Genomic DNA, 64,911 nt, shown 5'->3' with positions numbered 1-64,911 from the left:
ATCGCAGGGTGGTGACAGGGAGTCCCAAGTCGGCTCCACGCTCAGCGGGAAGTCTGCCTGAGATGCTTTCCTCCTCCCTCTCCATCCCTCTTTCCTGCTCTCTCTCTAAAATACATTTTTAAAAAAAGAAAGAAAGTGGTAGTGGAAGAATATATATCCACATTTGCTTAAAAATGCACAGGGTGTTTCTAGCAGGACAGGGGACCTGGAAAGGTAACTGGAAAGTTACCTCCTGGGAAGAAAAGCAGGAGGCTGGATACTTGTATTCCTTATTGATATCTGAACTATTTCAGCATGTCACTTATTTTAAAAAATTAAATTACATATTTTAAAGGTAGAAATAAATACCATGGGGAGTAATAATCATAATCACCACTCCCATGGGCTTGCTTTATCCTTGACTCTAGTCCAAGTGCCCCAGCGACAATACCTGCCTTACTTCTCACAATGAAGCTATGAACCAGGCATCATTATTAACCCATTTTGCAGATGAGGAAACCAAGGCTTAGAGAGGTGGCAGGTGGTAATAAGTGCTACGAAGAATAACAGGACCCAGGAGAGTAACAGGGGATAGTCTTTACGAGGGAGGTCAATGAACTTTCCTGAGAAGTCATCAAAACAACATAAAAATGACTCTAAGAAAGAATCGAAACTTCTCGACAAAATTCACATCTGCAAAATCTGATCAGGGAAATTACACTTGGTAGAAATATGAGCACAGAGAAAACTCACAATCACAGGAATGCTAGACAGTAAAACTTGATATGGATTTTCCTTCCACAAAAAAGGCAATAAATCACATGGGGTTTTAAAAAATTATTAGAAAAGAATTGATCCCATGACAATAATCTCAGCAAAGTAAAAATCACAATGGACAAAATTTTACCATATACTTTAGAAAATTGTTCAAAGAATTATCTCATCTTAATACAATTCACTCCAGAAAATGTTTTCTCAGTGAAAATTAATAATGGAAAAAATATGATTGAAATTTTATATTTAAAAATGGGTCAATAGGCAAATCCATACAGGCAGAGGGTAAATTAGCAGTTGCCAGGGGATGAAGGTAGGGGTGAATGGAGAGTGACACCTATTGGTGCAGAACTTCTTTTTTGGAGTGATGGAAATATTCTGGAACTAGATAGTGGTGATGGTTGCCCAACATTCTGAGTGGACTAAATGCTACTGAATTGTCTGATTTAAAATGGTGAATTTTAGGAGCGCCTGGGTGGCTCAGTGAGTTAATCCTCTGCCTTCGGCTCAGGTCATGATCTCAGGGATCCTGGGATCAAGCCCAACATCAGGCTGGCTGTTCAGCGGGGAGCCTGCTTCCCCCTCTCTCTCTGTCTGCTGCTCTGCCTACTTATGCTCTCTCTCTCTTTGTCAAATAAATAAATAAAATCTTAATAAATAAATAAATGGTGAATTTTATCTTCTGTGAATTGTCTCATATAATTTATTATGTCATGTGAGTTGCATATCGGTTATAAAATTGTAAAAAACCAGGATCAGAATTTTCCCTAATCTCTTATAGAGTCCTTTGATGTACACGGTTTTTAATTTTGATGAAATCCAATTGGTCTGTTGTTTCTTTTTCAGTTTCTTTTGTCATCTGTGTTTTTGGTGTTGTAGCCAAGAACTCTTGCCAAATCCAATGTTGTGAAGCGTTTCCCCGAAGTTTTCTTCTAAGAGTTTTCTGGTTTTAGCTCTTATGTTTAGGTCCTTGATCCATTTTGAATTGATTGTTGTACATGGTGTGAGGTAGGGATCCAGCTTCATTTGTTTGCATGTGACTACCAGTTTTCCCAACAATTTATTAAAAGAATGTCCTTCCTCCATTGAGGAGGCTTAGTACCCTTCTCGAAAATCATTTGGCCATACACACAAGGATTTATTTCTGGGCTCTCTATTCGGTTCCATTGATCTGTATATCTGTCTTTATGCCATTACCACACCATCTTGATTACTGTTGCTCTTCCATTTGCAGGCTGTGTGAGATGAGCCTGAGTCCAGGCTGAACCCTTGGGCTCAACTTTCCCAACTGCAACATGGAGCAAACAGGGACCACTTTGTCAGTGCTGTCAGAGAGACTACTAGTAATGTGAGGGTGTAGTGGTGATTACTCCACTAATCGCACAGCATGTCCACCTCTTGAAGAGAAGGATTTTTCTCCTATAAAATCTGGATTATGGCTGGGAAAGAGAGTTTGGCGCTTTCTCCAAAGAGGAGAGCCCTTGTTCTTCTCCTGCTCCTCTCTGGCTCTGGGTCCCTGCCCCAGACAGTTGAACTTGTACTTGGCCTGACAGGAGAAAGCTGGGCAGGCCATGGCAATGCTGAGCCCCGTCTGTCCCCCCCCACCACCCCGCTCTGTCCCCTTCACCCCAACTGCAGTGGAGCAGGCCAAGGCAGGAGCTGAGGATCAGGTCCACCTGTGAGAGCATACTACAGGCTCTGAACTCCATGAAGGAAGAAAAGCAGCCATGGTAACTGCGAAATTCTCATCCACAGACAGATTCCCTGTCCCGTCTCCCAAAATTGCAGCCCTTACTCAAATTACAACATAGCCCAACACCCTGAGCCCCCCAAGCCCTGCCACAGAGCCTAGCTGGTGCCTGGGCCCAGAGACAACACAGGCCCATGGGCTGAATCCCAGATCCACTGGAGTCCAAGCGCGCCTCTGCGCCCTGCCAGTTCCTCCATCCTTTCGGGGGACCTCCTCACGCCTCACCCTGCACTGAGCTCCCCCGAGGGACCTCAGTGTCTGCACGTTGCTTGGCAAACTCACAGAACAGACCTGGCCTGGCATTTTCATCTCTTTCACCCTCATTTGATAGCCTCTATCATTATGCCCGGGTCACAGATGAGGACACTGGGAACACCTTACCTGGGATCACACAGCTAACTGGCAATGACCTGAGGCCAGAAGATACTAATGATCGATCACCTGCCTCAGTCCTCCTTTTTGCTGGGCCCTGTGCAGTAGGCCAAAAGATGGCCACCACCACCCTCCCCTGAAAAGATGTCTACATCCGAATCCTCAGAACCTGTGAATATGTTACCTTATGTGGCAAAAGGGACTTTCTAGTAGTTATTAAATTAAGGCTGCTGAGATGGAGAGATTATTCCTAGGTTATCTGGGTGGACGCAATATAATCACAAGGGTCCATATAAGAGGGAGAGACTTCTGACTACAGAAGAGAGGAAGACGGGGGTTGGAGTGAGGTGGTCCATCTGTAAGTGCATAGTTCACTAGTGTTAAGTATGTATTTCTTAAAGATTTATTTACTTATTTTTAGAGAGAGGGAGAGAGAGACCATGGGGAGGGCACAAAGAGAGGGAGAGAGAATCTCTAGCAGAGTCCCCGCCCAGCACAAAGCCCAGCCAGGGGCTCAGTCTCACAACCGTGAGACTGTGACCTGAGCCGAAACCAAGACTCAGAAGCTTAACCAACTAAGCCACCCAGGCACCCCAAGGATATTTAAATTACTGTGCCATAGATGTCTAGAACTTTCTCAGCTTGCAAAACTCTAGATCCATTAAATGCTAATTTCCCCTTTCCCTTCCTCCAGCCCTTGGCAACCACCCATTTTCTGTTTCTATAATTTTGACTACTTCAGGCACTTCCTATCAGTGCAATCATAAAGCATTTTTCCTTTTGTGACTGGCTTATTTTGCTTGGCATAATGTCCTTGAGTTTCATCCATACTGTAGCACAGGCCAGGATTTCCATCTTTTTTCAGGCCACATAATATTCCCTTGTGTGTCTATATGCCACATTTTCTCCCCCTCTTCACTGAGCCTTGGATATTTGGGTTCCTTCTGCCTCTTGGCTACTGTGAACGATGGCTGCCGTGGACACAGCGTATGCAAATGCCTCTTGGAGACTCTGCTTTCAGTTCTTTTTGTTACATACCCAGAAGCAGGATTGCTGAACCATACAGTAATGCTAATTTTCATTTTCTGAGGAACCTCTGTACTCCATTTTCCATTCCTGCCAACAGAGCACAGGGTTCCAATTTCTCCAAGTCCACGCCAACACTTGTTGTTTTCTGTTTTGTTTTGTTTTTTAAGATTTTACTTATTTATTTGACAGAGAAAGACATAGCAAGAGAGGGAACACAGGCAGGGGGAGAAGGAGAGGGAGAAACAGGCTTCCTGCTGAGGAGGGAGCCCAATGCGGGGCTCAATCCCAGGACCCTGGGATCATGACCTGACCTTAAGGCAGACGCTTAACAACTGAGCCACCCAGGCGCCCCATTTTCTGGGTTTTTTGAGAGTAGCCACATTAATGTCTGTGAAGAGCTATTTCATTGTGTTTTGATTTGGAACCTGACATTTTCTAAAGCTCCCGGGTGACTCCCAGAGGAGACCAGGGCTTCACATTTCACATTGAGAATCAGAGCGCAAAGATGTTTCCCACTTCAAAAAAAAAAAAACAAACCCAATGACACCAGGTCTAGGGTGGGGGCAAAAGCACCAGGACTGGACAGCAGCAGGGGTGGCTCAGACCCTCCACAGCTAATGTAGGCTCCACACTCAGCCTGGCTCGTCTTTGCCTCCAGTGGTCCTCCTGACACCGTAGCTCACCATGAGCCCAACAGCGAAGATATTTTGGGAGTCCTGATAGGTAGAACTCCTTGTTTCTGATTCTTCAGGATGAAAGGCTCAGTCTGTGGAATTTGACTGGAGGCAGAAAGTCAAATCTTCACCTTGAAGGGAAAAGCCAGGCACAGAAGGCAGCTGGAACATGGCTCAGGACCTGCTCTCCAATTTGCAAAAAACCCACTTCTATTGCTGAGGAAGTAGAACTGCCATATGGCATCAGCCTTGCTGGCACTCCCAGCCAGCCCTGGAACAAAAGCTAAGGCATCAGAGAGGAAAACGCCCTGCCCTTTCCTCCATTGCTGTGCTGGAGCTCTGGGCAATGACTTGTCTCCACACTCGGCCAGGAGGCTCACTCCCACGCACAGGGAAGCGGCAAGGCAGGAATCAAAGGATGACTTCTGGAGTGGTCCTGACATGTCACATTATCTGCCTTCCCCTTCAGCTGTCCTCACTCTGCAGGCTCCAAGGAACTACTGCGGGGCCACTCCTGCCGTTTCAGGCCAGCGGCAAGGGAGGGGGTACCTCCAGGATACTCCCAGACCAGTGAGATGGGCCCGAAGAGCCCCCACTACGCCCAGGAGTGTTATTTATGGTGCCGGCCCTGCCGGCTGATTTGTGCCTTCCTCCAGCTCCATCTGGCCCTCCCTGGCAGGGCTCCCGGCTTGACTTACCACCGGCAGGGCCATATGTCCTGCCAGCCCTCAGAGGGCCAATGAGTGCCAGGGGCGGGGAGGAAAGATGAGAGCTAATTCCTTCCCTTTTCACAGTGCTGACCCCCAAGTGGAGGGCCCACCCATCCTGGTGCTCCCCAGAGTCCCTGGTGGAAACTTCAACCTGGGTGGAGAACGGTAGAGTTGGAACACCAGGATTCCCTTCTGGAACTGGAGGCCAGGAGCCCCCCAGCCCTCCCTCCTCGCTTTACCCCTTAGTGACAGTGACTGGCACAGGCTTCTGATGGCTCCAAGTGAATATCCCAAGGCCCGGGGATGATACTTGCTTGGGCTCTGGGTCAGACAAGCTGGCATGGGATATCCAAAGATCCCGCTTGCACCTGAGGCTCCTCCCTTGACGGGGTGGAGTCTGTTTCCCTCTCCTTGAATCTGGGCAGGACTTGTGGCTCAACCCACAGAACGCAGTGGGGGTGACCTTCAGGAGACCTAGCAGCTTCTGCCTTCTGCTCTCTGGGAAGCAGCCACCATGTTTTAACAAAGGTTTGATGACGGAAGGCAGAATCACCATGTGGGGAGAAAGGCCATATGGGGCAACGCTTAGTGCTCTGTTTTGGACCTTCCAGTCTAGCCCGGCGACCAGCTGAGTGAGTGACCCTAGCTGTCACTGAAAGCCACAGACAAGGTTCACAACACAACTGGTGACAAGCTGTCTCCACGTAGCCTCAAATGCAAGGGGATGAGTACAAATCGCAGACGCTATGAGACTTGCATCTGTGAGGGAAGAAGCAGCATAAAGCAATGGGTGCAGCATCTGGTGACCTGAAAACAGGAGAACCCCAAAATAAGCAACAGATATTCGTGGAAAGTACGGCATCCAATTTGACAAGAGCAGCTGACGCTAGAGTGTGGCCATATGCAAGGCGCTTAAGGGGCTGGAAGGGTGTAACTCCTATGAACTCCTGGAGGGGGCCCCCCGGGGGGCTCAGTTGTTAAACATCTGCCTTGGGCTCAGGTCATGATCCCAGGATCCTGGAATCAAGCCCCACATCAGGTTCCCTGCTCAGCAGGAAGCCTGCTTCTCCCTCTCCCACTTCCCCTGCTTGTGTTCCCTCTCTCACTGTATCTCTCTCCGTCAAATAAATAAATACAATGTTTTTTAAAATAAATAAATAAACTTCTGGAGAGACCATCCAAGCCTCCCTGCCTCACAGGATGGGACCCCACACTGGGGAGAAGCTGCTGGTCATGGAATAAAATTGAGCCATGGGGCAGGGACAACAGAAATGAAGGAAAGAGAAGGGCCAGGGAAAAAAGAGCATGTGCCAGTTATGAATTCATTTGCCTCTCAGCAACAGCACCTTGTTTCTTCTTCCTATCAGACGAACTCGCGAGGGATTATATAGATTTCCTAGTCTGCCCACCAAAAAAGCTAGACACAGTGATCAACCCATTTATCCTGCCTTCCCTCTATGAGCTATGCCACTGGGTAAACAGGTAATAGATGAGGAGAAGCCTCTCTTTATAAAAGCATTGCAACCAATACATTAACTAGTAGAAATAGAACATCTTCGTGTCACTACACCCTGTGAATTAACCGATGGAGGCACTGAGCGTCGACGGCTGCAACCATCACAATGAGAGACAGCCACATGTTGAATGCCTCCTGGGGGAATATCACACTGCCACCGAAATTCTGCCAAAGGGATCCGACCTGAGTCTGATGCATCCTCTGAGCCCAGCTACTGGTTTGCCAGAAACACAGGAGACAGAGGAACGTGTTGAACTGTGCATGCAATTAGAAAATCTAGACCGGAGGGGCCCCTGTGTGGCTCAGCTGGTTGAGCATCTGACTCTTGATTTCGGCTCAAGTCATGATCTCAGAGTCTTGAGATCAAGCCCCATGTCGGACTCCACGCTCAGCACAGTCTGTTTGAGACTCTCTCCCTCTCCTTCTCTCTCTGCTCCTCCCCTCAATCACGAATGTTCCCTCTCAAATAAACAAATAAATAAAATCTTAAAAAAAAAAAAAAAAGAAAGACTGGGAAACTCTACAGTAACAGCCCAATACTTCGACAAATTAACTGTTAAGAAGAGAAGTGGGTGGGGAGTGTGGCCAACATACCCAAATGATCCCCAATGAGTCATGTTCTTGTATGATCCCTTCCTCTTGAATGTGAGTATGACCCGTGACTTGCTCCTAGCCAAGAGAGTGTGGCAAAGGTAATGGGATGTCACTAGCACAACTGTGCTTTATTATAGAAGACTCCATATTAACAGGAGGGAGAGAATCTCTTATTTGTTTTGAATAGGAAAACAGCCATGCCACGAACAGCCTATGGAGAGGGTCACATGGCAAGAAATTTTGTGCACTTCCTAGAACCTCAAGGCAGCCTCATTTGACAGCCAGCAAACAGCTGGGTTTCTCAGTTATGCAACTGGTAGGCAATGAGTTCTGCCAACAACCTAAATGAACTTAAACATGGATTCTTCCCTAGTCGGACAACCAGACAAGAATGCAGCCTGGCCAACACACTAATTCCAGCCTACAAGACCCCAAATAGAGGACCCGATGCAATTATGCCCAGCCTCTTGACCTGCAGAAGGTGTGAGATAATAAATGTGTGTTCAAATTAAAATCACAATGAGATATCACCTCACATGTGTCAGGATGGCTAAAATAAAAAAACACAGGGGCACCTGGATGGCTCAGCCGTTAAGCGTCTGCCTTTGGCTCATGTCATGACCCTGGGGTCCTGGGATTGAGCCCGGCATTGGGCTCCCTGCTCTGTGTGCAACCTGCTTCTCCCTCTCCCACTCCCCCTGCTTGTGTTCCCTCTCTCACTATCTCTCTCTCTCTGTCAAATAAATAAAATCTTTAAGAAATTTTAAAAAATCAAATAAAATAAAAAATGTGAGAAATAACATGTGCTGGCAAGGATGTGGAGAAAAAGGAACACTCTTGCACTGTTGGTGGGAATGCAAATTGGTGCAGCCGCTGTGGAAGACAGTACATAGGTTCCTCAAAAAATGAGAAATAGAAATATGTGATCCAAGAATCACACTACTGGGTATTCACCCAAAGAATGAAAACACTAATTTGAAAAGATACACGCACCACTATGTTTAGTGCAGCATTGTTTACAACAGGCAAGACGTGATGGCAACCCAAGTACCCATCCACAGACGAATGGATAAAGAAGATGCAGTGTCTATATGCAATGGAATATTACTCAGCCATAAAAAAAAAACAGTGAAATCCTGTCATTGGCGACAACATGGATGGACCCAAAGGTATAACATTAAGTGAAATAAGTCCATCAGGGACAAATTCCATACGGTTTGACTTACATGTGGAATTTAAGAAACAAAACACATGAGCAAAGGAAGGAAAAAAAGAGAGGAACCAAGAAACAGACTCTTGGGATGCCCGGGTGGCTCAGTCGGTTAAGCATCTGCCTTCGGCTCAGGTCATGATCCCAGGGTCCTGGGATGGAGCCCCACGTCAGGCTCCCTGCTCAGTGGGGAGCCTGCTTCTCCCTCTGCCTGTCACTCCCCCTGCTTGTACTATCTCTCAAATAAATAAATAAAATCTTGGAAGGAAGGAAGGAAGGAAGAAAGAGACTTAACTGTAGAAAACAAACCGATGGGGGGGTGCCTGGGTGGCTCAGTCGTTAAACATCTGCCTTCAGCTCAGATCATGATTCCAGGTTCCTAGAGTCCCCCTGCCTGCCCCCAACCTGCTCACCTTGCTTGTGCACAGGCTGTCTCTGACAAATAAATAAAATCTTATAAAAAAAAGTCTTTCTTTGTCTTTAATGATGCTTATCATTATTTTTTTAAATTTTTTAAAGATTTTATTTATTTATTTGTCAGAGAGAGAGAGCTCGCGCACAAGCAGTGGGGGCAGCAGGCAGAGGGAGAAGCAGACACCCCGCTGAGAAAGTAGACTGATACAGGACTCCATTCCAGGATAAGCCACCCAGGCATCCCTCAAAAATTTTTTTTAAATGAGCAAACCAAAACAATTTTTTAAAAAGATTTTATTTATTTATTTGACAGGCAGAGATCACAAGTAGGCAGAGAAGTAGGCAGAGAGGCAGGCAGAGAGAGGAAGGGAAGCAGGTTCCCTGCTGTGCAGAGAGCCCGATGCGGGGCTCGATCCCAGGACCCCGGGATCATGACCCGAGCCGAAGGCAGCGGCTTAACCCACTGAGCCACCCAGGCGCCCCAAAACAATTTTTTTTAAAGAACAAAGTTAAGGGGTGCCTGGATGGCTCAGTCGTTAAGCGTCTGCCTTCAGCTCAGGTCCTGATCCCAGAGTCCTGGAATCAACCCCTCAGTCGGGTTCGCTGCTCCAAGGGAAGCCTGTTTCTCCCTCTCGCACTCCCACTGCTTGTGTTCCCTCTCACTGTCTCTCTTTGTCAAATCAATACATAAAATCTTAAAAAAAAAAAAAAAAGGAACAAAGTTAAAAAATGACCTGATTTCAAGACTTTCTGTGAAGCAACAGCCTCGAGGAAGTGTGGTGCTGGTGTCAGGACAGACCTATAGAAAGAGAGGAGAGTCCGGAAGCAGATCCACAAATTATGGTCTATTGAGTTTCAGCAAAGGTGCCAAAGTTGTTCAATGTGGAAAGAATTGTCTTTTCAACAAATATATTGGAAGAACTAGATGTCCATTGGAAACAAAAAAAATCTCAATCCTTATACCACACACAAAATTTAATTTGAAATGGATCATAGATGTAAGTGTAAAAGTTAAAATGAAGAAACTTCTAAAGGAAAACATATCCTTGTGCCCTTCAGGTAGACAAAGATTTCTTAGAACACAAAAGAATGGTTGTTAAAACATTAATAAATTAGACTATGAATAATTAATTCACTACTTTAAAACTTCTGGTCTTCAAAAGACCCTGTTAAGAAAATGAAAAGACAAAGCCACAGAACAGGAGAAAATATTCATAACACCTGTATCTGAAAAAGGACTGGCAACCAGATTATATAAGTAACTCCTGTAATTCAGTAATGAGGGGAAATGATCCAGGCAAAAGTATATGATCAGGCAAAAGACTGACCATATACTTAAAATGGTTATGATGGTAAGTTGTTTTTTTTTTTAAAGATTTATTTATTTATTTGACAGAGCGATCACAAGCAGGCAGAGAGGCAGGCAGAGAGAGAGGAGGAAGCAGGCTCCCCGAAAAGCAGAGAGCCCCATGTGGGGCTCGATCCCAGGACCCTGAGATCATGACCAGAGCCGAAGGCAGCGGCTTAAGCCACTGAGCCACCCAGGTGCCCCTATGATGGTAAGTTTTATGGATGCATATTTTACTGCACTTTTAAAATATCATATTGGGCAAAAGATTTTATTTATTTGTTTATTTTAAGATTTTATTTATTTAAAAGGGAGAGAGGGCATGCGTGTGAGATGTTAGGGGTAGGGGGGAGGAAGATTCTGAAGCAGACTCTGCACTGAGTGGGGAGTCCAATGTGGGGCTTGATCCCATGACTGAGATTATGACCTGAGCTGCACCAAGAGTTGGACACTTACCTAACTGAGCTGCCCAGGTGCCCCAGGGGCAAAATATATATTTTTAAAGATTTTATGTATTTATTTGATAAGAGATAGCATAAGTAGGGGGACTGGCAGAGGGAGTGGGAGAAGCAGGCTCCCACTGAGCAGGGAGCCCAAAGCAGAGCTCAATCCCAGGACCCTGGGATCATGACCTGAGCCGAAGGCAAATGGTTAACCGACTGAGCCATCCAGGCGCCCCTCATGTAAATTTTAACACACACCTATTATGCAATCTAGCAATCCCACTCCTGGGGGATTTACCCAAGAGAATGGAGGCATATGTCCATACGAAAACCTGTATACTAATGTTCACAGCAGATTTATTCACGATAGCGACACTGTTAAACCCAGATGTCTGTCAAAAGTGGAATGCATAAGCACATAGATATGTGTAGAATATCCCATATGATTTCAAGTATACAAAATTTTAGAAAAGGGAAATTTAATCTGTAGTGACAAAGCAGAGAAGTACTTGCCTGGGCCCTGTGAGGCCCAGAGGGACACAAGGGAAGTTTTGGGTGATGCAAATGTCCTTGTCATGATTGGTGGTTACATGACTGCATATATTTGTCAAAACTCATTGAACTGCACACTTAAAATTGGTGAATATTCTTGGATATAAATTATACCTCTATAAAGTTAATTTTTAAACTGGGTGAGACTGAATTCCAGTGTCTAGAGATGTACACATAGGGGATAACCCTCCATGGCAGTGAATACTAGAGTCGTGCTGGTGGGCAATGTGGGAAGGAGCCAGGGGTTGTACCTGGGATGGGGGAAGGAGGGGCTTCTGGATGGGGCGGGGCATCGCAAAGTTCTAGTTCTTGACCCAGATGGTAGTTACAAGGGCAATTGCCTTATAAAAATTCACAAACCTATACCTTTCTTTTCTTTCTTCTTTTTTAAATTTTTTTTAAAGATTTCATTTATTTATTTGAGAGACTGAGAGAGCACAAGCAGGGTGAAGAGGCAGAGGAAGAGGGAGAAGTAGGCTCCCTGCTGAGCAGTGAGCCCCATATGGGGTTTGATCCAGGACCCAGGGATCATGACCTGTGTGAAAGGCAGACACTTAACTTACTGAGCCACCCAGTTGCCCCTATACCTTTACTTTCTGTGGTTTTCTATAATGAAATAGTAAAAGATAAATTTTTAAAAATTTAAGATGATACTCACATTGCTTGAGTGCTTGCCATGTGCAAGACACTGTTCCAAATGCATCATTTGTGTGAACTCTTATAATCCTTCCCACAACTCCACAAGGTTGGTACTATTGTTATTTCCAGAAGAGAGACAAGGAAACTGAGGCACAGAGAAGCTAAGAGATTCGCCCAAGGCCCCACAGGGACAGTGGCAGAGCTGAGATTTGCAGCAGTCTGAGTAGGAGTCTGTGCTCTCCACTGCAAAGGTGGAGAGAGAGGTTCCAGTAGGCGCCCGGAGAGGAAATCCCAGAGAGAAGCATGGCTACCTTGCTTGATCTGTTGGACTGTGCTCGGGAGGAAGGAAGCTCAGGAGGGAGAGGATATTGAGCTAGGAGTTTCTTTTCTGTTGTTGTTGTTTTTTGTTTTTTGTATTTTCCAGATTTTAGTTATTTATTTGACAGAGAGAGAGAGAGCACAAGCAGGGGTAGTGGGAGAGGGAGAAGCGGGCTCCTTGCTGAGCAGAGAGCCTGATATGGGACTCAATCCTAGGACCCTGGGACCATGACCCGAGCCCAAGTCAGATGCTCAACCATCTGAGCCACCCAGGCACCCCGAACTAGGAGTTTCAAAACCAAAATGCCCCACAAGCTTCTTTTATTAAGAAGTCTTTACTGAGCCCCTCCTGTGTGCCAGACACTGGCCTGGGCTGCTCAGCCACTGCGCACATTCCTGGCAAGAAATTCCTGCCCTCGTGGACCTGACATTCCCAAACTTCCCAAGCATCAGTTTTCCCAGCTGTAAACAGGTATTCAAAAATGTAATTAGGCAGTTAAAAAGAAGATAAGGGAGTATGAGAAACGTTCAGAGGTTTGCAGGTGACAAGAGATGAACCCAACCTTGACAGCAACATGGCTCATCTCCGGACTAGCAACAACAAGAGCAGGATTGCAAGACAACAGATCCAGCAGACTGTAAAAATGGGGCAATCCTTGACCTCTGCCTACCGTTTTTGCCTCAACTCTGATCATTATCAAATAACTCGGGGGAATAATCATGGCCGCTCCAAGCAGGTCAGAAGAGCTGCCCCAAACAATGACAGGCAAAGCGGTGACAGTCACTGAAGGAGAGGTTGTCTCTAATACAGTTTGCCCACGTGGAGGGGGATGGTCAGGCTCCATTCAGAGGCTACTGAGCTAGGAGAAATCCCACCGTCAGCACCCGAAGGGGGTGACGCGCACATACATGTATGTACGCGTGTGTGTGTGTGTCCAGGAATGTATCAGCAGCCATCTACCTACATACCACAAACTCACATATGCTGCGCGAGCTATAAATGAAAATTCGCAGCACAGATGGCTCTTTTGAGGAGGTTTCTTCAGGAGTGGGAGGAAGTACCAGGCTACAGGATTAGAAAGCTATTCTGGATGTGGTGAAGGGAGATGTGGGGAACCGGTGAGGCCCAAGGTGTCTGCCAGGGACATGTGATTCCCTGCTGTTATAGCCCCGGGGGGCGGGGGGGGGCTCACCTTACCTGGGCCGTGAAAGGGCATGTCCACGCTGTTCCCCGAGACTCCCAAATAGAGGCCAGGCCACTCTGCTGGCCATTGGGGGCACTGCTCTCCAAGCCTTCCTCCATTCTTGGCGCTTTTCTACGAATTCCTACGAAAGGCTCCGGAACCTCAATACGGAAGGAACTGCAACTAGGAAATCTTTACAAGCCACGGTTTTACTCCTTTCTGACCTGGAGCTCCCTGGAGCCCCAGGAACCCAGACCCTGACTTCCATGCTCTGCAAGAGCACTCTTGAGTTTACAGATTCTTCCAAGTTGGTGGTTCTCAAGGTCAGCAGCTTTAGAAATTGCTGCTGCCCGACGCCCATGTCCACCGGAAGACATGGGTAGAACATTCTCAGCAGTTTTATTAATGGTGGCCAAACACTGGAAACAACTTAGATGTCCACCAACTGGCAAACAGATAAACAACTTGTGATATGTCTATACAATGCACATCACCTGGCAACAAAAAGCAACAAACGGCTGATCCTAATAACGTGGATTCTCACAGACCTGATTAATGATGGGGGTGGGCGGAACCAGACACACTCAGGTACATCAGCCACACCATCAGTCAGGATAGCTGGACCTGGGAGTGGGCGTGGGGTGTTGACTGGAGACTTTGGGGTTTGGTCATACTCCATCTCTTGATCCTCTGGATCCAGATGGTCATTAACATGGGCTCACATACATACACACATAAAAAATACATTGAGTTGAAAGGTTAAGAGTTGTACACTTAACTGTACATACATTACACATCGAGAAAAATGGAAAAATAAAATACGCTGGGGCTCCACCCCCAGAGCGGTGGACTAAATTGGTCTGGGGTGTGTGGCCTGGATGAATGGATTTTTAAAAACCTCCCAAGGGATTCTAACTGGGAACGAGGGTGAGACTAAATCCCGGAAGAGCCAGAGCCCCTTCTCTAGCTGCACCGAGTTCTGGGCTCTGGCTCCCTGCCCCTGCCCTTAGTGAGAGGAAAAAAACAAACCAAACAAAAAAAAAAAAAAAAAAAAACCACACAAAAAAAACCACTGCAAAGGGACAGACTAAGGCAGAAGTCAGACACAGTTCCATCACTTCTTACCTCTGTGATCTAAAAGAAACATCTATTTCTCTCAGCTTCAGTTTTGGGTTTTTTTTTTTTTTAAGGTTTTATTTATTTATTTGAGAGAGAGAGAGAGAGAGAGAGAGAGCACAAGCAGGCTGACTGGAAGAGGGAGAGGAAGAAGCAGACTCACTGCTGAGCAGGGAGCCCAATGCAGGGCTCGATTCTAGGACCCTGGGCTCATGACCTGAGCTGAAGTCAGATGCTTAACTGACTGAGCCACCCAGGTTCTTTGGGGTTTCTGTGTTTTTAACGAGTGGCAGGTGTCATACTTGTACTGTAGGCACCGTATAGCATTGGAATGGTAAAAATGGTGTTGATCTTTACAAAGTTAATCTTAAATCATACATCTGATCCTGTCACTACTTTTTTAAAACATTTTAAGTAATCTCTACCCCCAATGTGGAGCTAGAACTTAGAACCTTGAGATCAAGAGTCAAATGCTCTACGGACTGAGCCAACCAGGCATCCCCTGTCACTACTTCTTGAAATCTGTGGCTTTTCATTAACTCCTTCCTGAGGCCACTCACTCCTGTCCCAGTGTGCCTTCCTTGTTCACCAGGTCCTAGCCATGCTGGCTGCCTTTTAATTCAAGTACTCCTCTGCAGCAGAGCCTTTCGCAGGAGCCTGAAACCAGCCTGTTCTCAACCCACGCTCAACTCCTCCATAGGTTTCAATCTTCTCACTCCCCATTACTCTGTGTCTCCCTGATCACTTTCGTCATAGCTCCCCGCATGTAACAGAGGTATGTGATGCTTGGCATGGGATCCATGTATGTTACTGCTCCCACCCTTGCCCCACCCCCTTGGCCCAGCACTAGGGGCTCAGTGCAGAACTGCTGAATGGAATTCAAGTGAACTCAAGGAGAAGTGTTCCGGGAAGTCCTTCCCTCCTCAGTAACCTCTAATCTTCCCTTCTCGATAACCTCTAATCTTTTCTGCTTCCCATGAGGTTGCTATTTATTCTGGAAACATTTATTAAGTATACCTATCGTGTGAGACATTGTGCTCACAACTGGAGAGGACGCTGAGAGGGAAAAGCATGGTCCTTGCCCATCGAAAGGCTCTATCCAGGGAAGGAGACACCCACAGCAATGCCATCCATATGCATTCTCAGCTCATCTAAGGGTGAGATGGGAAGTTCTGTGGGGTACCTCCTCATCCTCTCCCTCCACACCCTCTCTAGATGATCTCAGATCCTTACGACATCTTAGATGACTCCCTCACCTAATCTAACCCAGCTCTCTCCCATAGGACAAATTCTGAGCTCTTAATCTAAAATTATACTGGGGTTGAATCACTATACTGCATATCTGAAACTAATATAATACTGTGTGTTAACTAACTGGAATTAAAATAAAAACCTGAAAAATCAAAGATAAAATAAGATTATACTGGTATTTTCACCAGTGAGTCTCATAGGCACAAATGCAACAAAATCTAAAACTGGATTAATCTCTCCTAACAATTTAGTGGTTATTTCAGAGAAACAGAAGCTTAGCTTACTGAGGAAACGAGGTTGAAAGGGCAGCTAATCCTTTGGAGGGAAAAAATTTACATTAGAAAACATCGCAGGAGGCTAAAAGAACTGAACATAATGTCGCAAAAAAGAGTGAATATTTTTGCAGGTGACAAGGGAGTCATTGGGGGGGTTAAGCAAGGGAATGACACGGATATTTGGGGTTTTTTGTTTGTGGGGATGGATAGGTTTTTATGTAATCCAACTTGGGATTTGAGGAGCTTGGTGAATCTGAAGTGCATCACCTTCTAATAATTCTGGAAGGTATTCTGAGGGTCTCTTTCTTACATTCTTTATTATTTCCCTATGAGACTTCACTTAGACATATAGGAGACTTTCTCTAACCTTCAGACCTCTTATCCTTTCTTTCAAATATCCCATCTCTTTTAATCGCTGGACTGCATTTGTAGAATTTGTCTTCATTTCTATCTTCCATTTCACTGAAACGTGTGAAAAGTATTGTTCATTCTTTAAGCGTGTCAAATCTATTGTTTATTCTTTTTTTTTTAAGATTTTATTTATTTATTTGACAGACAGAGATCACAAGTAGGCAGAGAGGCAGGCAGAGAAAGAGGAAGGGAAGCAGGCTCCCTGCCAAGCAGAGAGCCCTATGCAGGGCTTGATCCCAGGACCCTGGGATCATGACCTGAGCCGAAGGCAGAGGCTTTAACCCACTGAGCCACCCAGGTGCCCCTATTGTTTATTCTTTTTAAATTAAGTTTTAAATTTCAATCATTTTTATTTTCACATCTGGAAGTGTTACTGTATGTTTTCAAATCTTGACCAGTCCTTAGATTATGTTGCTCCTTGTCTATATGTTCAAGATTCTTTCTGAAAAAACTACTGTAAACATGTTACAAGTATTTATTTTTTTAATTTTGGTAAAATATATATAACATGAAGTCCACTATCTTAACCATTTTTTAAAAGATGCATTTATTTATTTGAGAGAAGGAATGCATGTGAAAAGGGGAATAGGCAGAGGGAGAGAGAAAATCTTCAGGCATTCTCCAGGTTGAGCGTGGAGCCCAACTTCTGGCTTGATCCCAGGACCCTGAGATCATGACCTGAGCTGAAATCAAGAGTTGGATACCCAAACAACTGAGCTACCCAGGTGTCTCTTAGCCATTATTAAGGATACAGTTTCAGTAGTATTAATTCACATTTTTTGTGCAACCAAGCTCCAGAACTCTTCCCATCTTGCAAAATTGACAAATATTTCTTTTCTTTAATAAGATTTCATTTATTTATTTGACAACGATCACAAGTAGGCAGAGAGGCAGGCAGATAGAGAGAGGGGGAAGCAAGCTCCCCACTTAGCAGAGAGCCCAAAGTGGGGTTCAATCCCAGGATCCTGGGATCATGACCAGAGCCTAAGGCAGAGGCTTTAACCTATTGAGCCACCCAGGTGCCCCCAAATATTTCTTTTTAAATAATAAGACCACAAAAAAATACTTGAAAAACTAGGTGAATATTTATATAATCTTGAGATGCTGAGTGACTTTTCAAATATTGTACCAAAGTCTGAAACCATAAAGATTTGGATATAAAGAAATGTGAAACTTCCACTTCAAAATATCATGAAAATCAAAACAAGTGAAAAAATGGGGTAAATTCTTGAAAAAGTATGTGACAAAAGATTAACAGCTTTCATACGTAAAAAGTGATTTCAAATCAATAGGAAAAAACTTTCAACTGGAAAACTGATGGTGGAAATGAACCATTAATAAAAGAAGGAATACAAATGCTGAGCTGCAGAAGTAGTCAAGGAAAGTGAATTAAAAGAGCAATTAAATTAGTATTTCTTACTATCGGACTGACAAAAAATGAATAAGAATATTATCCAATCCTAGCAGGATTAATAGGAACGTGAGCTTTGTTAGTCACTGCTGCCCAGAATGAAATTGTTAACGCCTTCCTGGAAATCAATGCAGACTGTGTCAAAAATGTACAAATGTGAGCTTTGTTACTCAATAATTACAACTTCCAGGAGCATATTCTAACGAAAATAGTGGACAATTATGCACATATGTGTGTGGCATTATTACTGATAATAGTGAAGGGTTTAAAAAATATATATCCAGTCATAGGGTGTTGATCAAACTATCCTCCAGTGGACTACTGTCATTACAAATTTAGATATTAACTAACATGAAAAGATTCACAGTGTATTAAGTGGAAAAACACAGGTCACCAACCACATCTTACATAACATAGGTATGTATTTTTGTCAAATACATACATATATTTGCTTGGGTGCATTTTAGTTTGGAAAAACATACCAAAATGTGAATGGCCATTATCTTTAGCCTATAGGATTCTGTTTCATTCTTTTATTTTTGTTACTGTTCTGTCTATATATTCTCTCCCTGCTCAAAAAACATTACTTCCATGATAATGTTAATTTGTCGATAAGAAATAAAGAAGTGGCGTGCTTCTAAAGTGCCTGTCCAAACATAAAAGTAACCATGCTCCGAACAAGCACGCAGGCTCACAGGTTCCAGCGACGGCTCCCACGTGCGCGTCTTGTCAGGAAGGTCAGGGTCCGCCGCCGCCTCCGGGCCAGCCCATTTTAGGCACCGCCAGGGCCACCCCAGGCAGCCCGCGGGTCCTCGCGGGGGGCGGAGCACGCCAGCCCGGAAGAGACGCCGCGCCGCGTCGCGCATGCCCCTTCCTTTCCAGCTCCGGCCCCGGACGTAACAGCCGGCGAGGTGCGTTTCTCCGCGGTCCGATTTCCATCGGTGTCCATCCTGGCTCTCCAGCTGTCGTAGTCGCCGCTTGTCCCCGGCGTCGGGGCGGGGGAGCTACCGTGGCTCCCCGCGCGCCCATTTCTGAATAGATGGGCCGGGGGTGCACTTTGGGGGAGGCGGTGGGGAGCTGGTAGAAGATTGGCGGACGGTTGGTGGAGGTCGAGGAGGGGAGGATTGAAACCCTGGTGCCGCGGCGACTCTTCTGGCGAGGTTAGGGAGACTGCGGCCCCCTTGCCCGCCTTTGTTTCGATACGGAGTCCCTCACCCCGAGCCGCCTCCTGGTCTGGCCCTGGAGCTCTGGTTTGGGGGAAAGAGTGGTAGGCGATGAGGGTGCGAAGGCCTTAGCCCTTTGGTTTGGGGTCAGCGGCTTGTCACGAAGGGAGGGCTCTCCTCCAGGCCCTCCCTGCGTCCTTGCCTCTGGAAGTATTTCGTGCTAGGTACAGTTGATGATGTTTCCTCAAATAGTCCGGGAATACAAGGTTTGCTGCCCCCTGCCCCTACGTTATATTTCTGTGGGTGTGAGAGTAAAGTCTGTAGCGAACAGTAACCCTATTCCTGTTTTGCTCAAACATCATGGCAACTTTTTCCTCCAGCGTGTTTGGGAGGTGGAGGAGGGTAACCGGGGGCTTTCAGTTTTGCAGGGTTTGAAGTTCTCTCTGCAAGTTTATCACGGTGTGGTTTGAGGTTCCCGCCCCTTGGACTGGGATTCCCTGGGGGTCGTTCTGGGGTCCTGAACTTGGTTGCTGGGCCCTGGCTTCGTTGCTCAGAAATGTTCCTGATGATGTGCTTCCTTCCAGATGTTGATGCCTAAGAAGAACAGAATTGCCATTTATGAACTCCTTTTCAAGGAGGGAGTGATGGTGGCCAAGAAGGATGTCCACATGCCTAAACACCCTGAGTTGGCAGACAAGAACGTGCCCAATCTTCACGTCATGAAGGCCATGCAGGTAGCCTGGGGGCTGCTCGAGTGGGGTGCAGATGGAGGGATTTTCCACTAAATGTTCGAGGCGCATTCCAAGGAGAGGTCAGGACAGCCAGAGCTGCTTGCTGCCTTGAAGGGCGCTGAGGTAGATACACCATGAAAACTCGTCTATGCAATTTAGCTTCCTTTTGCGCCAAGCTTCTAGATTAAAGCCTCTGGTTCTGTCTTGACAGTTGTGTTCTGTCTTGCAGTCTCTCAAATCACGAGGCTACGTAAAGGAACAGTTTGCCTGGAGACATTTCTACTGGTACCTTACCAACGAGGGTATCCAGTATCTGCGTGATTACCTCCACCTGCCCCCTGAGATTGTGCCTGCTACTCTGCGCCGCAGCCGCCCTGAGACTGGCAGACCACGGCCCAAAGGTACGTTGCCCGTGTAAAGGCCTGCTCTGAAGATCCTTCTCTGGGGGAGTGTATATGAAACCTGGGGGGGATCAGACAGAAGAGGTCTTACCGTACACCATTGGTGTCCACTTTAGAGGGGGCTCTGGCTTGCAGGACCTGGGCCAAGTCCTGGAACCTTTGTCCCCTGGCATGGGACTTGTCATGGAACCGCGATCAGGTCAGGTCTTCGGGGATGCCATTAAACAGAGCATAGTTTGCGTCCTAGCATGTATGGTTGAGCATTGAGTAACTCTTCCAGACCAGAGCAGAGCTGTTTACCACATGTGAAAGAGATGGAGAGTGTTCTAGAGTTTCTTGGCAATGAGAGCAAAAATAAAAGTCAGATAGGGGAGGACGGGTGTGTATATAGTTGTAGCGTGAAAGGATATGCTTGTGGGGGGATGAATTACATTCTGGCTCAAGATCATGGTTGGCTCACAGTTGCAGGTTGTCAAGGTTATGGTTCTCTTTAGGTTCTGAAAGAACTTGTCACAGGAACTTTGTAGGAGCAGCAGTTTGTGGGCTTGGGTGATGAGGTGCAGAGGGTCCTAAAAACAGATCACCAGACTGCCCAGATTCCTGTGGAGACAGGCTTGGTAGCGCTCAGGAATTAGTATTTTTTTATGACTGCTTTCTGGTGGGATTCTGGCGGTTAGGTGGGATTATGTATCTGTAGAGCAAAGGTTCTCCACCACATCTTGGAATCCTGGGGTGGGGGAGGTTCCATTGTCTGGACCCCATGGATTCTGATTTGGCTAGCATAGATGGGACCTGGCATGCATTTATTTTAGTCACTCACTACAGGTTCAATCTAACTTCTCATACTTAAAAAATATATAGTTGACCCTTGGAACAACTTAGCGGTCAGGGCGCCTGTGACGTCATTGTCCCTGTTCCCACCCCCCCATTGTCCAAAATCCAATAACTTGGATTTTGTAACTTGTAACTTGATTTTTTGAAAAACTGTTAATAGCCTGCTGTTGACCAGAATCTTACTGATAAGAAATAGTTGATTGATAATCTTAAAGAAAACATTAAGGAAATAATCAACATATTTACTGTACTACTATACTCTTACTTATTGAAAAAGGGATTGTGAACCCATGCAGTTCAAACCTGTGATATTCAAGATAACTACGATCTATATTCTAATCATGTGGATTTGAAGGAAAGTTCCAGGGTAACTAGGTGGAGAAGGTTCAGATTAAACTTCTAGTGTTGATGAGAGTATCTTAAAAGTAGCTTTTAAATCTGCCGTTATATATATCCCACAATCTAGTGAGGTGTGTGAAGAAGCCCAGAGCAACTAAGGACTCTCTGGTGGCCTCTGTATTTACACCCTGACTATTGGAAGTGGGGCTTTCAGCTTATGGTACCTCCTTTCCTGTTTGCCCAGGAGATTTTCCACTTCAGAGATGGGTCAAGTTCAAAATTTTGGCTATTCAGATGTTTGTAGAAATGGTTGGATTGCTTAATTTGCTGAGTAATTGGAAAATGTGTGTCTGTGTTGAAAAATATAATAGAAAAAAGTGATCCTTTTGCAGATGGGTGGCATTTTAATTTTGAGTGTTCTAGGCTCTGGAGAAGCTAGTGTCAGTGATGACAAAATTTCTAGCTGATAGCTCTGGGTCCAAGAGTTCTGTTCCCTTTAACTCATCATAACTAAGTTGTTTCCACTTTTCTCGTTCTGAAGGGTACAGAGTCTGCACATTGCTCTACATTCTCATGTGGTTTAATTTGTATAGGTCTGGAGGGAGAGCGACCTGCAAGACTCACACGAGGGGAAGCTGACAGAGACACCTACAGACGAAGTGCTGTGCCCCGTGAGTGATGCATCCTCTCTGTCGGGGCATTGGGGAAGAGTCCTTGGATTCTTGGGCACCCTGGCTGGGGCTCAGCCCTTGAAAGTGCCAAGGTGACCAGGAAAGATTCTTGGTCTCAATCTTCAGGTCCTTTTTAGCTGGAGTCCTTTAGGTTTCTTGCCTTGTTGCAGGGGTTTGATGGGTGGGTTAGGACAAAAGCCTGCTTCATTGGGGATATAGACAAGTTCTGTTGAAGACCTCTAACTAGAGCAAAATTGAAAACTTTCAAGAAAGCAACATGCTTTTCTTAGTTTTGTAGTTGTGTTCCTGTGTCACAGACTCTTGAGGGCGCCCACTTAAGTTATCCCTGTTGTTTTCTTTAAAAATCGTTTTAAACAAAAAAATTTTCGTTTTTGAACAGCAGGTGTTTGCGTTGACTTGGAATAACAGGTGTTTGTTCATTCAGATAATGTATATATGTTGAGTGTCTGACTTGCCAGGCTCTGTTCTGGGAGCCAAAGACAGTGTGCATAACAGACAAAAGACCTTTCTCATTGAAATTGCGTTTTAGTAGTAGGAAACTAGTAAGCAGAAAGGACTGTCTAGATGTCCATGGCATGGGTGCTGCAGGGAAAAATTCAAGCAGGGGGATCAATGGTGCAGTTTTCAGGGAAAGCTGCAGAAGTACGATTTAATAAGCAAACACCTGAAGGAAGGAGTCAGCCATTGGCTCCCTGGGGGATGACCACGAAGGCACATGGCTTTCTGAACCAGAAGGCAGCCGGAGAGTCATATGAGGATGTAGGTCTCAGCTCTGTGGGCCATGGTAGGGCTTGGGATTTATTTTATTTATTTTTTAAAGGATTTTATTTATTTGTCAGAGTGCACAGGCAGGGGGAGCAGCAGGCAGAGGGGGATGTAGACTCCCTGCTGAGCAGGGAGCCTGATGTGGGACTCCATTCCAGGATCCCGGGATCAAGACCTGAGCCAAAGGTGGACACTTAACTGACTCAGCCACCCTGAGTGACTTAACCATCTCAGGGCTTGGGACTTTTTTTTTTAATAGTCCGTATCTTTGTTGAGAGGCAGTTGATGGTGATAATGAAAGCAGAGTATGAAGGGGAACGTTCCTTTTTTTTTTTTTTTTTTTTTTTTTAAGATTTTATTTATTTATTTGACAGATCACAAGTAGGCAGAGAGAGGTGGCGGGGGCAGGCTCCCTTCTGAGCAAAGAGCCCAATGCAGGGCTTGATCCTAGGACCCTGGGGATCATGACCTGAGTGGAAGGCAGAGGCTTTAACCCACTGAGCCACCCAGGCGCCCCATGAAGGGGAATTTTCATTAACTTCTTTACTCTTGCCTGTCTCTGGTCATGGCTGCTAATTGTTGAAACATGAAATAGAAGTGATCACTTGACTTGAGTATGTTACTGAATAGTAAGAATTTTTCCAACAAACAGGCTCTCAGTTCAGAGGAAGTTAATGGTTGCTCCTACTAGAAGTCACACCACATGGGCAATCAGTCAGGGAGTAGTTCTCCAGAGGATACGAGGGGTTCGGCCTGAGCCTCATGGGTCTCCAAGTTGAGGTGGGGTGAGAGCAGCCCGAACAAAAGTAGAGTTGGGGACATGGTAGCTTGGGCGGCAGGGAAATGAGGGTCAAGAACCTAATGATGGATGTGGTCTGAAATGGGCCAACGAGAGACCCAATTGAGATATTAGTGAGACTACGCCCCCTGATGGTGCTGTCCCCATCCACACCCCTCGTGAACCATAACATTTCCTAGTGGCCACACCTAAGACAAGTGGAAAGTAGTTTACAGCAATAATTTTTTAAATCCAGTATGGTTTATTATATTTTTTTTAAGATTTTAAATGATATACACCTAACATGGGACTCAAACCTACAACCCCAAGATGAAGAGTTGCATGCTCTACCAGCTGAGCCAGCCAGGCACCCTAAATGCAGTATATTTTAAAATGTTATTTTAACATGTAATCTGTATAAACGTTAGCGAGATGTTTTGCATTCTCTTAAATCTTGACTACTTACATGTACGTTGCACACACCTCAGTTTGGACTAGTGGCCGCCGTACAGATCAGGGCAGTACTGGATCTTTCATCTTGTTTATTATCATGGTCATGCTGCTGGTTGGTTTTGCTTTTGTGGGCCTTTGTGTCCTTTATCTCTTCTGTAAGCTAGATGCCAGTCTGAAGCATGTAAGTAACTTGGTGGGAAACGAGGGTCGTCTTTGGACATAGAGAGGGGCACATACCCCAGGCTTTGTGGTCTGGGCAGCCTTCCTGGAAGTGACAATTTGGGCTGTGAGTTTGGAAGGATGATTTAAGGAAAGCTGCCCCAGGAGAGGGAGGGGGCAGAAGCGGTTCACAGGGTGTTCCCACCACTCGGTGTTACTTACTTGTACTTCCCGGGGTACATTTGTGGACATGGCTTCTCCTGCAGAATCAGCCTGGAGACCTGTCTTCCCTTGGTCTGTAACAGATCATAACATAAGATGACTCTGAATTGGTGTTTCTCCTTCCAGCTGGTGCCGACAAGAAAGCCGAGGCCGGGGCTGGGTCAGCAACTGAGTTCCAGTTCGTGAGTATCCCTGTTGGCTCTCCCTAGACGTCATTGTTCTGGCCTGGCCCTGGGGGCCTGCAAGTTCTAGGGATCCTATGCAGTGTGGTGGGTCCACCCCTTGCTACAGTGGATTCCCCCCCCCAAAAAATAACATGAATTCTGAGTTTTTACATGAAGATATAGTATATAAACTTTTGTAAATAGATATATTACTGAAATGAGTCTCCCAGATCAGTACTACATGTGGCATAGGGGTTGGTTTCTTCATTAGTGAGCATCATAATTGTGACTCCCTTATTTTCATGAATTAGTAAGACTTAGGGTTAAGAACTCTAGACTAGAGATTGAGTGAGTTCTAGAACCAAGATGGCTGGGGTCAGGGTCTTCATCTTCTTCAGATGATGTGATATTGGATACATCCCTGCTGTGCTTCTGTTTTCCTCATCCTTAAAATAGGTGTTCCGATTGTAGTTGTGTTAGGTGCTTGTGCGATTAGGAGGAGTGCCCGGCACAGGGGTGGGTGTAGCCCTATTGGAGCGACAGCTGTCCTGTGGCAGGTCATCATGGCACAACTGTTCTCTGTGGCCTTGTTTGTGGGAAGGTGGTGTGTGTGGCAGGCACAAGATCTTGTCCTGTGCTGAGGGTGTGTGTGTGTGTGTATGTAAACACACCCTTGAGTGGGTATCCATATTTCCATTTTACAGATGTGGAAACCGGCCTGGGTGGTGAATGTGGCCTCATAGTAAGAGGCAGGGCTGAATTTATGGCCTGAACTCTTGAGCGTTACGTTTGGGGCCCTGTCCTGTGATAACGAGGCCTGCTGCTCAGCCTGCTACTAATGCTCATGCCGTCTGTTTTCTCTTGCAGAGAGGCGGATTTGGTCGTGGACGTGGTCAGCCACCTCAGTAAAGTTGGAGATTGTTTTGTGTTGAATAAATTTGTAGCCAGAAAAAAATTAATCTCGTTGTGTCCTATTGGTTTGCATTATGTGGCCTGAACAGGAATGATAGAAGGATTACAATGTAAATGGGGCAAGACTGGACTGGGGTAAGGGGTCATCCCCATGCAGGGTGGCATCACATGTGGCTGTTTAGGGATGCAGTTTTGGCCCTGTGTTCCAGGACATGCTGTCCCATGGAGTGATGTCCAGTGTGGTTGTTGTTCGGGGACTAGTTGGAGAGCGGGGCATCTTCTCTAGGTGGCCCCTGCTGGTGCAGCTCTGCAATGAGGACGTGTTGCTGCTCTGTTAACCCCAGAATTTAGTCTCAACTTTCAAGGCTTAAGGTTTATATGAATGGAAGGAGAAAACAGAGTTAAAATTGCACAAACACCTGAAAGGAACTGCCAGCCATAGGAAGAACCCATGGGAGTTTTTGTTTTTACATAATCACAATAGCTGGTTGGAACTCTTGCCATCCCAGGTTTCTTTATTTATTTATTTTAAAGATTTTATTTATTCATTTAAAAGTGCACAAGCAGAGGGAGAGGGAGAAGCAGACTCCCTGCTGAGCTGGCAGCCCAAGATGGGGCTCTATCCTAGGACCTGGAGATCGTGACCTGAGCCAAAGGCAGATGCTAACCATCAACCACCAGGTGCCCCAGCCCAGGGCTCCTTTAAAAGGAGGAAACACTTGTCCAGTGTCCTGGAGCCTTTTTAAGTGGTGGCCCTCCCTACATGTGATGGGAGTAAATGGATTAGAGTGGTGACATTCCCCAGTGGGGCCAAGTGCCATCTTGGTAAAGATACCAAGGGACCTTGTTGGTGCCATGAAGGTGCAGCCAGTGAGAAGTTCAGGGGCATAATCCTGCAGAGGTTTGCTGGGTCAAATACTGGCTTTGGCTTACAGATGGAACCATGACTGGTGATGGTTGCAGGAAGTACCCGGGACGGGGTCAAACAAAGGCTTTGAGGCAGCGGCTTCGGGCCAACAACTCAGGATGTGTCTGCCAAGGTGAGTTCAGTGAAACTGGTAACTAGTGGATCTTAAGGGTGTGTGTGTGGGGGGGGCTTGGGAGTCCTGTTTATTCAATACTACAGGCCAAGCATTGTGCAGAGATGGACAGTTAGCCAAGTGAGATTCGTAGCATTTGGGAACAGGTGGTTTTGTGCTGGTAGCAGCCACCTGTTTGTCTCGGTAGGCAGCTGTAATATGGACCACAAGGTGGCAGCCGACAGCAACTCCAAATGAGGACTTAAAAGATTAGTTTTGAGAGATGAGCTTTGTATTCTGAGCCACCAATAAGTAGAAGCTTGCTTTGGCAGAAAGAGGTGGTGTTTGGGGAAGCTGTTTCATTGCGGCCTTGGCTGCCTTGCCAAAGATTGCTTTTTATCCAATTTTTCTGCTGGCTCAAGTGATGTCAAGTGGTTTGCCTGTGTTCACACGCCTTGTGATTGTTTAACCTGGATTCCACTGTGAAATGTTAGTAGCTCCCGGCCTTTCTGTTTCCCACCAAAGCCAGCGAGCAAGCAGATGGGTTTCCTCTATAACCTTGCTGATTTTCTGGCCCTTAAATGTCACTTTTTCAGCTAGGGCTCCTTGCCAACTCCTTTCCTCATGACTTAAATTAGTTCCAGGATGTATTCTCCAAGATCACCCAAGGACTCTGGGAAAACCCAAGGAATATACAAGGTAGAATTGTAGCCTGTGGACAAAAAAGCCAACAGAGGCGGCTCTTCTGCTGCTGGCCAGCCCCCTCCCGCTACGTTGGTAGATTGAATACCACTGCCAATCAATAATCATTGATTAGCTGTTCAGGGATCAGTACTAATAAGTGCTCTGGGAAATGGAAGCCTCAAGATTTGCCTTAAAAGACTTCACAGTCTCCTTAAGGAAAACCCAAAGCTAAACACTGAAAGTCTATATGCCATGGGCACCTGGCTGGCTCAGCCTGTAGAGCATGTGACTCTTGATTTTGGGGTTGTGAGTTCAAGCCCCATGTTGGGCATAGAGTTTAATTTTTAAAAGTGTATGCCAGCTACTGTTAAGTGGTAAATGATTATGTCCAGAGTGAATTCTACGTGCAGGGTGGAAGGGATGAATGACCGCTGCTGACCCAGAGTAGGGTTTGTGGAGCAGGGTGAGACTAGGCCGGCACCTTGAAGATGCTTTCCATTCTTCATAGGAAAACCAAAATGTCAGATGGTGTCAGGAAACTCTCGTCAAAAATTAAGGGTTTTTTTTGGGAGGGGGGCAAAAACGGATGTTGACTATTACAAATGCCTAGGATGATCACCTGTACGGCTGGTTAGAAGGGGCAGGGAGAGGCCTCCTGGAGCACAGCCTGCAGTGGGTGCAAGTTTTGGGGTAGTCTGGTTCATCTTCCAGGGTCTGTTTGCATCACAGCTTTGCATCTCTCCACCAGCCCGGAAGCTCACTAGTTAAACCCCACTACCACTACTACCACCAACAAAGGTTGCTAAGGATTTGTAAGGGATTTGGGGTGCTGACAGCTGAAGATAAATTTTCGTAGTTCAACACTGACTTTCCAATACATAAACCCCCTTTCCCTGAAACATAGTCTCCCTTATAGGTAGTGCTGGTAGCAGCTTTAAGTCTGTGATTTGCTTAAAGTCCTAACTGTAGATCTTCAAGAAGCAGCTACCATATGCCTATGTTAGGTGCTGGGAGACAGATGTTTTTGAGAAGGATGTGTCCTCTAGCCCCAAACATGAGGGCCCTCTGGGACACTCCTTACTCAAGTGACTGGCCTGGGCCTCCAGCATGGCAGCATGGCCCATGGTGGCTAGGATTTCCCATCCCTGCCCTTGTTTCCAGAAGCCAGGCCTGCTGAGAACTAAAAGACAGGCTCACTCATGATCAAACTCTTCAAAGTTTGGGAATACGTGGGGTCATGGACTTATGCTGCTTTAATGCTGAACCCTTAGAATCGATTGATCCTTTTACTTTTTAAACATTGGAGAAAGATGGGAGAAATGAGTCTTGTTGATAGCACTTGTTTCAAAGCCCAAGGGTGAGAGAGATCCTGGTTTGGTCACTGTCCTGGGAACAAGGTTTGTCTATTTCCAATGAGTGTGAAGGACTCTTGGCTCTCAGAGAAAGTATCAACAACTTGGGTAAGAGGGCCATTTTTGGTTAGGCTGTCAGGACAAGGACGTGGTCTTAGGATGCTATGGAAGGAATCTGGTGATCTACCAGCAAACAGACGACCGGGCTGGAGGTGGAAGCAAACGTGTAACAGATCCTCCTGTTCCAACCTTCCCTCCTTGCTGGCGCCTCAGGCAGCCGGTAACTTTCCCAGAACTGCTGTAATCCCTTCCTAAGAGGCTCCCTGCCTCCAGCTTTGCCCTGCCAAGGTTATTTTTTGGAAACACAAATGTGAACAAGATATTCCCCAGCTTAAAATCTTTCAAAAGCTCTGTGTTGCCTTCTAGAGTCTTCTAGAATCTAAACGAATGCTGAACTCCTTACATGGCCTGACAGGTCCATCAAAACTTCGCATCTGCCTACCAAACAAAACAAAGCTCCAAGTTCCAGGACCCAGCTAACCTAGCTCGCTAACTTTCTCAGCTTCTTTGCATGCAGTGGTCCATTTCAGGGAAACTCTCCCACCCCAACCCACTCAGGGCTCCTATTCATTCTTCGTTCTTCAGACTAAATACCACCTCGAAGAAGCCTTTCCTGAGAGAAGTTACTCCTTTAACATCAAGTGAGGTGTCTCGTTAGTGCCTGCAGCATCTCTTAGCTTGAACAGGCTGTTAGAACTATTTGAAAATTTCCTCTCCTCTGTGACACAGCCTTGCTCTAGGGGCCTCGCTCAGTGCCTCGTGAGCAGTAGCTCCTTCGTAATTCTTAGCTGCATGAATGATGTCCTTAAAGAGTTGTCTCTGAAATGTTGTATTATCCCCTTATGTGGAAAGAACACTTAAAAAATAAAAAAAAAAAAATCTCTTCAAAACTAAATTGGGAATATGAAAGTAACTGAGAAACATCCTTACTACAGAGTTTCTCCAGAATTCGGGAAGGCAAACCTAGAAATACACACTAAGTGATAAGTGGCTTAGCCATTATGGCTGGTTGTATTGGTGGCTTTCAGGGAGGAGGGAGCAAATGCACTCCACGGGAAGGCTAGTGGGTCTTCTGTGACCCATGGGTTACCATGACCATCTGAAGTACATCTTACAGTTTGGACTAACAGCAAGAAGCAATAATAGTGGCTGGCCCAGCTGGTGCCCCGTGGAGTATTGGAGAAGGCTGGGGCTTCCTTGGCCAAGTCTAGGAAGAGTCTTATTTTCAATTCTTTTGTTTTTCAGCTTTACTGAGGTATAATGGACATACAATAAAGTGCATCTGTTTAGACATCCAATCTGATTGGTTTTTACATACGGATATGCTCATGAAATCAAGGTAATGAACATATCTATCACTCCAGAAGTCTCCTGTTTGTAAGCCCTCGCTCTTCCCCCACCTTCATCTCCAGGTGAACAGTGCTCTGCTTTCTGTCATATAGATAAGTTTGCGTTTTCTAGAGTTTTATCAAAACGGCATTGTAAGGAATGCATTCTTTTGTAGTCTGGGTTCTTAGCGTCATTGTTCTAAGACTCCAGTGTTGTGGCCTGCCTGAGTACTTCCTTATTGCTATGTGTGAATTCTACTGTGTGGATATGCCACACATTTTTTTTTTTTTTAAGATTTTATTTATTTATCTGACAGAGATCACAAATAGGCAGAGAGGCAGGCAGAGAGAGAGGAGGAAGCAGGGTCCCTGCCGAACAGAGAGCCGATGTGGGGCTCCATCCCAGGACCTTGGGATCATGACCTGAGCCAAAGGCAGAGGCTTTAACCCACTGAGCCACCCAGGCGCCCCTGTGCCACACATTTTTAATCCATTCACCTGTTGCTGGGCCTTGGCGCTGTTTTCAGTTTTTGGCTAACGTGACCAACGCTGCTGTGAATACCCACGCACAAGTTTTTGTGTGGACATACATTTTCGACCCTCTGGGGTATCTGCCTAGGAATGGAGTCACTGGCTCCAGCAGTAACTCTGACTAACATTTTGAGGACCTGCCTGACTGTTTTCCAGGGCGGCTGCCCCGTCTCTCACTTCCCATCAACAGTGGAGCAGTTCCAGTTCCTTCTCTTCACCAGTACTTGGTCTGTTCAGTCTTTTTATCAGAGCCATTCTAGGAGGTGGGAAGAGCTTGGATTTTTATCTCAGAGATGATAGTCAATTAACAATATAAAGGTGAGGATTGATGTGCCCAGGAATGCTGGCTGCTTGGGAAATACTTGAACTGCAGGAAATAGGAGGCCAGATCTGGGTCTGCACAGTGACCACACTGGGGCACTGAGTGGTCACGGGTAAGCCACTCTGTCAATAGTGACCACAATACACATTCAGCCTGCTAACGGGAAAGGGAGGGGGCGAATCCATCATTTGATTGCTCAGTTTTAGAAAGGGAAACTGGGACAGAATGAGGGCATTAAGGGGGAGAAATGAAAGGGATTGTTTAAAAAAGTTACAGCCCATAGAAAGCCTGGAGCCTATTTCTTTTTCAAACTGCTTTATTGGAAGCCCGTGATAAATGCATGGCACAAATCCCAAAGAACAGCCACTTGAAAAATAAGCCCTGCATGGTTTACTGACATATCAAAGAGGCCATTGTGAGGAAAAGGGCATCTTTAAAAATAAATAAATATTAAGCAGGAGAGGATACCCAAGCCCAGGGAATAAGGAGACCTTAAAACAGAGAAGTAAAAAAAAAAAAAAAAAAAAAGTGGCAGCCAAGAATCAAGTGGCATTAAAAATTTTTGAGGAATACCAGCAAAAACTGTCAAAGGAACTCTAGCTTATTTAAGTATGTGTGGCGGGACATGGGGCGGGGGGCGGCGGTGATACAGGAAGTCAGTTTGACACTCCAGGGGCATCAGTTCATTCATGCGCAGAAAGTGTCCTGAGGGATGAACAATCAATGACTCTGTGACATCTTTGCCTCCATCACACAATTTCTCTTTCCTTCAAAATGAACAACCACAACTTCCTATCATGGAAAATTTCAAATGTTAAATAAAACAAACAGAAGAGCCAAACAGACGACCATATACCAACCACCGAGCTTCCCCAGTCACCAGCATTCTGCCTTTCTTGTGGTTGTTGTATTTTCTTTTACAATATTATCTATTTATTTGAGAGAGAGAACACGCAAGCATGAGGGAGAGGGAGAGAATCCAAAGCAGACTCTGCGCTGAGCACGGACCCAATGTGGGACTCGATCCCACAGCTGGGAGATCTGGAAGATCTGAGCCATAACCAAGAATCAGACACTTAACTGACAGACGCCCCTGCTGTCTTGTATCTATCCCTATACCCACTCCCTGCTCACCCCTTAGTTATTTTTTTTAAAGTCAGGCTTATTGAGATCAAGTCCCACATCAGGCTCCACACTCAGTGGGGAGTCTGCATGAGATTGTCTTCCTCTGCACCCCCTCCAAATAAATAAAATCTTAAAAAAAAATTTAAAAGTCAGGCTTATGAGGTATAATTTACATGCAATTACAATTCATCCTTTATATGGGTACAGTGCTGAGTTTTGATACACATATAGTTGGGTATCCCATATAATCATATTATCCTATATTATGTGGGTGGCCATGGTGCATTTGGAAGGGTCCTTATAAGGAAGGAGGGAGACAGGAGAGGTAGAGATGGAGATGTGATGGCAGAAGCAGAGGGCGGGAGAGAGAGATTTGACCAGGAGTGCTGGCCACGTGGAAAACACTTGAACACCTGCAGGAAATAGTAGACTGAACTTAGGTCTGCACAGCAACCACACTGCCACAGAGAACGAATGGAAGCTTGCCATAACCTCAGAAAGATCTCGCATGCTGCCCTGTTGTGGTTGATACCACAGCAACTGCTGTTTTGGTCTAGTTTTGCCTTTTCCAGAACACTAGATAAATAAATGGGACCATTTATCTAATGTTTTCTGTCTGGCTTCTTTTGCTCAGCATCATGTTCTGAGATTTGCCCAGTTCATTCCCTTTTGTTGTTGAGTACTGTTCCATTTAGGAGGATGTACTGCAGTTGGTTTAGTCACCTTGATTTTTTTTTTTTTTTTAAGTAAACTCTATGTCCAACGTGGGGCTTGAATTCATGATACAGAGATCGAGAGTCTCATGTTCTACCAACAGCCAGGCACCCCAGTCATCTTGATTTTTTTTTTTTATGCAGGCATTTTTGGGTAAAATTGAAATACACAAATCTTATCTCCATCTTTTTTTCTTTTCTAAGATTTATTTATTTTGGGGGGTGTCTGGGTGGCTCAGTTGGTTAAATGTCTGCCTTCAGCTCAGGGTCCTGGGATCAAGACCCACTTCAGGGTCTCTGCTCAGTGGGGAGTCTGCTTCTCTCTCTCCCACTGCCCCTCCCCCCTGCTCGTTCTCTCTCTCTCTCTCTTTCTGTCTCAAATGAACATATGAAATCTTAAAAAAATGAAAGATTTATTTATTTATCTTTAGAGAGAGACAGAGATGTGATGGAGAGAGGGGCTGAGGAAGAGGGAGAGAAAATCCACAAATATACTCCCCACTGAGCATGAAGCCTGACATGGGGCCGGATCCCAGGGCCCCTGAGATCGTGACCTGAGGCTAAATCAAGAGTCATTGCTCAACTGACTGAATCACCAAAGGCGCCCCAACTTTGCCCATTTTTTGTTTGTCTTTTTTCTTACTAAATGGTGGGAGTTCTTCACATATCCTAGATATAAGTCCTTTGTCAGTAATACTTTTATTAATATTACTATTACCAGTAATAAAATTTTGTGAATATTTTCTCACTGTGGCTTGGCTATCCATTTTTTTTAACTTTTTTCTTTTTTTTTTTAAAGTAAACTCTACCCCCCAATATGGGGCTTGAACTCAAAACCCTGAGATCTAGAGTTGCTTACCTACTAAGCCAGCCAGGCACCCTATGACCCCATGGCTATCCATTTTCTGATGAACAGAATTTTAAAATTCTGATGAAGTCTTATTTATCATATTTTTCTTTTATTGTTACTGCTTTCTGGGTCCTATTCAGAAATCTTTGCTTAACCTCAGGCCCTGGAAATATTCCCTGTGATTTCTTCTAAATATTTTATGGTTTTAACATTTACATTTAGCATTATGACCCATCTTGAATTAATTGTTGTAGATAGTATCAGATAGGTGTCAAGGCTCATTATTTTTCCTGCAAATATCCACTTGTTCCACTATTAGTTGAAATATTTTCCTTTTCATTGAAATCAGTTGATTGTATTAAGTGTGAGTCAATTTCTGGACTCTATTCTGTATAATTTCATGTCTATCCTGATGAAAATCAGTCTTGCTTACTATAGCTTTAGGGTGTCAGATAAGTCCCCCAGCATTTTTCTTTTTCAAGATTTTGTTGTCATTTTATATTCTATGTAAATTTTAGAATCAGGGGATACCTGAGTGGCTCAGTTGGTTGAACATCTGCTTTTGGCTCAGGTTGTGATCCCAGGGTCCTGGGATCAAGCCCCACATCAGGCTCCCTGCTTGACAGGGAGCCTGCTTCTCCTTTGCTTGCCGCTCGCCCTTGCTTGTGCGTGTGCGCTCTCTCTCTCCCTGAAAAATAAATAAAATCTTTAAAAAAAAAATTTAGGGACATCTGGTTGGCTCAATCAGTTAAGTGTCTGCCTTTGGCTCAGGTCATGATTCCAGGGTCCTTCAATCGAGCCCCACATCAGGCTCTTTGCTCAGCAGAAAGCCTGCTTCTCCCTCTTCCTACTTCCTCTGCTTGTGTTCCCTCTCTTGCCATGTCTGTCTCTGTCAAATAATTAAATAAAATCTTTAAAAAAATTTTTTTAGAATCAGTTTATCAATTTCTAATAACAACAACAAAAACTGTTCTCCATGATTTTGATTGGGATTGTTTCTACTATATGGATCAGTTTGGGGAGAAGTGACTTATTAACGTTGTCAAGCCTCTCAATCCATTCATATGATATATGTCACCATTTATTTAGATCTCCTTCAATCTCTCTTAACAAAATTTTGTAATTTTCTAGAAAAAGATTTTATTTATTTATTTATTTGAAAGAGAGAGCTCGCATGAGCATGAGCAGGGGGAGTAGCAGAGGGGGAAAGAATCTTAGGCATACTCCCCACTGAGCACAGAGCCAGACAGACACAGGGCTTGATCTTAAGACCCTGAGATGATGACTTGAGCCAAAAACAAGGGTCAGATGTTTAACTGACTGAGCCACCCAGGTGGCCCCCAAATTTTATAATTTTTTAGGGCAAAGTCTTTTGTTAAATTTATTTCTGAGTCTTTTTGTGATTTTTTGTTAAAGATTATTCATTTATTCATTTATTTATTTATTTAACAGAGAGAGAGAGCGCAAGAGAGAGATCACAAGTAGGCAGAGAGGCAGGCAGAGAAAGAGGGGGAAGTAGGCTCCCCACTGAGTAGAGAGCCCAATGCGGGGCTGGATCCCAGGACCCTGAGATCATGACCCAAGCCTGAAGGCAGAGGCCCAACCCACTGAGCCACCCAGGCACCCCTTTTTGTGATATTTTAAATGGAATTATTTTATTTTCCAACTGATTTTTGCTAGGCTATGAAAAGTGATCGACTTTCAGATTTTTTAATTAAGATATAATAAACATACAATAAAATGCAGAGATCTAGATATTCAGTACAATGAGTTTGACAGTTGCTCACACCTGTAGAAACACTGTGTAAAATGTTTCATCCCCCTGGAATGTTTTCTCCTTTTTCCAACCAATTCCTTTTCCAACCCCCCTACAACCGCTATCAGATTTCTTTTACCACTAATTAGTTAGGTGTATATTTAGATTTTATATTAGAGGAATTATGTCATGTATAGTTTTTACATGGCTGGCTTTTTAAAATTTAACATAATATTTTGGGGATTTATCTATATTGTTGCATGTATTCTTATTTATTTATTTAGATGTATAGTTGACATACTATATGATATTAGTTTCATGGATACAGCTTAGTGATTTGACATTTGTATACATTGTGAAATGATCACCATAGTAAGTCTAGTTACCATGTGTCACCATACAAAGTTATTACAATATTATTGACTGTATTCCCTATGCTGTACCTTACAGCCCCATGACTCATTTAAAACTGGAAGTCTATACTTCTTAATCCCCTTCACCTATTTCTGCCAACCCCCCTCCCCCGCCCATGATCCCTATAATACCATTGTTGGTACACTTGACATGTGTTGTATCAGAGGTCCTCATGTTTTAAAATTCTTTTTTCTTTTTGCTCTTCAGCTTGGGTGATTTCTACTACCCTGTCCTCCAGGTCCCTGAATGATTCTTTTGCCTCCTCTAATCTTCTTTTGATCCCCTCCCACTGGTGTATTTTTCATTTCAGTTATTGTGTTCTTAAGCTCTCATTGTTTCTTTTATGTCTTTTCTCTCTTTGTTGAAGTTCTCATTGTGTTCATCCACTCTTCTCTTGGGTTTGGTGAGCATTTAAGATCATTACTTTGAACTCTATCAGGTGGATTACTTATCTTCATTTTATTTAGTTCTTTTTCTGAGATTTTGTCTTGTTCTTTTGTTTGGAACACAGTCCTCTGTCTCTTCATTTTGCTTGACTCTCTGTTTGTTTCCATGTGTAAGGTAAATCAGCTATGTCTCTTGGTCTTGAAGAGGTGGCCTTACGTAGAAGGTATCCTGTGGGGCCCAGAAGTGTGGTCCCTCCTCATCACCAGAACCAGGTGCCCAAGGTGCCCCTTGTTGTGGCTGGGCTGCAGCTGGTTCATGAGGTTGGTTCCCAGCTGGCTGGTTTTGATGCCTGGATGTAGGCATGGAGTGTGCTGGTGGGCAGGGCTGACTCCCCATCTCCCCATGGGCAGCAGGATGGAAACCACTTTGGAGGGGCTTCTACTAGTGTGGGTGGGTTGGGTAGGTCAGGTCCGCAGCAGCATACCTGGCAGGTGAGGGGTGCTAGCAAGTAGATGGAGAGTATCAGAAATTGTGCCCACCTGTGCCAAGCCAGCTAGGTAGAAAGAGGGTGAGTAAAACAGTGCCTGCCAGAGCTTCCATTCCCAGAGAAAGTTCCTACAGATCCTTGCCCCTCTGGCACATGCCCTAAAATTAGTCGATAAATTTCCTTCTCATATGGCCTAGATCCTTATAAAATGGCTGGCTCTGTACTGGGTTCAGAGCAAGTAACTTTGTGCAAGTGCCCTTTAAGAGTAGAGTCTTCATTTCCAATGGCCCTCTGTTCTCCCAGCGTCAAGCCCTGCTGGTTTCCTGAGCCAGGTGTTACTTGGGCTCATCTTTTGGCACAGGTCTCCAGGGCAGGGGCGCCTGATGTGGGACTTAAACTCCTCCCTCTTCAGGGAGGACCTCCACATTTGTGTTATCCCTCCTGCTTGTGGGTCCCTGCACTGAGCCTGTGGGTCCTGACCAGACCACGTCTCTGCCTCTCCTACCTTCTGATGTGGCTTTTTCTTTATATCTTTAGCTGCGGAAGAGCTATTATGCTAGTCTTCAGGTCATTCTCAGAAACAGTTGCTCTGCATGTACCTGGGGCTTTTGTCTTGTCTGTTGGAAGAGCTGATCTCAGTACATTTTATTTTATTGTTGAGTAGTATTCCATTGAATCAGTATACCTCTATTTACCCTTTCTCCCACTGATGCACATTCAGCTTACTTCCAGTTTGAGGCCATCATGAATAGGACTGCTGCAAACATTCCTGCTCAAGTTTTTTAATGAACATTTGTATTCATTCTCTTGGATAAATCATTAGGACTAGGCACGGCTTTAACTTACTAAGAATGTTCTAAATGGTTCTTCAGTGTGCTCATTTCACTGGGCAACCACTATGTAGCAATTGCATGACAGTCTCAGTCACTCCATAGCCTAGCTAGTCAATATTTGCTGTTGTGAGTCTTTTTATTTTACGCCTTCTAGCGTGAACTTGTATTTCATTGTAGTTTTAGTTTACGGCTACTAGGTAAGTGATCTTAGCACTTTTTTTTATGTGCTTGTTAGACATTTTTAAAAAATATTTAATTAATTAATTAATTAATTTATTTATTTATTTATTTATTTTGGGGGGTTCAGGGGAAGAGACAGAAGGACTCGATCCCAGGACCCCGGGATCATGAGCTGAGCCAAAGGCCGATGCTTAACTGACTGAGACCCTTAGGTTCCCCTGCTGGACATTTTTTTTTATAAGATTTTATTTATTGGGGCGCCTGGGCGCCTATTTGGTGGACATGCAACTTTTGTTTTGGGGGTTGTGAGTTCAAGCCCCACGTTGGGTGTGGAGATTATTTAAAAACAAAAAAATATTTAAAGAGGGATGTCTGGGTGGCTCAGTCAGTTAGATGTCTGCCTTCAGCATGGATCATGATCCCAGGGTCCTGTGATCGAGTCCCACATTGGGCTCCTTGTTCAGCGGGGAGCCTGCTTCTCTCCCTGCCTGTGGTCTCTCTCTCTCTGATAAATAAATTTTTAAAAAAATCTTTAAAGAAATAAAATAAAATGCATTTCTAAATAAATTGCATACAATAGTACTCTTATCCCCTAAAATGTTTCAGCATGGACATTATTTAGTTATACATCAATATTGTTGACACAGGTGAAAAACACATATCCTAAGTGTACGTTCATTGGGTTGTGACAATGTGACCCATGTAACCCTAATCTCTAAGAGAATTTTGCCATCATTCTAGAAAGTTTCCTCATCCTTCTTCCTAGTTAATCCCCATTGCCCATACCCAGAAAGCAAACACTGTTCTCTTTCGTCTATTCTTTCCCTCACCACAGGTTAGTTCTCCCTGTACTAGGGACTTCATATAATGGAATTCTACAGCATGACTCTTTTGTGTAAGGCTCGTTTTACACAGCATAAGTTTTCTGAGATTCATGCATGTTGATAGGTCTATCAATAGTGCCTTCCTTTTCATGGATGAATAATATTCTATTGTGTAGCTATACCATGATTTGTTTACCCATCCTCCTACGGATGGTTGCCAACATCCTTCTGGGATGTTGCCAACTTTTGGCTTTATGGACATTCTTATACAAATTTTTTGTGACTATGTATTTTCAGTTCCCTTGGGTAAATACTTAGAAGTGGAGTTGTTGGGTCATATGATAGGTATCTTTCTAACTTTTTGAGACCTTGTCAAGCAGTTTTCAAAAGTGGTTGTTCCTTGTTGCATTTCTACCAACAATGGATGAGAGCAGCAGTTGCTCTCCAATCTCCTGACAGCACACGTTGTCAGTCTTTTTAATTGAAACATTTCAATATTTTAGCTATTCCGCTGTAATGCATGGAGTTTTAATTTACATTTCCCTGATGACTAATGATGTGAAACACTTTAAGGTACGTATTGGCCATTCCTTAGAATTTTTTGGTGGTCTGTTAAATCTTTTGCCCAATTTTTTAAAAATTAAACTTAAAATTTTTCAATTGTACTATTACAAAGCTGGAAAAATACAATTGAATGTTCAAAAAAAATTAATCTTTTTGGGGTGCCTGGGTGGCTCAGTGGGTTAAAGCCCCTGCCTTCCGCTCAGGTCATGATCCCAGGGTCCTGGGATCGAGCCCCGCATCGAGCCCTGCATCAGGCTCTCTGCTCAGCGGAGAGCCTGCTTCCTTTCCTCTCTCTCTGCCTGCCTCTCTGCCTACCTGTGATCTCGGTCTGTCAAATAAATAAATAAAATAAAATTTTAAAAAATTAGTCTTTTCATTTTGAGATATTTGTAAATTTGTATGTGGTTGTAAAAAATAGTACAGGGAGAACTGTGTGCCTTCCACCCCATTTCTCCTAATGGTAACAGCTTACAAAACTGTATCTTGAAAATAAAATATTGCAAAACACTATAACCACTAGAATATTGCTGTTGATGCAATCAAGGTACAGAGTATTTTCATCATCATAAGGATCTCATGTTGCCCTTTTATAGTCACTAATAACTTCCCTCTACCCCAATATCCCTTTTTTTCTCCTTTTAAAAGATTTTATTTATTTATCCATGAGAGACAGAGTGGGTGGGGGGACAGAGGGAGAAGCAGGCTCCCCGCTGAGCAGGGAGCCCGATGCAGAACTCGATCCCTGGTCCCAGGGATCACAACCTGAGGCGAAGGCAGATGCTTAACTGACTGAGCCACCCAGGTCCCCTGTTTTTTTCTTTCTTTTTTTTTTTTTTTTTAAAGATTTTATTTATTTGATAGATCACAAGCAGGCAGAGAGGCAGGCAGAGAGAGAGGAGGAAGCAGGCTCCCTGCTGAGCAGAGAGCCCCGATGCGGGGCTCGATCCCAGGACTCCGAGATCATGACCTGAGCTGAAGGCAGCGGCTTAACCCACTGAGCCACCCAGGCGCCCCCCCTGTTTTTTTCTTTTTAAGATTTTATTTATTTGGTTTTTTGAGCTGGGAGGAGCAGAGGAAGAGGGGAGAGATAATCTTAAGCAGACTCCACACTGACATGGGGCGGGATCCCACAACCCTGAGATCAGGGCCTTGAGATGATGACCTGAGCCCAAACTAAGAGTCAGATGCTTAACCACTTGTGCCACCCAGGTGCCCCAGACTATGCCCTGTTCCAATAGCTTATTCCTCTTTATTGTTTAGTAATAGTCCATGGCAAGAATGCACCACAATTTACTTAACCATTCACTTATTGAAGGACATCTGGACTGTTGTTGGGTTCTGGCTATTGCATATGAAGCTGCTATAAACATTTATATACAGGTTTTTGAGAAAACATAAACCTTCATTTCTCTGGGATAAGTGCCCAGAAGTAAAATTACTGGGTTGTATGATTGTTGCATGTTTAGTTTTCAAGAAACTGTCAGGTTGTTTTCTAAAGAACACGGTAAAATGTACCAAATTACATTCCCACCAGCAATGTATGAGTGATTCAGTTTCTTTGCATCTTTGCCAGCATTTACGATTAATCCCTATTTTTAATTTTAGCCATTCTCAGATGTGTGGAGTGAGATTCCATATGTTTTTTCTTTTTTTTTCCTTTTTTAGGTTTTATTTATTTATTTGACAGAGAGAGACAGTGACAGAGGGAACACAAGCTGGGAGAGAGGGAGAGGAAGGAGCAGACTCCCAGCTGATCAGGGATCCTGAGGTGGGCCTTGATCCCAGGATCCTGGAATCCTGAACTGAGCTGAAGGCAGATGCTTAACAGCTGAGCCACCCAGGCACCCCTTCATATGGGTGGTTATTTTTTTTTTTTAAAGATTTTATTTATTTACTTGACAGAGAGATCGAGACCACAAGTAGGCAGAGAGGCAGGCAGATGGAGAGGGAGAAGCAGACTCCCCACAGAGCAGAGAGCCCAATGTGGGGCTCGATCCCAGGACCCTGGGATCATGACCTGAGGTGAAGGCAGCTGCTCAACTGACTGAGCCACCAGGCGCCCCCCTTCATATGGTTTTAATATGCATTTCCCTAATGGCTAATGATGCTGAACATCTTTTCATGCATTTATTTGCCATTTGTATATCTTCTTTGGTGAAATGCCTGTTTCTGTCTTTTGCATATTTTCTAATCAAATTGTGTGTTTTTTTAACCAGTGTGTTTTGAGAACTGCTTATTGTAGATACTAGTTCTCTGTCATATATGTGATTTGCAAATACTTTCTTCCAGACTGTAGCTTGTCTTTTCATCCTCTTCACAGGGTCTTTCACAGAGCAAAATATTTAAATTTTAATGAAGGCAGGTTTATCATTGTTTTATTTTACAGATTGTATTTTTGTTGTCAAGTGTAAGAAGTCTGCCTAGCAGTAGATCTGAAGATTTTACCAAATGTTTTTTTCTGTAGGTCTTATAGTTTTATGTCTTACATTTAGATCCATGATCCACTTTGTTTTTTGTTTTTGTTTTTTAAGATTTTACTTATTTATTTTTGCAAGAGAAAGAGAGCCGAGTAGAGGTGGGAGATAGGCAGAGGGAGAAGCAGACTCCCCACTGAGCAGGGAGCCCCATGTAGGGCTCCATCCCAGGCCCCTGGGATCATGATCTGAGTCAAAGGCAGACACTTAACCAACTGAGCCACGTAGGCACCACATCCATGATCCACTCTGAATTGATTTTTGTGTGATGCTTAGGTTGAGGTTCCTTTTTTCTTTTTTCTTACAGATTATTCTAGCATCATTTGTTGAAAAGTCTGTATTTTTGCCCAGTTTGAAATCAGGATATTTGTCTTTATTAATATTGAGTTATAGTAGTTACTAACATATCCTGGATACTAGTCTTTGGTCAGATATGTTTTATGAATATTTTCTTCTCTGGGCACCTGGGTGACTCAGTTAAAGCATCTGACTTTGGCTCAGGTCATGATATCGGGGTTCTGGGATCAAGCCCTGCATCAGGTTCGCTGCTCAGTGGGAAGCCTGCTTCTCCCTCTCCCACTCCCCCTGCTTGTGTTCCTTGTCTTGCTGTCTCTCTCTGTCAAATAAATAAATAAAATCTTTTTTAAAAATACATATTTTCTTCCCATTTATGGCTTGTCTTTTGTCTTAATGGTGTCTTTTGATGAATAGAAGTTTTTAGGTTTGTTTTTTTAAATAATTTTTTAAAGATTTTATCTATTTATTTGACAGACAGAGATCACAAGTAGGCACAGAGACAGGCAGAGAGAGAGGGGGAAGCAGGCTCTCCGCTGAGAGAGCCCCATGTGGGGCTCGATCCCAGGACCCTGGGATCATGACCCGAGCCGAAGGCAGAGGCTTTAACCCACTGAGCCACCCAGGCGCCCCAAATAATTTTTTAATTTTTTATTGGCATATAATGTATTATTAGCCCCAGGGGTACAGGTCTGTGAATCACCAGGTTTACACACTTCAGAGCACTCACCACAACCCAACCACCCTCTCCTACCCCCTCCCCCTGGCAACTGAAGTTTTTAGTTTTGATGAAGTCTGATTTATCAACATTCTTTTGTGGTTATTGCTTTTTTTAACTCCTCTACCTTTTCAGTTATAAAGATAGTTTATGTTTTCCACAAAAGTCTTTACAGTTTTTATTTTTATGTTAATGTCTATGATACATCTTGAATTAATCTTTGTGTATAGTGTGAGATAGGAGTCATGATTCATTTTTTCTCATGTGAATATTCATTTATTTGAGTACCATTTGTTTAAAAGCCTGTCAGTCCTCCACTGGATTGCTTTGGTGTCTTTGGTTAATATCAAATAATCATAGCATATATTCCATTGATCTATTAGTCTGTTTTTACACTATTATTCCACTATCCTGATTACTGTCATTTTATAGTAAGTATTAAAATTTGATCATATAAGTCCCCTAATTCTGTTCCTTTTCAGGATTTTTTGGGGTATTCTATATCCTTTTCATTTTCATATATAGTTTGGAATCACTGTGTCTACTTCTTCCAAATAATATGATGATTTTTTTTTTTTTTTAAATAGAAGTTGCACTGAGGGACACTTGGGTGGCTCAATCAGTTAAACGTCTGCCTTCAGCTCAGGTCATGATTTGGGAGTCCTGGGATCCAGCCCCATCTCAGGCTCCCTGCTCACTGGGGAGCCTGCCTCTCCTTCTCCCCTGCTCCGACTCCTGCTCGCTCTCTCTCATATAAATGAATAAAATCTAAAAAAAAAAAAAATTGCATGGAATATGTATATTAACTTAGAATGGATTCTTTTTTTTTTTCTTTAAGATTTTATTTATTTATTGACAGAAAAAGCACAAGCAGGCGGAGTGGCAGGCAGAGGGAGAGGGAGAAGCAAGCAGGATCCCTGCCAAGCAGAGTCCATGTAGGGGCTCAATCCCACCTGGGATCATGACCTGAGCTAAAGGCAGACGCTTAACAACTGAGCCACCCAGGCGCCCCAGGGAGGAAGGATTATTTTCAATACTGAGTTTCCTAATCCATAAACATGGTATATCTGTTCATTTATTCAGATCTTTAATTTCTCTCAGCAATATTTATAGTTTTCAGTGTACAGGTATTACACAATTTTTGTTAGATTTATTTTTAGATAGTTGACATTTTTGATGCTATCATAAATGATACTTTGTTTAAATTTCATTTTCCAATTATTTGTTGCTTGTTGTGCAGATATACCTAATTTTTATGTATTGACCTTGATTCCTTTCACCTTGCTAATTTCACTTATTAATGCTAGTATTTTGGGTGTAGCTTTTTTTGGGTTTTTTTACATACATAATCATGTTGTCTCTGAATAATGATGGTTTTATTTCCTTGCCAATCTTAGCCTTGTATTTATTTTTCATGTTTTATTTCATTAAGTTCTCTAATACAATATTTAATGAAATCATAAATATTATAATATTTACTAGTAGTGGTGGGGAGATATTCTTGCCCTGTTTCTGATCTTAGTGGAGAAGCATCTATTCTTTTACCTTTAGGTATTATGTTAGCTCTTGTTCAGGTATATTCTATATCAAGTTGAAAAAAAATCATTTTTTAAAAGATTTTTTTTATTTGAGAGAGAGAGCACGCCTGTGCCTGCACGCGCATGAGTGGGGGAGGGGCAGAGGGAGAAGCAGGCTCCCTGCTGAGTAGAGAGCCCAATGATGAGAGGGGGCTCAATCCCAGGACCCTGGGATCATGACCTGAGCTGAAGGCAGACACTTACCCCACTGAGCCACCCAGGTGCCCCATAAGTGCCCGACTCTTGATTTTGCCTCCAGTTATGACCTCAGGGTTGTGGGATGGGATCCCACACTGGGCTCCATGAAGAGCTGGGCATGAAGCCTGCTTGAGATTCTCTCTTTCCCTCTGCCCCTCTCCCTACTCTCTTTCTCAAAATAAAATAAATAAAATAAATAAAAAATTTTTAAAAAGATAGTTTTAGATCTATAGAAAAGTTGTGACAGTAACTGAGTTCCTATATAATCCCACCCAGTTTCTCTTATTGTTGTCATTTTATGTCACAGCCAATGTCAGTACATTTTTATTAACTGAAGTTGTGAGAAGGTTTTTAACAAATTCAATTTGTTGCATAGATACGGATTTTCCAATTTTCTATTTTGTTATACTTGGGAAATTGTTTTTCTAGGAATTTGTCTATTTCATCTTAAGTTATTGAATTTGTTGACAAAGTTTTTCATAATATTCCCTTATTCCTCTTCTGATGTCTATTGGATTCATTGCTAATATTGGTAATTTGGTTTTTCTTCTCTTTTTTCCTTTATAGTCTTGCTTATGAATTTTATTTGTATTTTCAAAGAACCAACTTTTGACTTTGTTAATTTTCTTTTTTTTTAAAATTTCATTGATTTTATCTCTATTTCTTCTATTTAAGTTGGGTTTAATTTATTTGTTTTCTTCTAGCTTCTTAAAGTGGGAACTTAGCTGTCTTTAAGTCTTCTTTTCTAATATACATGTTAAAAGCTATATATTTGCTTTTAAGCACTGCTCTGGTTGAACCTCACAAATTTTGATATCATTCAGTAATCTCTATGCCCAATGTGGGGCTTTAACTCATGACCCCGAGATCAAGACTGGCATACTCTACGAACTGAGCCATGTCCTGATAGCATTCAGAGATACTTTATAATTTCTTCTGTGATTTTTGTTTCATGGGTTATTTAGGAATAGAATGTTTAATTTATAAATATTTGGAACTTTTAAAGGTATCTTTCTGTTATTCTTTATCTTTTTTTAAAGATTTTATTTATTTGACAGAGAGAGAGAGCACAAGCAGGGGGAGTAGCAGGCACAGGGAGAAGCAGGCTCCCTGCAGAGCAGGGGAAACCTGATATGCGACTCGATCCTAGGACTCAGGGATCATGACCTGAGCCGAAGGCCGTGGCTTAACCAACTGAACCACCCAAGCGCCCCTTTTGTCATTCTTTAAATCCTCTCTCCCAAAAACTTATTCTGTAAGATTTAAATCTTCTATAAAATTTATTGTGGGTTATTTTATTACCAAGTATGTGGTCCATCTGGGTGCATGTTCTATGTATACTTTTTTAAAAAAAGATTTTATTTTAGAGAGAGAGGGAGAGAGCAAGCATGAGGCCAAGGGTAGTGGGGAGCAGCAGAGGAAGAGAAACAGACTCCCTGCTGAGCAGGGAGCCAGGTGCACGGCTCAATGTGGGACTCAATGTGGGGCTCGATCCCAGAACCCTGAGGTCATGACCTGAGCTGAAGGCAGATGCTCAACCGACTGAGCCACCCAGGTGTCCCCGTTCTATGTACACTTTAAACAGATGTGTATTCTACACCTGATGGGTATAGTACTTTACACATATCAATTAGGTAGAAATGATTGGTAATGTTCAAATCTTTGACATTCCTCCTGCGTTTGATCATTTACTGAGAAAGAAGCTATGCAATCTCCATCTAAGATTGTGGGTTTGTGTAGGCCTCCATTTACTTCTGTTTTTACTTAATGTATTTTGTTTTGTTGTTGTTAGTTTTTTTTTTTTTTTTTTAAAGTAATCTCTACACTCCATGTAGGGCATGAACTCAGAACCCTGAGATCAAGAGTCTGTGAGCCAGCCAGGTACCCCACTTGATGTATTTTGATGCCGCTTCTTATTTATAACTGTCAGGTTTTCCTTAAATGTTTCTCTTTATCTCTGATGGTAATCCATTTTTGAAGCAGACAGGGAAAAAGCTTGGTCGGGTGAGATAAGCTATAATCATATAGTGATAAATACAGCGGCATCAAAATAGATGGGAGGCATAAGCCTAAACTTGACTGACCCTATAGAAAGGATGAGTAAACAAATTCAATTTTGTAACTCTATTAAAAATTTTCCCCTTAGGCCTGTCCTGGGACTTGAAAAGTATTTACTAGGGCTTTACCTATAGGACTTTTGGGAAATTGGATATTTTTAGTAGAATTATATATTTGTTTTTGTTTTTTTTTTTAAGATTTTATTTATTTATGACAGAGAGAGACACAGTGAGAGAGGGAACACAAGCAGAGGAAGAGCGAGTAGCAGGCTTCCTGCTGAGCAGGGAACCAGATGTGGGGCTTGATCCCAGGATGTCAGGATCATGACCTGAGCTGAAGGCAGATGCTTAACTGAGCCACCCAGGCACCCAAGAATTATGTATTTGTTAAGATTAATTATTTAAGGGGTGCCTGGCTGGCTCAGTTGGTGGGGCATGTGACTCTTGATCTCAGGATTGTGGGTTTGAGCTTTGGTTAGGTGTAGAGATTGTTTAAAAATAAAATCTTTTTTAGAAGATTAATTTATTTGATTTAAATCTATTACCACCCACTATCATCTATGGAAGAGTAGCCTATTCTTAAGAATTATCTCCTTCCCCTGTGTTAGGTATGCTGCCTGGGATATATAGGCAATTAATGGATATATAGGCAATTAATGAATGAACTAGAGACCAGGTAAATTTTATGAGAGATGAGGCAGGCAGGTTCAACTATGGCCCCCAGTGATCCTTGCCTTCTGGAATAATGTGTAACCTTCTCCCACACTCAGGCTGACGTATGTGAACAATAGAAAGCTGTGGAGCTAACAAAGTGTGACTCTCAAGGCCAGGTCATAAAGCCACTGCAGTCCATTCAGTCTTGGCATCTTGTATCATTTGCTCTTGGAGGACTTCAACCGCCACGTTGTGAGGGTGCTCAGGTGGCCCCATGGAGAAGGTCACATCAAAAGGCACTGAGCTTCCTTCCAACCACCAGCCATGTGAGGCAGCCCACTGGAAGTGGGTCCTGCAGCTCCAGTCAAGTCTTTGGATGACAGCAGGTCCAGCCAATACCTGTTTGCAACCTTACGAGAGATACAAACCACAACTGCTCAGTCAAGACATTCCTGGATTCTTGGGGCACCTGGGTGGCTCAGTGGGTTTAAGCCTCTGCCTTCAGCTTGGGTCACGATCCCAGGGTCCTGGGATCGAGCCCCACATTGGGCTCTCTGCTCAACGGGGAGCCTGCTTCCTCCTCTCTCTCTGCCTCCTTTCCTCCTTGTGATCTGTCAAATAAATAAATAAAATCTTAAAAAAAAATAAAAGACATTCCTGGATTCTTAACCCACAGGAACCATGAGAAATAATAAATGATTCATTTAAAAAATATTTATTTGACACAGAGAACACACAAGTAGGGGGAGCGGCAGGCAGAGGGAAAGGGAGAAGCAGACTCCCCACCGAGCAAGGAACCTGAGGCGGGGCTCAATCCTGGAACCCTCAGACCATGACTTGAGCCAAAGGCAGACGCTTAACCGACTAAGCCACCCAGACACCCCATGATTTATGTTTTAAGCCACTCTGTTTTGAGGAGATTTGTTATGCATGAATAGGTAACTTGTACGAAAGCAAAGATCAGAAACAGTAGGTGCTCCTGGGGGACTCGATGGGGTGAACAAGGCAGTCCTGGGAGGAGGGAGGAGAGAAAGGCATGCTAGAGGAGCAGGACGGACTAAGGAACCTATGAAAACCAATTTTCTGCATTTTGTTATTTCACCCTGGATTCTCCCTAAAAAGTTATTACAGATAATCTCTGAAATGTGGGCTCAGGAGAATGGTATGTGAGCTTCATTCAGAGGATTGTAGGTATGTTGTGTGGAGGTGTTCCCGCAGACAAGTGAGTAAGCTCTATCATCAAGATGGGGTTCTGGAAGGGTGGTAGTTGTTCTTCCATTCATACACTTTTGTTGAGGTGGGTTCTAGGTCAGGGCCTGGGATAACTGCTGAGTAAAATAAGCAAGGGTAAGTGAGACAGAGGCCCTGACTTTAGTAAGTTTGAAATATGAGACTGGTAAAACAAAGAAACCAACCCAGTGACAATACCATGTGACAATGTGATAAGTTAGCAGGACAAACTCAGGCAGTAGGAAGGACAGAGGCAATTAGGCAGTAACTTTTGAGTTTCGAAGGATAAATATAATTTGGCGTCTCTCTGGGTAGATGGGGAGGGACAACGAAGTAGGCGACAGTCTTGGAAGAAGAGCCTTCCAGACACCAGGGAGGCATGTTCAAAGACTCAGAAGATTCAAGGTTAGAGGTTCAGGAAACTGTAAGTAGTTTTGAATGACTAGACTAAACTCCTGCAGAGTCTGGTATCTCCTGGTAGAATTTGGTTTTATCTTGAAAGCACTGAGGAGCAAGTAGGGTTTCATTCAAGGCCATGACTTATTTAGATCTGCATTCGGAAGGATTCATCCTGCTGCAGGGGGAGGATGGACAGCAGCCCAGGAGGCCATGGTACGGGAAAGAGGGGGGAGTCCTAATGAAATAATGGCACAGGGCAAGAAGGCAAGGGGCCCAGGTTGAGGATGTCAAGAAGGCGAAGCAGTGGAGCTCATTACCAATTGGAGAGAAGGTAAGACCTAGATCAACGACTCCCATTTTTCTGGCTTAGGCGATTGAAGAGCTATCTATACTCTAACTCGGTCATAAGCTTTAGGTAGCACTTTACATACCAGTTTTTTTCTTACAGCACTTGTGGAGATGTATTTAACTGGAATAATATGTTAATAAGTATATTTTTAAAATGAATTTAAGACTGGTATCTACTATCGTCTTCCAGGAAAGGGTAGAATCCTTCAGTTAATGTTTCCGGAACAAAGAAAAAGTAATTACTAATAAGGCAAGAAATGTGGGAGTGGTCTTGTGGGTTCTTATAACTAGACAGGCCCATAAAAGCTGGGGAAGGAATTAGAAACCAACAGAAAAACCCATCCACCTATTTGATCAACATTTACCAAGTTCTAATTTTGGACAAGACCCTATGCTAGGAGGTGGAGGTATGAAGGTAAATGACACAGGGCCTGCCCATGACTTTACAATCTAACTTGCTTGTTGTCTTTACTATGCTGCCCTGAGACTTGGGATGCCTTTGCAATTCTGCTCCCCACCCTAAGAAAGTGGCAGATAGCACAGTGTAGCTGTCTTGCTGCCGGAGTGATTGTACTCAGACAACTTTTCTGGGAAGGCTTTGGCAACAGGCAGCAAAAGCCATAAATATGACCCTACCCCCTTTCATCTGCCTCTGGGAATTTATCTTGTGGGAATATCTGAAATAGGGATAAGGATTTATGTACTGGAACATTCATTACCATTCCAATGAAACAGAGGACACAACCTAAGCTTCTAACAATGAGGAAAAGGTAAAATAATTGATGATGCATCCCTATGGTGGACTACAGGTAGTAATTAGAAATGGTATTTAAAAAGAAAAGTAACAGAATGGGAGATAGACCAGGAAAAAAAGAAAGAAAGCAGGCTACAGATCTCTACAGAATGTGTTCAAAGATACATGATTTAATTTTTTTATGCCTTCTGTATTTTTCTAATTTTTGACAACGAACATGTTATAGGATTTCTACAGCCAGAACTTTTTTCCTTCCTTCCTTTTAGAGACCTCACATGGAAGAAGAGAAAGCTAGAAAGACAACCAAAATGACCAAGATTTGGGGAATTGATGAGGATTGACCCAAATTAACCGAAATCCCGCATTTTTGTGGCAAGGGTTAAATGAAATGTCAGTATTAGGGGCGCCTGGGTGGCTCAGTGGGTTAAGCGGCTGCCTTCTGCCTTTGGCTCAGGTCATGATCCCAGGTCCGCATAAGCTCTCTGCTTGGCGGGGAGCCTGCTTCTCCGCCCGCCCCCCCCCCCCCCCCCCCCCCCCCCCCCACCGCCTGCCTCTCTGCCTACTTGTGATCTCTGTCAAATAAAATCTTTAAAAGTGTAATTGTGATATATAGAAACAGATATTGGTATTAATTTTTTAAAAAGTCAATATTAGTTGCAGTGTATTAAGCGACTACTACCAAACGCCAACTAGAGGTAAATGAATGATGCAACAGATTCCAACTAAGGTTTGGTTTCAAATCCTGATTTTCTTACTGTGCTAAATACAAGCAAATTAAAGAAGGGCAACCAGCAGCTCACAGACAAACGCTACACAGAATTTACACCACGTTCAGGGAATGGGCATGGTATTATGTTTGGTCTGAGAACATTCACAGGTTATATTCCATTTTTCCTTGCTCCACAGCTTCTGGTTATGTATTTTCCCCTGGACAATCTGTTTGACATCCACACTATATAGTCCTTGTTGATTGCCAGAAACGATGATGCCCTTTGATCTGCATTATGTATCTTCCTTTTCTGGCCCTCTTGTTTACCCTAATAAGAAGCACTTGTTTTTGCACCACTCAACGGTTGCAGGAGAAACATCTGTCAATGCCCTAGCCAGTAAGACTTCCAGAGCTTCTGGATGTCAATGCTAAGTGCACAACGTCCCTCCCCCCGTTCCCCTCACTCCCGTTGCCGTGCAGTGCCTAATCCTAGTTATCTCAGGTTGCACGCTCCAGAGCGTTCAATCGCATCCCACTTCTTCACCCCCACCCAGATGAACCGGCAAGGCTAAGGAGGGGAGGCCTGACCTTGGGTCATCTTCGGCCGCGAAATCGCTGCGTGACCTTGGGCAAGCGCCTGCTCCACCCTCCGACAAACCGCATGGCCGGATAGGCAGGTCTCCCCACGGGTCACCGCTCAGCCCAGCGGGGCGACCCTGCGCCCGCACCCCTTTCTCCCCCGACTTCCTCCGCGCGCGCCCCACCTTCCCCACCCCTACGCTCCTGGCGTTGCGGCCGCCTCCATTCGCACGGCCCTTTCATTCCGGACGCTCGTTTACGCCGCGCGGACTGGGAGGGTGCGATTCCCGGACGCGGCCTGCGCTACGAGCGCGCGGCCGTCCCGCAGGCCCGCGCGGCTTTACGCCGCTGACGCAGCGCGCCCAAGATGGCGGCGCGGTCGTCGTCGGGGGTGGCGGTGGCAGAGGGGGCGGCGGCCGTGGCGGCAGCGGCGACAGCAGCCGTGACGGCGGCGGCGGCGCGGGGCCTGGGCCGGGGGGAATGAGGCAGCCGTGGCGGGCCAGCGGCCGAGCCGTGTAGCGGAGAAGCGGCTCTCCCTCCCTGCTTCCCTTGGCCGAGCCGGGGACGCGCGCGCGCGCCGCCGTCCGGAGCGGGCTCCCCACCCTCCACTCCCGCGACCCGCACCGCACCCCCACCCGGGCCCGGAGGATGATGAAGCTCAAGTCGAACCAGACTCGCACCTATGACGGCGACGGGTACAAGAAGCGGGCTGCGTGCCTGTGTTTCCGCAGCGAGAGCGAGGAGGAGGTGAGGCTCCGGTCGGGCGGGCCGGGGGTCGCCGGAGTCGGCGGTCGCCTCGCGCCGAGGCGCGGGGGGCGCGGCCGCTGTGGGAGGGTGTGCCGGGGTCGGGCAGGGCCGCTCGTCTCGGCCCGAATGAAGTTCCGACGGAATTTCTTGAGGCAAAGAAGAGGAGGAAGGAAAAAGGACGGTGGGCGGAGGGAAAGCGGGTCCGAGCGTGGCCGCACGGCACGGTTCAGGCCGGGGGAGCTTCAGAGCCGACCGCCTGTCATAGGGGACAGTGGCCGCCGAGAGAAGGCGGTGGGTGGGGAAGTGTGTGTGGCTTTCGGGCCAGGCCTCCAGCTTCGGATCCAGGAAGGGCAGCTCCGCACTTGTCAGCCCGCACATGTGTGCAGAGGCCGCCGTGCACGAGGCGCAGGCCGGCCCTTTGTGCCAGAGAAATAGTCTACTTTACTGGCAGGTTTGGGGGTTGCCGAGGGATTATGTGTCCGTGAGCCTAAGGAGGGGGCGGTTTAGGCAGATTTAGGGCGTTGTACGAACGCCAAAGCCAATTGTTTATTTTACAGTGCTCTGGGTAGCCTTCTGGTGTAGCTGAGAAGAAAGGACATTTGATAAGATAATCTTTATGACCTGAAAATATTTCATTTTAATTGGGAAGGCCAAAGGCAATGTTAGAGATCTTTGCCCTGACATTGCTCTACAGTAAGGGCTTTAGGATTAAATTTGCTAGCGAAATAGAAATGGTTAGAATCAGTTTCTTTTTGCATGGGGTACTTAAAAAAAAAAAAAAGAAAATCTCAGCCTCCCAAAGCCGTTTCTGTGGTGATAAAGGGAATTCAGAGACTGCAAACGTTTTTGTAAATCCACAAAGAATAGCTGCTTTGGAAATTCATAAGATGCCTGTGGGAAAGCGTTTCTCTCCTGTGCATGGTGGTAAAATGGCAGTTAAACTGGAAACAATGAAGGACAGTGAAATTCAATATGCTATATTCTGGCATTCAGCAGTGGGCTATCGTGGCAGGGCTGCAAGTACAGTGCCTCGTGTTGAAATGGGGGGAGAGGAACTTGACCCGTTAGTTATGAAAAGAAGCTGTGATGAAAGAGGCAGATGGATTGCCAAGAGTTGCTGTCCAGAGATATTTAGGAGGAAGTGGGACTTTAAATTATTGCTTGAATAAAATTAGCAAAGCAGTAATTGTGCCATTGAGGGACTGTGTGTGTGTGTGTGTCTCTGTGTGTGTCTGTTTGTGTCTGTTTCCTTTCAGCAAAACAGAAGAAAAGGGAATTTGGAAATGTATACTTTGTGTCCTGTCATATATTGTAAAAGCCCCCAAAACCAGATGTATTGTATTGGGGTGCTTAGCAGGGCCATGCTGTGAATTATGTAGTTTTGGAATACATACTTGAGTAAAATAAAATTGTTGGTGCTGTTTACTGCTCCAGAGGCTTTGTTCTCTTCATTATCATATCATATTATGGGAAATCAAATGGGATCACAGTCTGTTTTAACTGGAGGGAAAATTAATTAGCATAATAACATGTCTTACTACAGTACTGTGGTTAAGCCGGTGAGCACCCCAATTATAAGTAGAAGGGTGTATAATTTAGTTGTATGAATGATGCAAGACTTCATTTGTTAAAAAAAAATCAGACTAGGAATTGAGAACATGTGAGTATTTTGGATAAATTGGAAACTTTTCATAGATTAAAAGCAAACTAAGACTTGATTTTCCATTTTCTTTTAGATTTATCATGTACTGACATTAACAGCCTTAATGTTAAAATGTTTGACTGATTGTGGAGTTTCTTTTTGAACATTGGTTAATGAGCAGAACATTCATGCAAATTTTTAATTACAGATTCAGTGGATGTTACAGCTAAAGCCCAGAAAGAACAAGAAAATTAATGAAATGCACCCATTTTAGACTTGTTCAGTTCAATTAACAAGTATGTGTTAAGAGCCTACTATGGGTGTAGGCGTCTATAATGTGGGATTTAAAGGTAAACATCCCTTCTTGTCCAGAAAAGTTGAGTACTTTTCGATGGGATCCCTTAATTGGGAGGGATTTTGGACCGCAAAATAATCTCTAGGGTGCCGTTCAATTCAGATTACATAATTGTGTTAGAAGGGAAGTAATTTGTTAGTTCCGGGAGAACTTTTATGTTCTCAATAGAAGTGCCAGAAACTGGAAGTATTAGCTGCCACACATTGTGGGAATGTGAAATTCAAACTCAATAGGATATTCAACCCAATTTTATTTTGTAATGGGAACCAGTGGCTTTAATCAAGATAGACTAGTTTACAGAATATTATTAGCTTGAATACAATAGTAATGTAAGTATAAAGGGACCCTGGTTAATAAATTGAATTTACCAGTGTCAGGAAACATACATACAATGTAAAGAGAAAGAGACGGAAAATATTAGCACATAATAGACTGGAATTAAACCTAACATTCTGTTTTTTCAGCCCCAGATGATTTTATTTATATGCCAGCAGTGATAGCTGAAATACTTACTGAGGTTAGGATGTATGAACATAACTCAGCAAGGTTATGGAGTTAGTTTATTGAGATACTGTTACAAAGGAGACAGGTATGTAGGGAGCTTAGAGTCTAGAGGGAGAGAGAATAACAGGCCCAATAGCATGAAGAGAATGCGTTTCCTTTGCTTCAATCTCAGGCTGCTTTTCCTTTTAGTAAGCAAGAATCAAAAGGAAAATTCCCCCACTTCACAGTTTTACTAATTGTTACTGACGTTTTGATAAATTAAAAACTTTAAGTTTGGGACATTCATGATAACTAAGGTGTTTATTACAATACTTTGAACCTACTGATATACAGTAGACAGTGTCTTACCCAACCTCCACTTAAACCAGCATAGTACACTGAATGCCCTTGTTGCTCTGTGAGCCACTGGGTTCCATATATCCCCCAACCATGAGGCCTCCGGATCAATCGCACGCTTACAAAGAATCGGTTGTCTTTATTCCTGTTTTTATGTTCATCATACTTGTTACTGTAATTATGCGGTGTAATTAAATATGAGGTAAGCCTGTGAAATTTGAGTTGAAAAAGAACGGTTTTGTGAGAAGTATCCTAAATGCTTTGGAATGACTTGATAATTTCAAGTCAGTAATGGTATGGATAAACTATAAAAGATGGAGAGGGAGTCTTAAAAGTCTGGAAGGACTCTGCACATAGATCTCTTCGTGAGTGTTTTCAGGTGTTTGTTTTTCTTTATAGAAACCTGAATTGGAGGGGCACATGGGTGGCTCATTCGGTTAAGCCTTTGACTCTTGGTTTAGGCTCAGGTCATGATCTGGGGTTTGTGGGATTGAACCCCATGTATTCAGCAGGGAGTCTGCTAGAGAGTCTCTCTCTTTGTGCCTCTCCCTGCTTGCCCAAGTGCACAAATGTGCTTTCTCTCTCTAAAATGAATAAATCTTTTTTTTTTTAAAGATTTTATTTATTTATTTGACAGAGAAAGAGAGAGAGATCACAAGGAGGGGGAGGGGGAAGCAGGGCCCCCACTGAGCAGAGAGCCCGATGCAGGGCTCAATCCCAGGACCCTAGGATTGTGACCTGAGCTGAAGGCAGAGGCTTAACCCACTGAGCCACCCAGGCATCCCAAATGAATAAATCTAAAAAAAAAAAAAAAAAAAAAGAACCCCTGAACTGGAAAACATAGGTCATGCATGATGGGTGTGATATATGAAAGACAGCTTGCCGTTCACCAGTAGACCTATGCACAAGACAAGGTCCTGGACCAACAAATAAGGATTAGCAAATAAATGTATACTTACATTTTTAATCTGCTGTGTCTTCCAGTTAACATTTTATTGTAAACAGTGTAGAAGGCTGAAACTGGTTTCTTGAGTAAGATTTTACTGTCCTAGATTGGGTAGTATGACACTCATCTTTGTCGTATTATTCAACTTTGGCTCCCTGAAAGCACTTCCATTCGAGATTTTCCCTCGTCCCTCTTTTTTGGAGCCTCTCTGATGACAGGAAGTGAAGTATACTAGAGGCGGGCTTGCTTGTACTCTTGTAGCCTCCTAGAGTGGCGTGGGGGAGTGCGGCAGGCATTTTAGATGGCTGAAATGTCTAGCAGTGTGAAATACTCTTTTAGAAAGGCCAGTGACACCGGCTGTATACCAAGTGATTTCACAGTGCTTCGTGCTTAGGAAAGTTAAAGCTGCGCCTAAAAGGTCTGTTTTTATTCAAGGTAGAAGTGGAGTACTGATAGGATCCTCTCAGATTTCCCCGTGTATTAAAACTTCTTTTAAAAAGAAAGGACAAAACTGTCCTTAAGGGTCTTAGGTTGGCTTGTTGAGCTTTTCCATCTCTTGGCAAGGGACTGCTGCTTCTCGTTTTCTCAGCTCCCTGAGCACACGAGGTTGGGTGGGGAGATGATTGACATGGAAGATCCTCAGTGGGCAGAGACTCTGGTGGCCTGGGTGTTTGTCAGTAAAAATGTCCCTGAGGAGCAGGTGGAAGGACGTCACTGCAGACCACACCATCCCCTGGCCTCTAGAGAGGGGAGTAAAAGCGCAGGTGGCAATCCCAGAGGCGATAACCATGATGAAGAGCCTCCAGTAGATCCCAGGCTGGTTGGGGAGTTTTTTGGTAACATAGCTTGGTCATTGTCCAGTATTATTACATTGCTGTAAGGTCATGGTGATCCAGTCATCTGATTGGACGTTTCTGATGCTCATTTCTCTCAGTCTTTCCCGGAGGCTTCTGGGGATGTGTGCTTTCCCTTGTGCCTACCTAATAATGCTGGTTAGTCAGTTAGGCATTTCTCCCATTATCTCCTTTTCTATGTCCTGAGATGTGAACTCGTCTGAAATCATACTGCAGTCTCCATTCTTCTTTTCCATTCTTTACCCTAACCTTTTTTTGCTCTTGAGTGATTTTCATTTCTCAGTAAATGATGGTGTTGCATATCTACTTTGTGTAAAGCAGTCTCTGTTTTTCTTCATTGCTTAGTACAAAAATGAAGAGCTCTTGTTCAAGAATACATTAGTTTATTCATTTTTTTGAGAGCCCTATTATGGACTAGTCTCTGTATAAGATCCTGGGAGTACACAGGTAAATAAATCTGTTGGTCCCTCATAAAGTCAAGCTGTCTTCCTGCTGTGTATCTCTGTCCAGCCCCTCCAGCCTCCCCAGCAGCCCACTCCCTGTGGGTGCCTTGTTTTTCCTGCTTCATTGCCTTTCCTTCTCTACTTTATCATTCCCAAGGCAAACAGGCTGAAGTATTTCCCATCTTAAAAATAATGCTCCCGGGGTTCCTGTGTGGCTCAGTAGGTTAAAGCCTCTGCCTTCGGCTCGGGTCATGATCCTGGGGTCCTGGGATCAAGCCCTGCATTGGGCTCTCTGCTCAGCAGGGAGCCTCCTTCCCTTCCTTTCTCTCTGCCTACTTGTGATCTCTGTCAAATAAGTAAAATTAAAAAAAAAAGAAAGAAATGCTCCCTTGCCCCATGTTCCCTCCAGCTACTATCCCATTTCTCTCTTCCCTTTCACAGAAACATTTTTCTGTACTCACTGTGTCCACTTTCCCTCTTCCAATTTCTCTTGAATTCATTCCCGTCAGGCTCTCTTCTATGATTCTGCTGGAGCCAGTCTTCAAGATAACAAGTTAACAAATCCAGTGGCCGGTCCTGAGTCCTTGTTACCTCATCATTCCTTTCATTCCTTTCTTTACCTTGCCTCTAGGACATCTTTTTAGTTAGTTTTCTTTTTTCTTTCTTTCTTTCTTTCTTTCTTTCTTTCTTTCTTTCTTTCTTTCTCTTGCTTGCTTGCTTGCTTGCTTTTTCTTTCTTGTTATTCCTTCTTAGTATTGTATTCCTCTCATTTTCCTGAAACTTTCATTGCAATGCACAAGGACACGATCTTTGAACTACTCCCTGACCCCAGCACACACCATAGGGTAGGTGACCTTATCCGGTCCCACCTTTAAATACCATATTTAGGGGCTCCTGGGTGGCTTAGTTGGTTGAGCGTCTGCCTTTGGCCCAAGTCATGATCCCAGGACCTTGGGATGGAGCCCAGCATGGGGCTCCCTCTCAGTGGGGAGTCTGCTTCTCCCTCTCCCTCTGCTCCTGCTCGTGTGCTCTCTCTCTCCCTCACTCTCTCTCAAATAAATAAATACTTAAAAATCTTAAAAAAACAAATACCATATTTATAGTGATTACTTTCAACTGTCTATTTTTAGCCCTAATTTTTCTCCTGAAATCAAGACTTGAATATCCTGCAGTCTACTCTGTGTTTCCATTTGGATCTCAGATTTAAAATACCCAAACTGAATTCTTGATTCCATCCACCAAAAACCAAACAGCAGCAGAAACCTGCTTCTACAGTTGTGCCTCTTTCAGTAAAGGAAATCTCCATGCTACCAGTTGCTCAGGTTAGAAACCTTGGAGCCATTCTTGACTTCTCTCTTTCTCCTTCCCACATCTAATCTGACAGCAGATCCTGCCTAACCTTCTCCCATCAACCTCTACTGTGTTCTTCTAGCCTAACCCATTGTTGCCTGTTGCCTGGACTACTGCTGAATCTTCCTTACTGGTCTTCCTAACTACTTCTGCCCTCGCTCCTCTAGTCTTGTCTGCCACAGCTCCTGGGGTGATTCTTCTAACACAGATGTCCGATCATGTCACTTCTCCGCTCCAGTGGTATTCTGTCTCAGTGAATCCAACATCTTAATCATGACCTCTGAGGCTCTGGGTGTTTGGGTCCCCTGCTGTGGCTCTGACCTCCTCTCTTACCACTCTTCCTCTTACTCATTCCTTTCTTGCAGCCTCCCTGGCCTCTGTGCTCTTTCTCCCCCATATTATCTGCATGCCTTGCTCCCTTACTTTAGGTCTTTGAAGGCTTAGTTTTCACTTCATCAGATAGGTCTTTAATGCTATAGAAAGTAACACCAGTCCGTTGTCACTGTGTCTCCTGGGCTTCTTTCTGGGCAGCACATGACCACCAAGACATGTTATGCACTCATTTGTTTGCTTCTCTTTCCTCTCAGTAGAATGCAGCTAGTTTATGAGGCTCGAGATTTTTGTCTGTTTTATGTACTCCTGTATCCTTGGTGCTTAGAACATAGTATATGCTCAATATGATTTGTTGACTCTGTGAATGAATGAATGCACACATTGTCCCTGCTTTTAAGAAGCTTACAGTCTAGTAGAGGAATTGAAAAATACCCAAAATACACTGAATGCTAGTGTCTACCAATAAGGGCTTGATAAAAATGTGTCAGGGAAGTCTTCTAGCTCTTGTTTCCAATGTCTTAGTAACAGGGTATCTGATAATGTTAAATAGCAGCCCCATGGCAGTGTATGAGTAATGGGTTGTTAATTTTTTCTGAATTTCAGTTGATCTTCCCATCATAGGGGACTTAGCATTTTTTTCACGTGTTAACTTTTGAGTCTGTGCCATCTTGCAAGATTTGTTTTGGGTTGTTGATATAATGTACCGATCCTCAACCCTAGTGATGGAGTGCCTGAGGAAAAAGGATTTTCATTTTGCTGATAGCCTGGAACCTTTTATTAGTAAGGAAATAAACACGTAAGCAAACTACAGTCAAGTAGCAGGTACTATTTTAATGACTTGTCGATAGTGGTTTATAGCCAACAATGGATATCAAATCTGAATTCCAAAGTTTAGTTAGTAGTAGAGTAATCACTTTGCAAATGAAGGTTGATAGGGTGGTCATAACATTTTCTGTCATCATCATTTTGTTCTTATCTAGGTCAGAGTGAAAGAGACATGATGTAAAATTTTGAGTGTTGAGTCTTGAAGCATTTGATTTACAGTGGTTAATGTATGAAACAGACAAGGGCACTGACCTAGGCAAAGAAGATAATATGCGGATAAAAGAAGAATAAGGAATTGAATTTAGAAATAAAGTCCCCAAACTTTAAAATTTAGTAAAAAAACATATGCACCCAAAGTCAGCTTGCTGAGTGACATCCTCTCGATACCCAGGAAGATTTCCATGAATCCAGTTTGAGAATTTCTGTCCTAAAGTGACATGAAGTTTCCTCAAGAATGTTCAGTCTTTTTCCCAGCCTTCTTGAAACCCTCACTGCCTAATTTACTAAGCCTTTCAGTAGGGAAAAAGGTTCTTTTTTTTTTTTTTTTTTTTTTTTTTTTTAAGATTTTATGTATTTTGAGAGAGAGAGCGCATGTGCTTGCAAGCACAAGCAGAGGGAGGTGTTGAGGGGGAGAGAGAATCCCAGGCAGACTCCACAATGAATGTGGAGCCCTACCCCGGGCTCATGATCCTGAGATCATGACCTGAGCTCAGATCAGAATGTTCATTCTTAAAGTCATTCATTCGTTTACACATTCATTGTACAAACTTTTATCAGGGGCCTGCTTGTGGGCCAGGCACTGTTCTTGGAATGCAGTGGTGAACAAAGCAGAATGGAAGCTCTTGCTTCTGTAAAGCTTCTGGTAACAGATGCAGAGAGACAGTAAATGAGCAAAAATATTAGTGAAGTTCATGATTTTGGGCAGTGGTGGTGTTGGGCAGGAAATGGATGTGTGATGGAACTAAGTGGTGGTAGGGGTGTTGGCAGATTGGGGTCAGGTAGTCTCTGAACGGCGAGGCAGAGGGAAGAACATGTAATATGGAGGCCCTGAGTGGGAATGAATTTGGCAAGGGGGAAAAGCAGGAAGCTGGCCAGAGTGGCTGAAGGCCAAGTAGAGGAGAGTGGTGGAAGATGTTGGAGAGGTGGGGGGCCACCATTTCCTGTGGGGCTTCATTACTTTCCCAGTTTTCCTGGTTCTCTTTTACTTTGTCCTGCCTCCATCAGTTATAGCAACCCTGCAAACAAACCAGTAACATCCCATGAAACCACTATGTGAGGAGTAGACGTGATGGTGACAGTTGATTAGAAAAAGGTGGATTTAAGAAATGTCCAAGTGGAGATGAAAGTACTGTTTTGGAATCTTTTTAAGAGATGAGTCTGAAAGGACCCAAAGCAAAGACCTTTACGTTTCTTTACACTTTCTTAGGGTAATTTAGTCAGAAAGCCTACTTTGAATAGGTAATACATGAACACAGTACAAAATTCAAAAGGTACAAAGAGTCAGATAGTTAGCTTATAAAAGATAGTACAGAGGTGCATTGCAAATAAAAGATTGGGGGGTATTTTTGTTTAATAAAATAAAGGTTTGCTAGTTTTCCCTAGAAATATATTTGAACCCAGGCCACTTGAGTGCCTGTGGTTTTTCAGCACTTACTAGTTTTATTGGCAGTTGGTTACCTTAACTGCTAGGGATCCTTTTAGAATGGGGGAAATGCAGGGAGTCGAGGGGTGTGTGTGTGTGTGTGTGTGTGCGCGCGCATGAGTGCGTGCGTGTATGGAATTAGTGTTGGCAGTGGGCTGTGTGTATCAGGAAAGTGCTGTGATGTGGAAGCTGCTTGTCTAACTGGACTTCAAGCCCCTGAAAAGCAGCTTAGCAGTTGTCTGGGTCAGACTGGGCTTGCTGATTTCTAAACTCTCATTGTTTAGACTACTCGGAGTTGACCTTTTAAACCACAGAACCTTCCTAGTACTGGTAGGAAGCTGTTTTCTTTAGCCAAATGCTTTTGACCCCAGCGGTGGAATGGGGAGTAGGTAGAGTTCTGAGTGAAATTGTGGCTTTTCAGCTCTTCCTGAGGGACTGGGAGGTAATAGAAGGCATGTATTGGTCTTTGTCCCCTGGTTCCTGGCACAGAGTTCCCAATACTCTTGTGATGTCCTGAGTGATAAGAACATCTCTTATTCTAATAGTGGTCTTTGTCCTCTATTCCTGAACCAGCTCCTAAAACCCTTGTAATTTTCTGGGTGATAGGAGTGTCTTTTGTTCTAATGAGGCAACTCTGAGTGGGATCCTGGATGGCTCCTGGATGAAGGCCAGTCATTAAAAAGACCAAGCAAGCCATGATTAGAAACTTGGAATTTTCAGCCCTGCCCCCATTGCCTTGAGAAGGGAGAAGTGTTGAGAATGGAGTTAGTGATCCATCATCATGTGTGGGTGATGAAGCCTCCCTAAAATTCCCAATAGTACAGGATTTGGAGAATTTCCAGGTTGGTGAACATATTCACACCAGGAGGGTGTGAATCACATCCACATCCCACCTCCGTGGGGGCCAGAAGCCCCTTGCCCTGTGTATCTCTTCATCTGGCTGTTCATCTGTATCCTTTAAACCACATTCTTTAAGAAACCGGTAAACATAGGAAGTGTTTCTCTAAGTTCTGGGAGCCACTGTGGCTGGAGGGGGCTGTTGGGACCTCTCATCTGTAGCCAGTTGGTCGGAAGCATTGGTGATAATGGGGGTTTGTGACTGGCATTGGAAAGGGTTGTGGCAAACTTGTGGGACTGAGCTCTTAGCCTGCAGGATCTGATGCTATCTCTGGGTAGAGAGATGCCATCCAGACACAGTGCCTGAATCAAGTTAATTGTAGGACACCCAGCTGGTGTTGCAGAGACCTGCATGTTGTAGGGGAACTCCACACATTTTGTGACCAGAAGTATCAAAAGTGAAGTACGCTTTGTGACTAGTGAAGGTGACTCTCAGGAAAGAAACAGAGTAGGGAAGAACTGGGTTTTTCTCTTTTCAAGAAGTAAGAAAACAGGGATTTTTCCTTCTCACAAACTTTGCCTTAACCTTCTTTTCTATCTCTTCGCACCAGTCCCCCAAACTGCCAACGCAGAGCTGGGAATGGGAAATTTGACTGAAAAAGATCATCACAGTGCAGCCTCCTTATTTCTGAAATACAAAAGAATTACTAGAATGATAATAGCCATATTCAAATGCAAGCACCAAAAGTATTTGCAAAGCAAACATGAGTGGGTTTCTTTTTTCTGATTTTGATATTTTATTGTTCATACCATGTGTGCTGCTGCTGCTTTCTTAGCACAGTTAATGAGAAGTGGACTGTGTACAAATCTGGTTATGTATCCCAGGCAGGTAAGATCATGCCTTTTGTGTGCTTTGTTCAAATATACTTTAAAAAATTCTCAGTTTAGGACACTTTTTAACTCTTTTTTTCTTCCCCCAACATCATGATTCTTTTAATAAGTATTTGAAGTTTTTTTAGTTTTTAATTTTCATATTTTTATTGTGTTTTATTTATTTATTATGTTTTACTTATTTATGTTTTATTATGTTCAGTTAGCCAATATCATTAGATTTTGATGACGTGTTCTTAACTTTTCCGAGATTATATTTCTTTGGTATTTTCAAAGATTCAGCAACTATTTCGAAAGGGCTTAATAACTTGATTATCATAAAACGTGATTTTACATCTGTGTATTTTGTGGCATTTCCAAAAGGAGATAAAGAGAGTGAATTTCTACTCCATGTAAAGAAAATTATTACAAAAACATTAAAAAATCTAAAACAAGTAGAAACAAATTTATAGAGAAGACAAGACCCATTATTAACATAAAAAAGAAATGATCCCTTAAATAGACTTTCTTTGTGTACACTTAGCTGATCTCTTTGTTCATAGAACAGTAAAGTCCTTGTAAAGAACTGTCTGGAGGGGCGCCTGGCTGGCTGAGTCAGTAGAGCATACTATTCTTGATCTCGGGGTTGTGAGTTTGAGCCCCACATTGGGTGCAGGGGCACAGAGATTACAAAGAAAAAAAAAATGGAGGAAGGATGGTGATTTTTTTTTTTTCCTTTGAATATTCAGAAATCCTAGAAAACTGGGCGCCTGGGTGGCTCAGTGGGTTAAGCCTCTGCCTTTGGCTCAGGTCATGATCTCAGGGTCTTTGGATCGAGCCCCGCATCGCATCGCATCGGGCTCTCTGCTCCGTGGAGAGCCTGCTTCCTCCTCTCTCTCTCCTGCCTCTCTGCCTACTTGTGATCTCTTTCTGTCGAATAAATAAATAAAATGTTAAAAATTAATTAATTAATTAATTAATTTAAAAAAATCCTAGAAAACTTCTTTAAGAGAATATAGGCACTTTTGTAGAACACTTCGTGTGTGTGAGTAGCTTGAATTAATATATTTCCAGTAACTGGAACTTTAATTATTTAATGTTTCATTTTCTTCCTCTTTGCAGAAATAACTTGGTTGTTAGACCTCTGTTCAGTCATCGCTTACTAGTAACTGTGCTGAGCCCTGACTTGGGGCTTTTACACCTCTCACTGCGGCACTGATTGTTTTTGCAGTTTGGGTAGACTGGCTTTAATAATAATAAGATGAAACTTTTAGATTTTATTGGTAAAATGAATTAGAAAAGCAATCCAGAGAGTTTTTGTGTGTAATAATTATATTCCTATGGTATTTTCAAAGATTCAGCAGCTGTTTCGAGAGGACATAGCTTGGGGTCATCCTGTCAGACCATGAGTTAATTTTTTTTTTCCAAAGGATTTTTTTTTTAATTACAAAAGTAGTTGTCGTATTTATAAAGAACACTCCAAGCTGAGGAGGTTAAGATGTGTAGAACAGAATGTGAGCTCCTGAGGAGCTGTGAGCTGTTGGCAGGATGCGTGTAGAATGTAAAATGTAAGCTAATTAAAGAAGTGATGGAGAGGAGTGTTTCTGGGAATTTGGAGGAGTCTGTGAAGATGAGCTGGAGTGTCCGGGACAGTTTTAGGAAGTGTATAGGGCCACATCTAGATGTCTTGGTTAGATTTGGGTAGCTGACAGAGAAGATTCCAGGTGCAGGGCATTGGGCCAGGTAGGTGACCTCACAGAATGCCAGAGGCCTTTGGAAGCCTGTTTGCCCTGAAGTGTTTTGAGAACCACATGCTGATGGTTCATGGCTGTGTTTGGGGTGCAGGATGATTAAACAGTTTTTAAAAATTAGTTGCCAACATTTTAATTTGAAAATTTTTAAATAAGGAAGCTGGTCTCTAGGTTTCTTTTGAAAAATCAGAAGATCTGGGCCAGCCTTTCTTATATTATGACTGTGGCCACAGCTGAGTAGTGGCCACTCTTTGGACTGCCCACCTCTCTTCAGTGGGCCACAGTCCTTACCACTCCCTGGGGTCCCCTTGATATCGAGGCCCAGTGACAGCTAACATTTATTCTGGTGGCTGAGGTGTTATTGCCTTTTGAAGGTAGAGTGAAGAGAAAGGTCAAGTATTTCTCGTACCCTTGTAAATTTCAAGAAAATTGGAGAGTGCATTTCTTTGTGGAGATGAAAATATTCTTGCCTG

At 43.9% G+C, this 64,911-nt stretch overlaps 1 protein-coding gene and 1 long non-coding RNA gene across 4 annotated transcripts; both read left to right on the top strand.

The window, feature by feature from the left end:
* Positions 1 to 4,493: 4,493 nt before the first annotated feature.
* On the top strand, positions 4,494 to 25,630 carry RPS10 (ribosomal protein S10). 3 transcript variants are annotated; one of them, XM_032864271.1, is made up of 6 exons: positions 4,494 to 4,498; positions 19,718 to 19,867; positions 20,094 to 20,265; positions 22,032 to 22,109; positions 24,634 to 24,689; positions 25,539 to 25,630. In XM_032864271.1, exons 2-6 carry the CDS (start codon positions 19,718 to 19,720, stop codon positions 25,578 to 25,580), a joined length of 498 nt encoding a protein of 165 aa, XP_032720162.1. In that variant the 5' UTR covers positions 4,494 to 4,498; the 3' UTR covers positions 25,581 to 25,630. The 3 variants fall into 3 exon arrangements, with proteins under 3 accessions (XP_032720162.1, XP_032720160.1, XP_032720161.1); XM_032864269.1 differs by lacking the exon at positions 4,494 to 4,498 and adding an exon at positions 18,787 to 18,881; XM_032864270.1 differs by lacking the exon at positions 4,494 to 4,498 and adding an exon at positions 19,047 to 19,130.
* Positions 25,631 to 26,569: 939 nt separating this feature from the next.
* On the top strand, positions 26,570 to 29,996 carry LOC116871573. Its single transcript, XR_004383439.1, has 2 exons — positions 26,570 to 26,623; positions 29,944 to 29,996. It is a non-coding gene; the product is annotated as an uncharacterized LOC116871573 (long non-coding RNA).
* The last annotated feature ends 34,915 nt before the right edge of the window (positions 29,997 to 64,911 follow it).

The sequence above is a fragment of the Lontra canadensis genome, unplaced genomic scaffold (genome assembly GCF_010015895.1).
Source record: "Lontra canadensis isolate GAN:19392208 unplaced genomic scaffold, GSC_riverotter_1.0 scaffold27, whole genome shotgun sequence".
In the NCBI taxonomy this organism is placed as follows: domain Eukaryota; kingdom Metazoa; phylum Chordata; class Mammalia; order Carnivora; family Mustelidae; genus Lontra; species Lontra canadensis.
Note: the sequence above shows the minus strand (reverse complement) of the source record. Positions and strands in the feature narration are given on the sequence as shown.

Bases quoted from the DNA above. Each gene is read 5' to 3' on its own strand.
- RPS10 (XM_032864271.1), top strand. From the start codon at position 19,718: ATGTTGATGCCTAAGAAGAACAGAATTGCCATTTATGAACTCCTTTTC. The intron at 19,868-20,093 runs GTAGCCTGGGGG...TCTGTCTTGCAG, and splicing joins ACGTCATGAAGGCCATGCAG to TCTCTCAAATCACGAGGCTA. The intron at 22,110-24,633 runs GTGAGTGATGCA...TTCTCCTTCCAG, and splicing joins CAGACGAAGTGCTGTGCCCC to CTGGTGCCGACAAGAAAGCC.